Consider the following 60,948-nt stretch of genomic DNA (forward strand, 5'->3'; position numbering starts at 1 on the left):
CTCTCCTTTTCAAAATCATCAATCCTCGAACTCTTGTCTCCTCTCTACCCACAGACGTAATCACTGCTACAAACAAGAGAAACCAATGACTCTTTTTATAGCATCTTCATACACAATCTTCCAACCGTTTGTTCACATGACTGATCGCAGCAAAGTGGGTGAAGGGCACTAATAGACATTTGGAAATCCCTGGAAATCCATCATCCTGAAAGACAGCCCAGCGACCATGGTGACACCAAAGGGAGTGAAATAAAATATGCCATTGACTCTCCAGAGGTTAACCGATCATATTTCTGGTCCTACTTGCTTTGACATAACCAAATTTGCACTGAAAATCAAGTCATCTATCTTTGTTCTGGTCAACTAAGAAACTTTAATCCTATTTGACCTTTCCTGAGGTGCAGTCAAAGGAAAACACTCTCGTCTGAGCTGACAACCAACCCCCTTTTATCTGCATTGCAGACACCTGCGCAGTTCCAGCCCTGCTCCAGTTCCGGACCCGACCGGCCCGTGACAAATCTACTCCCTTGCTCTCAGGGCCCCCCAGGCAGGCACATTGGGGGATTTTATTTGTTTTATGTGGAGATAACAAAGGGAAATTTTAAAGGAAGATTAAAGAGAGGGAGAGCAAGAGAAAAAGAGTGATGCGATGCCCTGATTCACCATTTCAGAGGCAAAAATAAATCTAAAGAAATCGTTGAGTTCCCACCGTCAACCAATTTTTCTCACGGAAACAGTTGCCAAAGTCCGACTCTCACAGTGGCCTTCAGAAAGCAAACTTGGCCCTCTGCTTCGGTTTGTTTTTATAGTCACTTAATTTAGAACTTACTGGAGGGATGCAACTTTTTTTACACAGAGGCTTTCTTCCCAGAAACACCGCGTATTTGCAGTTGTATTTCAATGACTATTTACAAGAGGTTTTCCTTTCTCCTCTCTCTTTCTCTCCCTCCTTCCCTTTCATGAACACACTCTTGCTCTCAGTCTCTTTCTCTCTCAACAAATATACGGCTCTGAATATTTTTTGTGTTGGTTGTTTAAATGCTCCACTTTTCACCATTGTCCTGAAGTGTCTCTTGTTACGGGAGCCTTCTTTCCAGGGAAGAAAACCAGCCTGTTTCCCTGAGGTTATTGGGTGAATTTGATATGTTTAAAGCAGGACCACGTTCCTGCAGCAACCATTCAAGAAGAAGGCGAGTCAAAGTGACATGAAAGAACATGTGTGTCCATTCACTCTGGTGACAGAAATGCTAACCAAGCACAGAGAGGAGAACCTGCAACCAAAAAGGTTACCTATGAATGAAAGGCCATTTGAATGTGATACTACAATGTGCGTCTCATAGATGCCATTGGGGCCTCAGTCCCGACACACACATGATGGATAGTGGCCCCCCGCAGAAAACATTTTTATCATATTTGATTCTCCTACTTCATGCTTCCACTGTGGATGTGTGCAGAAGCTAAGTCAATTTCTGGGTTTTGTTAGAGAGATTTTTGAAAAGTGGGCACATCGGATAAGAATTGTTTGGGGGGGGGTTTCCACCTGCATTTTTCAAGATTTTTTCCTTAAATAATAAAAGACATTTATTCTCGTCACTACTAATAGGTACTTTCCTAAGTTTTTACTGAGAAATAATTCAAAATGTAAGAATAATACGTTAAAAAATAAGGCTTTGAGAAGACACACGATTCAATCAAACCCCTCCTCCCCAATGTGCAGGGACTTGGGTGGACAGCAGTGTCCCTCACGGAAGTCCCACTTCACATTGTAAGTTCCCTGATTATCTGTGGAGGGAAGCAGCATACATGCTGGTGACTTTAAATCCAAGCAAACTTATCCTTTAGAAAGGTGGGTCCATATGCATTCTATAATGCCTAGGAGACTGTTTATTTTCTAAATGAATGTTAGAAAATAATGGGCTAGACCTGTTAGAGCCTCTTTCTTGAACAACTCAAGAATGCAATAATATAATATGCAGGTTCTGGTAATAATAATGCCCCTTTTTATTACAAAACCCTTTATTAAAAATCACGAGCATGTAATTCAGTAACATAACAGGATCACACTCAAGCACACAGTAGGACATTTTAAGTTCATTGTTCAAATTGCTGTCCATCTCATGGGAGACACTCATGTTCCCTACCAACCACACTCAAGCAAGCCTTACTTCTGCTCGGCCCTGTATATTATAATCCTGATAATTTTTATATATGAGTTGTATTATATATAACATGTGTATAAAATACTATAGTATAAAAACTTGTATTCAGTATTTATATTAGATGAAAGTCTTCTATAACAGAAACACTGATCAAGCATTAAAACAATAATATTAATATTTGCTTACAGTCCCTGAGCACTTACCATGTTCTAGTGCTGTTTCAAGCACGCTGTATGTTTTAACTCATTAACCTTAACAACAAACCTGAGAGATAGCTACTATTATTATTATGAGGAAATGAAGCCAGGGAGTTTAAGGAACTCTTTCAAGGTACTGTAGTGAAGAAACACTATTATAATCAAAGCTAACATGCACCGAGTGTATACCATGTGGTAACCACTGTGCTAAGCAGTTCAACTCAGTATGTTTCCTCCTCCAGAGTAGGTATTTCTCTTGACCCTAATTTTCAGAAATACAGAGAGCTAGTAGAATAAATGACCCCACATATTAAGTACACGATAACTCTCAAATTCAAAAGAGCCTAGCATAAAAACAAAATTATTATGCAGGAATAATTAGCCTAAGCTTATAGATGAGGACACAGAATTCAGTGTAGTATTACTCAAGATCCCTCAGCTACTGAGGAGTGAAACCAGGATTCAAACCCAAGTCCTTCAACATTCAAGTTCAGATGTAGCCCCTCCATGGCTCCCTTTCCAGGCTTTTGACCTGGAAGGCTGCCGAGGAGCCTGCAGCACCTCCTGTGAGCCTGGTTCGCCTGTGGGTGCCTCGGGGGAGGACAGGAATTGAAGGGGATGAAATCGGTGGAGGGGCCTTACCCACTCTTCATTCCCATCTGTACTTCAGCAATAATTACACGAATGAAACCTGTTACAGTGCATGGTGATGAACTCCAGCAAACCAAAATAAGTGAAGTTTTTATGGGTTTAATGTGTGACAAATAGGACAAAACATCTGTGACAGTTAACCGTTAAATTGGCTCCCAACATCTCCCTCCTCCTGGTGGTCCTGCCCTTGCGTGGCACCTTCCCCTTGAGAAGGGGTTGGACTTAGGGTCTCACTTCTAATGAACATGAGTTTGGGATGTGGCGGAAGAGATGAAAGGCCGCTTCTAAGACGAGGTAATACAGCCCTGTTACTTGTGTCTTGCTTGTATTCTCTCTCTCTCCTGCCTTCTTCGGTTACTGTTTTCCATAATGCAAGTCATCGTGTTAAAGAGACCCTTGTGGCAAAAAACTGAGCGTTGTCTCCAGCCAACAGCCAGTAAAGAACTGAGGTCCTCAGTCAGACAGCCCGCTAAGTTCTGAACCCCAGTAACAACCACGTGTGTGAGCGTAGAAGCGGATGCTTCCCCAGTTGAGAACTCAGATGAGACCACAGTTCTGGCCAACACTTTGACTGTCAGATACAGAGGACCCCACGAAGAGGCTCCTAGATTCCCAACCCACAGAAACTGGGACATGTCAAAGGTGTTTTGCTTTAAGCTGTTAAGTTCTAGGGTAGGTTGTTATGTAATAATAGATAACATATAACCTTTTTTCATAAAAAGTTCTTCCAGAGAAGTATTTGCAGCCATTTCTAATTTGACATGACTTCTTTATATTTGCAGAGATAAAGAACACTGATTTCAGATATCTCGAAGGACAGAGGTAGCTTTTCTGTTCTGTTCACATCATTATTGACAGAAAAGGCTACCGTTGGTGGACTTCAGGTCAAAATACTTGGCTCTGCTACAAGCTCTATGTCAGTTAATCCCTCGTGGCCTTGCCGTCCTCTCTGATAACAGGGTGAAGGTGCTTGCTAGAGATTACGTCCTGAATTCCTTCCAGCATGAAGGTAAATTGGAGAGACTTCACAACATCACTGAGGACGGTTCAAGATGTGACTGTTCACTGATAAACAGTTCTATTAGTCAAAATGACATCTCACATAAGAACTGGTGTTGCCTGACCAGCATAAAATATTTCCCTTTCCCTGTTAAAGTGGATAAAAACACAAAATAGAGCCCAGTGAGCTCCATGTTATCACTTTGCTAAAACACTATCTCAGGCCTGCCCAATCCCAACCATGACCCAGAGGGATGGCGCACAGCAGGCTGGGTCTCCTGCTGCCCTCATCTCCGTGTCTGGAGGTGAGCAGGCCTTCAACAGGGAGCTCATTCAACCTCCTGAGACACGGGGCATGCACGAAGGAGGTCCCGAGTGCCCACGTCATATGCTGTGCTACAAATCACATTCCTACGCTAAATGAAGGCAGCAGGAAGGAGAGCTAACACACTAATAAGCCTGATATGGCTTGCAAGTAAAATATCTAAAAAGCCAGAAGTGTTTGGACAGTTTTACACCTCCAAATACAGTTGACAATTTTGTGGTGAGACTCTGACACTTTAATGATTGTGAGAAGTCTGACTCTGAAATTCTGAGTGACAGAAAAATACCACCTGAAATAGTAGCCTTAAATAAACACATTGTTGTCAAGGTGAAGAATTATTTGGGAAGCCTTTGGGGAGATCTGTAAATTATTTCCAATCTAGTCAAGGGGAAATCTAACAAAAAGCTGAACTTTGTTCATTTTAAGATATTCACAGGTTCACAATTGGACAGCCAACACTTCAGCATGAGCAAGTGGCGATTTGCCTTTGCTTCTATGTATGAAGCATGCCTTTTTCTAGTGTAAAATTTTTATTTATTTTTTTCTTTCTTTTCTTTTTTTTTTTCCAATGTATGGTTACCTGTTGTGCGCCCCCTAATGGGAACTAGCCCGCAACCCAGGCATGTGTCCTGCCTGGGAATCAAACCGAGATCCTCTGTACCAGCCAGGGCTTATTTTATTCTTTAATTGTATTTTTCCATTACCATTTAGTCCCCTTATACCCGACCTCCCGCAATCCCAACACTCTTGTCCATATCCACGAGTCCTTTTTCCTTTTTGCTTCACTCCTCCACCCCCATACCCATTCGATTAAGAAACAGCCTGGTATATGATTCTGAGGTGCAGTACTGTTAAACATTTTATTTGTGTTAGTTTGGCAGGAGCTGGTTTGATTGCCTTATTAAATCTGATTAACTTTACAGTAGAAATAAAAGCCACACACCCACAAATTATGTCTTCGTTGCTTCCTAAGTGAACAATATCCTTTCATCTTTCAACAGTTTAGCAATCATACAATGAATCCAATCAATAGAGAGAGCCAACACAAATAAGTCAAACATAACTGATTTTGTATGAATTAATTAGTACGCAATGAGCCTTTCCTGCTAGTTAGCATGAGTCCTGCAGATAACAGACTCCACTCTCCATTTCCCTGTGTCCGGAGGCAGCCTAAAACAGTAGCGGAAAGGAAAATCCACTGTAGGTAAGCTTGGGTCACTGAACTTTTATTTTGGAGACCCTCGGAGAAATCATTTGATCCGTGGTATTTCCCACACTGCTATTCGCCGGCTCTATTACACATGTCACCTCTCGCACATGTAACCCTGATATTTAAAACCATGGAATGAATTGTTCCTGGTCCTGGACTCTTTGAGAATTCATCTGCCAGTCTTCCCTTTCATCACATATGAATGTTTCTTACATGTAATCACTCTTTCGACACAAGCCAAGTGGCCTCAGTATGAGGAGAGATTCATGAGAGCGAAATTGCCTGGAAATATGCTAAGTCTGTTTTTGTTCTGGAAACAAATGCTGTGTTGATATTCAATACTATGCATTTTACTAGCATATATTTAATGTACATCAATGGAGAGGATTTGAAACAGAAGATTTTAATGCTAATTCACAAGGTGCTATTTCCAGACACTGCTTACAGAATTCTTTTTCAACAACTCTAAGTTCCTACTACAATAAACACTACTGACAATAATAGTAATACCCCTTACAACACTTTTTAATTTACAAAGCACTTTCGTACATGCAATAGATAGGACAGGACTTACTATTTCTAATTAGCAGATGAAGAAGTTAAAACCAGGCAGGGCCAAATAATTGGCATATAGTTAGCAAGAGGCAGAAATAGAATTAGACTCCAGGCCCTAAAGCAAGCCAACCCAGCATGCTTTACAGTGTAAGAAGACCAGGTTTAATCTAAAATATAAAGGCAAAATAGCAACAATAATAATGTTGACATTTTTATCATAACTGGGCAAGACTGAAATAGAACATGGGTAACATTTGGGAGCAGCAATTGGGAAGAGATGAGGTTCATTTGGAAACATGAGTAGAGATTTTCTGTCTAAAAAAAGCACTGAGGCTCATCCATGGACTTCTTGGTCTTCTCGGTTTTCATTAGCTGCCAAGGGGCCAGCTACCTGAAAAGTTACCAATACACATCTCTTAGAGAGACAGACAAGGTCAGTGTCTTCACTTAGGGCTGCCTCCAGCTTTTGTGCCCATTCCCTGAAATGCGTCCAGTTCTTCACAATTGACCGAATCCTGCCTTCTATACTACTGTATTCAGTTCCCACCTCAGACTGACAAACGGCCAGAGCAGTTGCCCCTGCCCCCACTCACCCTAGAAGACTCGAACTTACAAAAAGGTGTGTCACTCGTTCATGCACTCAGTAACCGAGAAGAGAGGGATTCAAATTGGGGGCTGCCAATGCCTGTCTAAATGCCTTGATGTTTCTATACCAAGCAGAGTCTTGTTAACCACTGTGTCCACCAGTGCTCATTAAGGAGACAGGAAGCACAAGGTTCTCTGAGCAGAAAGCCTAGTATCAAAAATAAAGTAGGTAAATAATGACATCAACCCCAAATGAAACAAAACAAAACTCTGACTTTGTCTGGCTAAAACATTCTCATTGGTAACGTTTCAGGGAATGACTTCTTTGTAGCTAACAGAAGCAGAGAGGGCCAAAAGATCCGCATTGGAGTCTCAGCTCTTTTCTTGTATAGAAAATCTCTACTCATTCTTCCCAATGAATCTTATCCTCTAGATACTCCTCATCTACCTGATCAATGAAAAGCCAACAAAAGAAAGCACTGAAGGATGACAGAGGTGGCCACTGAAGGAAGCAGCTGCCGCCCTTAGGGCTGGCAGAACAAAGGTTGGCATTCTTAAGTTAAATTACGAAACGTCTAGAATATCGCCAAGGAACCCTGCAGAAGGGACCCAGACCTCTAAGAAAAAGGCACCGCCCATCACGTGCTCTTGCCTCTGAGGGACATGCGATGGTTTGGCAATTGCTGGGAAAGCTGAAACTGGACTCACTGGCTGCTCCCAGAAAGCCCTGTTGCTTCCGAAGTCAAGAAGCATTGCCAGGGTCAGTCGCACAGAAGACACATTCTCTTCTTTCTCCCCCAGACTGGCAGCCTCCCTCCAGTGTTTCCCAGTAGCAAAGCATCACAGAGAGGCAGCTGGCAAAACAGAAACATGGTTTTTACAGCCCCGGCCTCAGCACCACCCAACAGAACATAAAAGGGTGGGTTGGGAGTTCAGAGATGAGAGCAAACAGCTGGCACCATCCGCAGCTTTGGACGTCCGGGATCAAACACGGCCCTTACTGTTATTTGGACTTCTGTACAACAATAGAAGCAACTTTATGTTTCAGCCTCACAGGATGCAACTGTCTTCCTCCAGACAAGGACATTCTCATTCTCTTCCCTACATGAGGACACATAGAGTCCCCCAAGAGTCTTTGCATCCAACTCTATGTTATGTCAATCATCCCTCAACTTGGGTCAAGGTCTTTCTGGATATACTTTTACCCAAAGACTAGTGTGCGAAGTCAGCCTCCAACAAATCATATCTAAAATAATAAGAGGTGGGTGGAGAGGGAAGAAAACAGACAACACATACGTAACAAGGAAAGGAAAAAACATCCATGTTTTCTATGACTCACTGACCGGGAAGCCGCAATGGACCTCCTACAATGGACCTTCCTTTTGCTGTGCGTGCTAATTCCACGTTTCCCTTGCTCTTAGACAGGGCCTCAGCGGGAGGAGAGTTGTTCTGCAACAGCACAAGGAATGCAAAACGGCCGGGTGGCAGTCTCACCTGCCCATTCAACGAAACCACTGTGATAGGTTCTGGTAGAAGCTTTCCACTGTTAGGAAGCTAGAGTTCCAAACCAATGGAAAGCAAAAGATTATGACTGGCTTGCCAGTGAGCGGATCCACTCCCAGTTCCAGACTCCCCACACATGCGTTCTGGAGGCCACAGCAGAGACTGCCCTAGTGGGTCTGATCATAAGCACGCAGGGACTCATCCACTCAGGACAGTGTCTTCCAATGGACACTTCAGGCCTTGCTTCAGGACATGGTAATAGAGTTCATTCTCTTGAAGTGACACCGTTGAATAAAATATTTATCTGAAGCACCTTGCTTCCTATATTTTGTTCAACTGATCCCAGAAGACCCTCCCCTCTTAAGTTGACTAGGCATTGCTCAAAGATACAGTTCTGTTTGAGGCAAAAGAATATAAAAGATAATTGTGTGCTTTAAGTAAGACATTAATCTGAAGAAAAAAAGCAAGAATGCTGCAGAAAGGAGACAACTTTCAATGAGCTGTTTACTTTAAGGAAATGATAGGAAAGCAAGGTCAGACAGTTAAGGAGAAACGAGAAAATTAACAAATTTGAAAGAAAAAAATGCAAACGGGTTGTACTCTAACAGCCCCAGAGTTCTTTGGGCAGCTGCTTCATCCTCTGCCGTTTTCCCCCCCGTCAAGCCCCACACCTTACCCACTACTCACTCCACACACCTCCAGTGACGTGGAACCCCTGCAAGTGGGGCACCCACTTGGATCCATGACACCCCGATTCTCTGAGCACATCCCTAAGTTGCACTGTTGGAGAGAGAACACCCCCAAAGGCTGCTAGAAGCTGCTATTTGCATCTGTAGTTCAGATGCTTTGAGTTTAATTTTTGCATTTACATATTTGTTCTCTGTAATTTACAGAGAAGCATTGGACCTAATTTCCTGTTCACTGTCTAAGTCTTTATAATTTAATTCTGCAGAGAAACGGAGTCCTGGAATAAGGCACTCAGGAAAAAAATCACAGGGTCCTATTAGGGAGGAGGCATAAGTGGGAGGAAAAGGTATCCAGAAGCTTCGGATCCCCCTAGGCTCCCAGGGAGGGGCTCTGGATTCCCAATCTCCACCTCCATCCCGTGCTGACTGCCAGCGACCAGAGGCTCCTCCCAGAACTTCGCCACTACCCGCACCGCTTCCTACAGGCGGTGAGCCAACGTGGACAGCTGTGGAAGGGAAGATACCAGAAGGGTGACCCCATCCCCTACTTTACCACCCTACTGGTCACTTACTCCATACCTCACACCCTTTTATCTGAGTCACTGTCATAACTCTTCATCGTGTCTGAAAAATAGTAGATGCCGATTGAGTTTCTGTTGAACACGTGGAATAATCAGGTGGCTAAACCACTGTCGCATGTCTCCTTATCTGCAGGCCCTTCCCTTCCTAGCCTGTCCTTCGAGATATCAAAGAGACCGTCTTAAATATGCACCAGATTATATTTCTCTGACCAACACACTCCAGCCCACAAACAAACAGGAGACCTTCCATGGCTTCCCTTAGTTCCAGAATATTAAACTCGACTCCTTAACCTGGAGTTAAAGTCTGACGCCCACCCTACCTCCCACCACATGCCTCCACTCACCTTAAGCTCCACCCCCACCCATCACTACCGAGGCTACCTTGGAAAGTTACTTAACTTCATGAGTTTCCATTCCCGATGCTTCACATATAAAGCTGGAAATATCAACTAGACACTTTCTCTCGTCCACCTTCTCTCCACTCCCCAACCGCTACTCCACTTCCGTGACTCGTGAAGGAATAAACGATTATTCCTTTTTACGGGGTCCCTGTATAGTACTCTCTGCATGTCTTTATAATTTATTCTAGCTTGCTTGCTTGTCATCCCTTATCCATTCTTATCTCTTTTACTAGACTGTGAGGGCAGGGACTGTTTTCAACCATTTTTCTTCACAGTACCTAGCCCTGTGCTCGCACAGAGCTGACCGCTTGTGAGAACTGCTTGAATGGGACCACTATGAAGGGTACGGCAATCTCTTAACAAGATGTGATTATAAGAAAGTTGAGAAGGCAGCAGGTTCTCTCCCTTTCTACAACTCCAAATTCCTTCCCTCAGAATCTCTTGTTCAAGGGAGGAAAAATCCACTATCACAGAGTCGGTCCTTCATCTTAAATTAAATTCTTGTCTTCAAAGTAAAATGGGCATCCCTCTTGGAAAGTGGTGGTACCCCTCCTTCTGGGGTCACGCTTCTAAGGAAGAACATGTGTCCCTGATCCTTTCTGGGAAGCAGATTTTTACAGAGAAGACGAGAACCTGACGCTACTGGGAGACCAGACTGAAGACGGGGCAATGGGAGGCTGGGCACACCAAGATAAACTCCGACCGCGTCATAACCTTGCCCAGACCAATCCTGACTGGTCCCCAGAGCCTCCTAGGTGGCCTGCAGACAGGTTTCCTGAGGAATTCATGGTTATAATATGCCTGTATCTTTGTTTTTGTTTCTGGGATGAATTAATCACTTAGCTAGGATAGTAAATGAGGATCAGACATCGCTTTTCAACAAAAGCAGTTCCTTTTGTCTCATTAATGCTTGAGAAAATGTTTGGCACTTTTGAACATAAGTGAAATGTGTTGGCTACAGAGTCTTTTGCACTGGTAAAATAAAATGCAAGAAAGAAAAGCGTAAAATGGTAAAGGAATCAAGAAGCACAGATCGGTAATTACAAAATAGTCACGAGGATGTAAAGTACAGCACAGGAAATATAGTCAAAAATATTATAATACCTATGGGTGGTGCCAGGTGGGGACTGGAAATACTGGGGTGAACACTTTGTAAAGTATATGTTTGTCTCGTAACTATGCTGGACACCTGAAACATGTACAAAATAATACTGAATGTAAACTTACATTGAAAAAAGTCTAAAAACTTAAAAGAAGAGACAAAGTGTGGAATCACTGTTATTTTTTGCTCCTCATTTTACAAGGGCTTGCTCTCTAGACAATCATATTAAACCTCATTAATATTAGATTATCAGCTCCCTTGAGGATGTCTCATTATTTCATGCCTCCAAGTCATCTTTTAGACGCCCATTCCGTCTAAGGACTCCTTCCTCCTCATCTGCCCAGAAACGAATTCATTCTTCAAAATTCAAGCCAAGCATCATTTCTCCTCAGAAGCCTTGGTATCCACTTACATTCGATCACTTATTTCTTTTACAGCCACTATTATTGTGAACTGACATTGTACATTTTTGTCCTTCTGTTTCCATTCATCATTACTGCATCACATACCATCCCCACACTTACCAGCCTAAAGAACAATTTCAAAAAAAGCATTTTCTCGTAATTTTATGAACCAGCTGGGCTGCACTGGTCAATGCTTCCACTCCGTGAGTGTGGAGGAGCTGCGGTCCAGCATTCGGCCAGGATCACACCTGCAGCTGCACAGGCGAAGGTGGCCCCTCGTCCTCACAGGCCTCTCTTCACGTGGTTAATCCTCCCGTCGCCTGTCTTGGACTTGGTTCACAGTGTGGCAGCTGCCCGCCAAAAGAGGAAAAGTAAACACTGCTGGACTCTTTAAGGGCTAAGCCTTGAACTTGCACAGCATCACTTCCCCTGCTTCTTATAGATCAAAGCAGGTCCCAAGGCCATCTCAAATTCAAGAGGGAGAGGAGAAACTCCACTACTTCACGGGAGGAGCCGCAAAGAACTTATGACCACGTTTAATCCACCACACTTCCCCACCGAAATGCGAACCCTTTCCAGGCTAGGAGACTGCAAAAAGTTAGAGATCAGCTTTGGAGACAGCAGAGGAATTAGGAAGAATGTGTGAAGATGTGCCCTAAGGAATTTAAAACAAAAGGCAAGAAAAGAGATCACATAAATCACGTTCTGAAACTGGTAAATGTTCTGGCTCTCACATGGGTCAAGAAGAACAACGAGGGAGGTGGGGAGTAGCTACCAATTTCATCTGCTTTCTCTTTAGGTGGAAAGAGACGGGTTAGAACCAGCACCACCATCAAAGCATGAACTCCTCAGAGCTCCCAAATTCCCCACGTTCCACGACTGCCGAAAAGCCCACTCGGCATGAGCTTAGCCTGACATGAAGACTCAGGCGGCTTGATGTATCTCATAAATGTTTGAAATACTTGCACTTTTAGCTCATACACCTTTGCACACATTCTAGTAGGACCTAGCCAGAATTTCAGCTGTTTCCTCTGAATGTGAAATATTTTACACCATTTGCTAGAGGCAGGGAACACGCAGTGAAAAGTAAGTTAAAGGTTTAACAACTGATTTAATTTCATCAACTTCTCGGGAGAACTGTATAGTCAGGTTCAAGGCATAGTAAGTAAGCAATCATCATTATAAATCACAACTTTGGGGTAAAATCTTTCTGGAGTAAAACTTGATAATACATATAGCAAAAACGTAGGAAATTTTACATGTCCTTTGCCATACAAATTCTGCCAAGAACTTGCCCCTGAAAAAATAACCGCGGATGGACACGAAGATAACATTATGAGATGTTTGCTCTAGCATTCCTTACAATAGTGAAAATATTGGAGACAACCTATATTCAAGCAATATGAGAGTAATTATGCAAATTACAGTACATCTATAGGACTGGATTGTAGATAGCCACAAAATTTATACTATAGAAAAATATTTAATCATACGAAAGGGTAAGATCATAATATCTAGAAATAAAAATATAAAATAATATAAGGTAGCTATATCCATGTATAACAAACCTGGTAAGCAATACACTGGGGAATTAGCACTGATTATCTCTGAGTAGTAGGATTATAAGTGATTTTATTACTTTGATCATTTGTATTTCCCTAAGAAACATACATCTCTAATAAGAAATGATGAAGTTATTTTTAAGGATTATTATGATTTTTATCTGAGCTCACTAATTCATGGGCCATTTGGAAGCTGTCACGTCACAGCAGTCTAGTTAAAGTCATGGACGCTGTTAAAAAACCTTCGCTAAACTTTCCCAGATGAAAAAGTTGTTTGTTTAATGAAGAACCACTGAAATATGCAACATGTCAGACCGTCCACACTATACAGCTAAATTGTGTTTTCCATAAATGTGAAATGACTTCAGAAAACACTGAATCTAAAATGTTTATGAGGTTCAAGACAAAGAAAGAAAATTGTAGTTCTAGATTTTAAGTTCCACAAAGATTTTATCATTTCCATTAAATAAATGTGCTTCTAGTAGATAGATGAATGAATAATTAGGTCACATAAATCATTCATATCCAAAACAGTATTCTCTCAAGGTAGAACCCTAAATCCCCTGGGGTTACGCACATTTGTCCTATGCTGTTGTGGCCAAAGACATCCCAGAGATGTGTGAGGAAAATTTTAATGTGCAATTTAGATAAGGCAATTGACTGACTGGTTGACTGACTGATTCAATGATTGAAGATAGATTAAATTGACAGATCAAGAGAGAAGGAGACCCCCTGGCTGGTGTGGCTCAGTGGATTGAGTGTGGGCCTGCGAACCAAAGGATTGTGGTTCAATTCCCAGTCAGGGCACATGCCTGGGTTGCAGGCCAGTTCCCAGCAGGGAACACAGAGAAAGCAACCATACATTGATATTTCTCTCCCTTTCTCCTTCTGTTTCCCTCTAAAGATAAATAAATAAAATTTTTTAAAAAGAGAGAAGGAGAAAGACAGAGAGTGCTGAAGAATGTCCCATTATATAGCTGTCCCATGGAAGCTGAAACCATGAATAAAAATGAAAGGAAAGAAAGAATGGCCGAGAGCAGAACTTTGAGGAATAAGGACCTACAATAGACTTTATGTCCTGTTTGCCCACAGGGCTTTCTGATCTGCAGATCTGAGATTTCAGTTGCCCACAGCACACTGAACTTCACCCTGGGAGCAAAACAGCCCAGGAACAAGGCTCAGCTATAGGAATACCTGCCCCTCCCAACACAGTCTCTGCCTTGTGTGTGAGATCCAGAGACAGCATTTTCCTGATTCTTCCACATTTGACTTTTGCGCTTAGGGTCTTACTCCCTACTCCAAGGCTTTTAAAACAGAGTCCTTCCCTCACCTTGTTTAGCCAAAGACCTGAGTTCCGGAGTACTGTATCCCACCTTCCCGGGACCACCCGCTTCTCTGCACCTCTGCTCTTTGCGTGTTGCCAGCTCGCAGTTACTCTGCCCACCCCTCCACGTGCCACCCGTGACTCAGCGCTGCACCCCGTCAGGCTGTCTGGCTTTGCACAGCTCGCCAGTCTCTCCACGGTGGCTGTCCCTCGTCTGCCAGCCTCTCACTGAGCAAGCCTGGGATCTGATGGGTGGATGGCACGTTTTCCACAGTGACCCCCAACTTACGCTTCCTTCCTTTGAAGCCATTGAAGTCCTATTACATATTTGGAGTGAGAGGAATTTGGGGTTTGTTGTTTACTGGCTCAGTGTTGCATCAGTCTTGATGTTTTTTCTTGCTTTGCTAGATTCATGTCTTTTTTCCCCTGTCGCTGACGTGTTTTGTCCAAATACAGGAAACAAAGCCCTGCCCTGCCCAGACCCAGGTCTCCACCGCCTGCCGAGGTATTTGGCCGGCTCTCTGGAACTTTGACTTTTCCTGTCTGGTGAAATAGCTTGGTCACACGTGAATCTCGTGTGAAGGAATTTTGGACATTTGCTGAAGATACTTGTGACATATTCTGTGGTGTTTGCTGAAATCCGCTCCAAGACTGATGCGCTCTGTTTAGGACACACTTTTAGATGTATGTCCCGAATGTTTGTCCCTATGATGTCTCTGTTTGTCTCCTTTCCATGAGTTTTTTAAGATTATCAAGGCCTGATAATAATTCCCTTGCTCCCATCTATGATCCAACCAAAAAGTCCTTACAAATAAATACCTGAAACTTCAGTATGTGCCCAGTGGACATTCAAGAGCAAGACTCAGGCTAATTCCTGACTTTAGTCCTAGCACATTAAGATTCTTCTACCAAACCTGCTCTTTTGTCTCTCTATAATTCTCTAGACCAGCTGTTCTACTTCTTTCTATTTTTTTTTTCACATGAAAATTTCAAATAGAAACAGCTCACTGAGGCACAGGTTGAGCTATAGTACCTACAAGATTCCTGTACTCCCACACCTACTATGTCCCCAGCAAAGCAGCTACCTCATATCTCTCATTACAATACAATAATCTATCAATGTTTCCTTAATGGAACATTCATGAAGTAATTCAGAGTTTTTAGCTTTTTAACAAAATTATATCCATTGGTTATGTCATAGTAACCTGAACACATAGGAAAATAGCACAAAACATTAAAATATCATGTGAACTCAAACTAATGTACCCTCATCAATAATTTGCATGAAGTTTGAGGATATTTAATATATGGAGTAGAAAGTTCTTATGCTACTGGTTTAGAGGTGCCAACTCGGGTAAAATAGAAATGTTATATAAAGTCACAAGTCAGACATTTTTCTTGCTATTTTAGCAAGCAGCAAATATACTATACTGCTCCTCCTGTTTTCTAAACGTATTAAGCCCTAAGACATGGGATGATTGAGTGGCTGATAGACACCCCCACCAACACATACATGCACATAATTTTTCAATTTCAGTTGTAGAAATTTTGTGCCCAGATAAATGAGATACATATTAATTTTATCGTTATGTTTCTCTGGCTTATCTGGATCATCAACTGAAATTCAATTCGAAGCTCATTTAAGAAAATGAGAATTTGAGAAAAAAATGTTTATTGGTCCACGTAAGTAACAACTCCATGGTTGTCCCAAGTTGGACAGGACAGGTTGTAGGGCCACATTATCTCACCAGAATCCTCTCTTCTCCATCTTCCACTCGTTCCAATAATCTCTGTGTAGAGGTGGAATGGGAACAGCAGCCCCGACCCCCACACCCTCAGGCTTGACAGTGGAAAGGCTCAAATGGAAGTCCCAGTATTAGATCACCTTTATCCTGTAAGTGTGACTTTGGTTGTCTAGCCAGATGGAATGTGCTGGTTGGTTTGGGCTGTGTCTACACATGCTCCAGGACTGTAGCACAGGGTAGCTCCTTCCTCCAGGAAAATACACAGAGGAAGGTTGGGGATTCTCCACGGGAAAGTTACAATAGACGCCAGAAGCACGAATAGCACCTCAACTGATAGCCAAGGTCCTGACCTCATGGAGCTCATATTCGAGAAAGGGAACAAGACAGTGACCAAAACACTGAACTAAGATAATGCCAAACAGTGGAAGCCCTCTAAAGAAAATGTGTAGGATACAGTGACACTTACTAGTGCAATAAATTGTACAAGATGGTCAGAAAAAGTCCATCCCCGGAGGAAACTTCTCCATACGGAATGATGTTCCAATAAGTATGGCTTTGATTTATGTAATTCTTCAGTAAACATGAATAATTTATTTTCAGGTTACTTAGCCCAAGTATTTCTTAAGCATGGTTCAGTGTATTGGAGACATTTCATATAGATCTTCAATAGATACTGGCAAATCTACATATTTGTTCAGTTCTTAAGATTGTTCACTGAGAGCAGTATTTTGTACTTTCGGACAATTGCATGTGTTGGCATGGGACCTTGGTTTGTTGCTACCAATTGTCTGATGACCTCAAATTTGTTTGAGATCAGCACAGTGAGAACAATTTTGTTGTCTTCTCCATTTTAATTCTTTCCTTCATTTGATAATTACCATTGTTTAAAGAATTACAAAAGGAGCCACAGTAAGAAAAGACACATGGAGGTATTTTCTAAAAACTAATTTGGGCAACTAAGTTAATTATCCCATCAAATAAGTGGTCCCCCTGGGCTGCAGACAGCATCTTCCCAAACCATAGCTGTGAGCACAGGGTGCAGCCACGTCTTGGGAGGAGATAGGCATTTCAGTGTCAGGAGGTGGTTGAGTTTTCACAGGTCATCTGAGGACCATATGGAAAACAGCTCACAAGGGCTTACACCTCAATTCCAGAGAAAAAGCCCTTTGTGGTCATGAGCATCTGACAGCTGTGAAGCCTGAAGCACACACCAGCAAGCAATTTGCTTTAGGAGCACTTGACAAACACAATTGAAAAAGAAATGGCCTCTGCTGATCTCTGGACTTCAGTGAGCCTGTTGACTGAACAGCTATCTGTGTAGATCACCGTGGTATTTTCCAATACCTAGCAGAGCTCCTGGGACAAAGCAGGTACTTGTATTAGTCTTCTCTTGCCAGAGTAACAAATCCCCACAAATGTAGCCATTTAAAACAATGTTGATTATTCAGAGTTCTATAGGTCCAAGGTCCAGGAACATCATGACTAAGCTCAAGTCCTTGGCTGAGAATGTCACAGGCTGAAATCAGGGTGTTAGCAGTGCTATGTTCCTTTCAGGAGGCGGGGGGATGAGGGCACTTCCAAGTTCACTCGGGTTGTCGGCCAAATTCAGTGCCTTATCATTGTAAGACTGAGTCCCTGCTTGCTGGCTGTAAGCCGAGGGCCAAACCCACTCTCCAGGAGCCATGTGCAATTCCTGGCTCATGACCTACCTCATCTTCAAAGTCAGTGACAGTGGGTGGGTCCCTCTCACACTTGGAGTCTCTCCTACCTCTTCTCCCACTGCATTTCTCCTCGACTCCGCCTTCCTCTTTCCCCTTTGAGGGCCCAAGTGCTTCTACTGGGCCAACCAGAATAAGCCCCACCCACTTCCCTGCTTTAAGTTTAGCTAATCAGCTAACTTTCTTCCCCCTGCAAAGTCTCTTTTGCCACGTAATACTAATAAAGCCACAGGTTCTGGGGGCTCCATCAGGGACAGCTTTTGGGGGTCATCCTTGTACAAACCACCTGATATTTTTAAATAAATGAAATACTTACCTAAGAGCAGACACTAATAATATTGCCTCTGCCACGCAGCAGTATTTCAGAAGAGGGAATCTGATGGGCGAGGACTTGTGTGAGTGAAGGAGTGAAGAAGAAAATACCACTGCACATCCTTTCTGTGCCAGGCCTAGAGCTGGGTGCCTTCCCATGAAAGTCTTCTTGGACCACAAGACTTTGTTTAGCGGGAACATTATCTCTAGGCTCTAACGAGGACACTGAGGCTCAAATTAGTGAAGTGATCTGTCCCACAGCAGAGCCATCTAAATCCAAAGCCACGTGGTTTTTGTATCCTGCAGCGGGTCCTCTTGCTTAGGCCTGTGAATGCCGTACCCACATGTACTCCTGGTTTAGTGCACGAACTCTGAAACAAGACTCTTGGGCTTAAACCCAGGTCTAAAAGTAAATGCTGAACATCTCTGGGCCTCAATTTCCTCATCTGTTAAAAATAGAGAGAATAATTTACCAAATTCAAGAGTTATTCTGAGGATTAAATAACTTAATGTAAGCAAAACCCGCAAAGGGTTCCAGGAAGTACTCCCTGGTGTTAGCCATTATTATCATTATATGCTTGAGCCATTGAATTTCAAACATATTTCTTGCCTTTCAATTAATATTGTTGAAAAATATCCTACTTCAGAACAGGTTTATTATCTCTGGACATATTTGCGATTTGACTCACGTGTTTATTCTTATTCTTCCCCCATAAGCACTATGGGTGACAGAGGAAAGTGATATTAGTGAGATAATACTTTTGAAATGATAACTGTGCCAAAACAATAAGTTAGGGAGACTATGTGTGTGTCTGCCAGGGAGATGGGGTGGGTTGAGGGGAGCAAAACTTTCACTGAACACCAGAAAGTCCCTCTGGGCGAGCCGGAGTGAGACCCAACAAGGAGGGAGGCTGGTGGAGCCCAGGCAAGGGGACTGGACGCAGGAGGATCACAGACCGGGAGTGGTGTCCCTCTCTAGACACCAGCTGTCCCCCGCTCCCCAGCAAGCCTATCCCCTACACGCAGACTGGCGGCTCTAGTAGGGCAGCAGGCAAAGTGCCTGGCCTGTACTCAGGAGCACTGGGGCTGTGTCTTGTGGGGACCTCTTTTCAAAAGCACCAGACAGTCCCCACAAATGATCACACAGGAGCAAACCCGTCATCACATAGTCCTGAGTCCTCCTTCCCCTGTCTCCTCCTTTTTACTCTTTCTACCCCTGTGACCCCCTTCTTCTTTTCAGCAGCAAGATGGCAAGAGCAGGGAAGACCACTGTCAGGCGTATGAGGCCCAGGATGAGCATCCTGGCACTCCCCTGGCTGACCACTGTTCTCAATCATTTCACAATTGGCACCAGACACAAATTCTTTCTCATCTTTGGACATCAGAGAGGAAGAAATCATTACCAATCCGATCTGAATGCCAAGTAATCACCTTTAACATGAAGCAGAAACATGAGTCCTGGGGGAAATGCATTCCTGATTGCTCTAACCTAATGAACACCAGAATTGAATCCATATGGAGGCCTTTATTCCTTCCCTCACAATGAGGGAGACGTGCTGTACTGAGGGAGCACTAAGAACAGCATTTAAAGTAAGAGATATGTGAGGAAAAGGAAATATTTCCATGCTGTCAGTAGTGTGTGAACATTTATTTGATCATTCCATTCTGTGATCTGTTCATAGCAACTGTTGGGTCATAGAGCCGTCCAGCCAGCACGTCTTGTCCATGAATTCTATTTCCCCCATGGGCCATTTGCCAAGAAAAACAGATTGAACTTGAACTCCAAGTCTGAAAAGTTTCCCTTTATTGACTGGAATTAGACCCTAGTCTATTATCCTAAACTCACTGATAGAACAATTCTTTGATGCTGTCCTCCGAACAAGCTGTGTAAGCTAAAACTTAGTGGGGAACGGGGCACTGGCATATGAAGGTGGTATCTGAGCTAGCAGCTATGCTCATCATTAAGTTCAGACACGGTGCCAACATTTCACACCTTAAGGTTGCAGTAATAAGACCTTCAAACTTCAAAAGAACAGGCAGATAGTCCTGAGTTCATTCCTTCATCTCACACAAGAGCCTAAATAGCCATATGTTACCTTATTTTCTGAGAGAGTTATGATTTACATTCACACATTCCATTTCACCCTGAATCTGGAAATAATTTCCCCTGTGTACGAATTGAAGGCAAAAGGCAGAGGGTGGGGTGGAGGCTGCTGTGTTCACACGGAAAACTGTGTTTACATTCCTGTCACTCTGGACACTGCTATCACAGGGTGTGTCTCTTTATATGGTGATCATGTGTTTCAATCCAGTTGCTTGTCTACTATTTCTGTTAACCACACAAAGGGCTGGGTTGCCAGGCAGGAAAGTGGGCTTGGGTCCTTTGCAAAAAGAGGCAACATCAACAACAACAACAACAAATATATATATATATTGACGATTGATGTTTATTTTAACAAAATCATTGCTGTTATCACCACAGGAGACAAATCAGTCATTCTTTGGGCTTTCTTCCATTTATTACATCATTTAATGTTTGGATTTGAGTTGTATTGTGGGTGAACAATGGCTCATAGGCCTTTATCACTCCCTATGAGCTCCTGGAAGACAGAAAACCTCCAAAATTCACCTTGGGCGAAGATGCTCAAGGCCGGGCCCTGAGCCAGAGCAGCGCCTGGCAGGTAGCATGGCTTCAATCACATTAGTTAAACAAGGGACTGAATGGAACTTGGTACCCCTACCTCCCAGCACGCGGTCAGCAGCTCAGTGGCTGTTGATTTATGACAGCATGGCACAGCGTAAGTTTCCACCTAGAAGATGGGGGAACAACTAACAAATGGGAGTGTTCATAGATGAATGTATCAGGACACACACACACACACACACACACACACACACTCAGCGACATCGACCCAGATCCCTCGGGAGCCATGGGGCCTATGCCTCCTCTGTTCTTTATACCGGCAGAGTGTTTTGTTTTCTCCTCCATGTGTTGTGTTTGGTTCTATCAGCAGTCTCTTATATTCGATTGAAGGATGATGGCTGCAGGCTGGGTTGAAGGTGCCTGTAAGTTGAACTTGTTACGTTCTCTAAGGTGGCACGTGAATTGGGACGGGGGTTAGGGCTGGTGGTGGCATATGGTTAACCAAGAGGAAGGGTCCTAACCACACCAAAGAGTGACAAGCAGCAGAGAGAAACGCTAGCAAGCAGCTGTCACCACATAGGTCTAGGAAGGGATGGACGTTCTGGATAGAGAGAGTTCCAAGAGAACTTGGAATCAGGGACCTGGGAGAAGGCAATATTTAGACACTCGGGAAAACGGCCAACGTGTCTGATAGTAAAGAATGAAGCTTCCCTGGCTGGTGTGGCTCAGTGGATTGAGTGCCAGCCTATAAACCAAAAGGTTGCCTGTTCAATTCCCACTCAGGGAACATGCCTGGGTTAAGGCCAGGTCCGGAGTAGGGGGCTCACGAGAAGCAACCACATATTATTTCTCTCCCTCTCTTTCTCCCTCCCTTCCCCTCTCTAAAAATAAATAAATAAAATCTTTAAGAAAATGGATGAAGCTTCAGCACAGGCAGGGCTCAAAGGAGCACAGAGATGATGGAATGTATAGCAGAACGGGCAGCTGGCAAGAGCCTGACGGGCACCCCTTGTGAAAGACCTGGAAGTGCAGCCAGGTTAACAAGGCAGTGGCTCAGGCACAAGAGAGTGAAAAGCCATTTACCGAAACCACAGTCTAAGATGGAAACTCCGCAATGAAGAGAAGGGAGACCCAAAGCAGAACCAAAGCGGCACTGATTTATGCCTTCAATTCAATCTTCCCCTCCCAAACACAGCCGGGGGCGAGGAAGACCGGAAGTGGGGGCTAGGGGATCGGCACACCTTCACTCATTTTCGCATTCATTTGAAAAAGCAGCTCATTCTGTGCCAGGTCCTGTGCTCGACCCCAAGAACTGGTGGAGATCAAGAGACACAGCCCAGTGGGGCAAGAGAAAAGAAAACAGCCTTCCTGGGCTTGCAGTAGGGAAGAGCAGTCAGCAAAGGCACCAGATGTGTGGAGCTGAGAATGTGGAAAGAGGAAAACATGTGCGTCAATACAACCTTTCTGAGTTACACTGTGTTTCCTCCATAACTTAGGCTTCTCCAGTTAGATCTTTAATGAGGGTGAACTTCTTGCAGCAAGTTGTCCTTTCACCAATTACACTGTTGATTATTCATCTAAAGACCATCACTAGGGTTAAACTATCAGCACCTACACAACTGTGGTCTTCATCCCTAAACCTTTTCTTCCCCTCTATGACCACCTCCCAATCTCAGCAATGGTACCCACCATCCATTGTTAGGACAAACCAAAAACCGAGGAGTTGATTCCCTGCTTGATTCCTTGATTCCCTGCTTTGTCTCATGACCTCTACTCTCCATGGTCGTCCCATCAACACTTTCTATGTGAAGACTACTCCCTAAACATATCCTGCATCCATTCACTTCTCTCCATCTCTGCTGACACTCCCTCCATCTCTGCTGACACTCCCTAGCACAGGACACTAATATCTCTTACCTGTACTACTGCAATGGCCTCCTAAATGGTCTCCCTTTTTTTTAAGATTTTATTTATTTATCTTTAGAGAGGAAGGGAAGGAGAGGAGAGAAATATCAATGTATGGTTGCCTCTCGTGAGTCCCCTGCTGGGAACTGGCCTGCAACCCAGGCATGTGCCCTGACTGGGAATCGAACCTCGATTGTGTGGTTCGCAGGCCCACGCTCAATCCACTGAGCTACACCAGCCAGGGCAATGGTCTCCCTTTTTTTCACACCTGCCTCTCTCTAAATCCACACTCTACAGGAGTGATTCTTTCACTACCTGCCTAAAGACGTCCAGTGGCATCCTGAACCACATTAAGAGCTTGCTTAAACCTGCTCATTCCTTCATTCTGGTTCCTAACCCCCACCCTGTGCCTCCACCCCCTTACTCACTACATCCCAGCCACATGCCTCTCCTTTCTATTCCTCAGCACCAATCCATTCCCACATCAGGGTGCCTGTACCCCATGATTATCTGCCTGGAATGTCCCTGTCCAATCTTTGCATGGCTGGTTTCCTCAATTGGCTTCACGAGTCAAACTCCCCTCCCACAATGAGTTTTTCTTCCTTCCCTATTAAATCTTAACATGCAATCATAAAAAATAATCCTGTTTCTTATTGAATTTTAAAATCTTCCTCTTGTTTTATATGTCATTATGAGAATGGTGTCTATGTTCTCCAGTAAAAAATAATTTTTTTTCATTTTCTTTTTTTTAAGATTTTATTTATTTATTTATCTTTAGAGGGGAAGGAGAGAGGGAGAGAAACATCAATGTATGGTTGCCTTTTTTGTGCGTCCCCTGCTGGTAGTTAGCCTGCAAGGAACCAGCCTGCAACCCAGGCATGTGCCCTGACTGGGAATCGAACCCCGATCCTCTGGTTCGCAGGCCCGTGCTCAATCCACTGAGCTACGCCAGCCAGAGCCCAGTAAAAAATAATTTTTAAAAAATTGTCCTGAATGAAAGCTTTATCTTAATAGCTATTAAGTGTAGTGGCCAAAACAGAGATATCTGAACCTCAGAGGTCTTCAGTAGGGAACTTCACACATCTCTATCTGCTCGAGTTACAGTGGGAGTAAGATCGACAGAAAGTCTGGGAAATTCCACCAGAATCTACCTGGTAGAACTGTTCATTTCTTGAAAAGCATCACATTGAAGCAAAATACAGCGACAGAGCTTGATTTTGCCTAAACCTGAGTGTAGGGCTACGGCTTGCAACCTTCTGACTAGTGCACAGTAGCAAATGAATGTCTCAACACACAGGAAAAACCACTGAGCTGGGCGTGCTGGTCCTACAGCCAGGGCCACAGAAGGATCAGAGAAGGCAGGTTAAGCTCTATGGGAACCACTCAGGTCGTGGGTAGAGAGCATCTCTCTGCTCCTGGCAGACACCCCTGCTTCTTTAAAAAGAAGGAGCTGTGAGCTCCCCAGTGGACAAATCTAACCTGGGTGTCCACGGTAATAACGGGCGCTCTTCATTGGACCAGAACGCATGCTAGGTTCTTCACCTTCATAATCTCTCATTCTCACAACCACGGGAAAGGCTGGCCTCATTTTTTTACACAGGGAAACTGAGGCTCAAAGACCACACAGTGCTGAGGAGGAAGAGCCCACGTTCAACTCCGGTCTGTCCGGCTCTGAGTGTTTTCTACCCCCCTCAGCCAGCACACAGCCGCCGGCCTTCTTCGACTAATTAAGCTCCAAGAACTGAGGCTCACCTTGCTACTACCTTTGGAACATAAAACGAGCCTTACAATATGAAAGAAGGGAGACAGGAAAGAGAACAAAAAGCAAAAGGGCAGAGATGGTAATAAAGGAGAAAACTGGCACCAACCCTAATTCTTGGAGGTGGAGAGAGTTTATTGGATTTCTAGCAAAATCCACTTTATCTTCTCAATTCAATCAGATTGATAAAGCCTCTGAAGATTTATGCCATGCTGTCTGACCCATCTGGTGACTGTGATCATGTTCAAACATTAAATGGGAGGAAAATAAATGTGCATTCTGTCTGGAATGGCACACACATATGTTCTCAGCCTGACAAGTCAAATTCGGCTGAAGAAGACACACACCACACACACACACACACGCACACACAAATGGATCGGCTTAAACAGGAAAGGGCTCAAACCATTCCCCAAGCAGCTGCTTTATTTTGAGCAAAGCTGCATGTAATACGAGATGGGATTAAATATCTGTTTCTGATGAGGAGCCAGGCAAATGTTTCCTAGTTTCTAACTTTGTCCCCTTGGTGGATCCCAAATAGGAGCAGAGAGGACCTTCCAAGCTATCTCCTGTTGAGTATGTCACTCAGGATTTCTCCTTACCAGACCTTTAGCAACTGGAGAAAAATGTCTCCAGGTGAACTGCCTAAGAATAAATCATTTCTCTCTGCAGAGAACCTGATTCTTTGCTAAAGCACTCTGGGCTTCTGGCAAATCCTGTTTATTTATTGTTTTCAGTAAGGTATTAATATTTATTGTCATTTTTAGTGGCATGCCAAAAAAGATGCTCTCTCTGTCGTTCTCTGACTTAAAGGTACTAACTAGCTGGAGGTAAAGTCTCTCATTGGCACAAGAGGGTCATGAGAAAATTTTACCCTGAAAAGCACAGAGTTGCCTAATAAGTCCATGTGGAATTCCTACACACCACTCAAGGAGCAAACCACCTTTGTGTCCCACTCACAGAGAAGGCACGGAGCCAGACAGGTAGAAAACAACTTTATTGGATGGTGAATTCTAGGTCTCTGAGACTAAGCCACACTTAAGCTGGCAAGGGCTTCAAAATCACATTTCCTTCCTTAGGTATGTTTTACAGCTGTATTTTTCTTTTAGATGACTGTTTTTAATCCTCTTTTTAGTATCAATACATCTGACTGGAAATGACTTAGTATTTCTTTTCTTTTTTATGCATTCGTCTTTATTTCACAAGGTAAAATTCACTTTCTACTTGCAATCCCAGATTTTGATCTGTGACGCTTTTTCTGGACCTCCCCAAGGACAAGAAGGTGCCCGGGAGGGAGCTGGTGGGAGCCATGGTCGCCTGTGGGGGCCAGTGACCACACACTTGCTGCTGTGGAAGAAGTCACCGTGGCAGGTGTGCCTTCTGGCCTCTGCTGTCACTCTCCTCTCTGCTGATTTTCATTTTCGCACAGCCTGGGCTGCCTTTGGAACTTGGAGGACTTGCTCCAAGCCAGGCTGCCAGAGTTTACAACCAGTCACATGGAAAGTTCTGGAACATGACCATTAATAGAGTAAGAGGAGAAATATGAAAAACAAGTTCATCATTCCATCACATGTCAAGTCACTGACAAGGGCGTCTGTGGAAGAGGCTCAGGGACCCCTCAAAAAAGAATTCTTTGACCTCCTGACAGTGTTCTCAAAATGTGGCCTTTGGGAACCAGCTGAATAAAAATCACTTGCCGTGTTTATGGGTGTGTGGGGGGAGGGGTGCCAAGGCACAGATTGCAAATTCTAAGTGAATATTTTCAAACTGCAGGTTTCTGCCCATTAGCGGGTCAGAAAATAAATTACTGAGTAGCAAAAGGCTTTTGTTATTTTCATGAGAAAACAGAATGTGATAGAATAGACACAACAAAACAGAATACAGAGCACATTGCACATAGAAAGAGAAACATTAATTTGAAAAACTGTGTAAGTGTTTGTATGCCATTCCATAAGGTAGTGTGTACCACTCAGTGTATGTCAAGGTCAAAACAATGTTTGGCAAACAGAATAATCTGTCAGATAAGTCCTGCCTACCCTCATTGTCATCACGGCAGGCCCCGAACAGGCGACTTTCAGACGGAGTTAGGCCTGTGTCCCGAGTCAGTCTTGGTTCAGTATTTGCTCAGCACTGGTACCTACCATACTGAGACTAGAGTTGACCTTGTGGCCTTAAGCCTGGTCAGGGTAAGCTCCTTAGGAATCCACACAGCTACCAGCATTGACCTCATCACAAGCACCAGTCTCTCCAACTGGATTTCTATCCTGATGGGCACTCGAATTCCCAGCTAATCAGGGACACCTGTTCTTAAAACCCAGCGGGCGTGGTGAGGGCCCAAAGAACCTGCCCAACTACAGCTGGGTACATCCTCCCACAGGTGCGACTCTGCACACCCACCGGAGTCCTCTGCTCACCCATTAGCTTTCGTCTTGGAACTGTGCCTTTGCCGTTCTCACTGGGGGAAGCTCTGGAGACCGCTGCCCTGAGGGGCACTGGCCTCAACCTACCTCTCCCCTGCAACTATGGGTCCTGGAGCCCAGCTCTGAGAGCTGCCTAGGCGAGCGGTTCTCCCAGTGTGGTCCCAGACTAGCAGCGTCAGCATCACACGGTCACTTACTCAAAACGCAAAGAATTCAGCTACCACAGAGCGACTGAATCAGAAACCCCGGGGGCCAGGCCAAGTCATCTGGGTTTTAACAAGCCTCCCAAGTGATCCCAGTGCTTGTGACAGGCCGAGGACCACTGTTTTAGGGCAAAGGGCTGTGTACTAGAAAATCTACTGACACCTGATAAGAAAGACAGAATGTCTTTCTCCTCCTCCCTCACACAGATTGTGATGGTGCCAGGCTTGAATGAAATGCATTCGTGTATTAACTCTCTCATATGTTATAAAAGAAAGATTCCCACTGCAGTCTTAGTTCTTACAGTTTGACTCCGCTGAAGTCTGAGAGCATGTAAATAGACCCAATCAAATAAAAACTAAGAAGATCATCACGGAACTGTTCTGAGGTTTGCAAGTTTTCAGAATACTAAAAAAGTTTTCCCTTGTTAGATTTCCCACGCTAAATTTCCTTATTCCAGCTTGGACCGTCAGCAAAAGAGATATGAATCGCAAGAGGCCTCTTTCTCCCTCGTGAAGGCATAAACCACTGCTTGTTTTGTCTCACAATTTTCTTCCTTTACACTCGAAAACTTCAGATAAAACTCCAGATGTTAGGTCCCTTAACCCAAATGTGCATTTTTTAGTTTTCCCATCAGCCATTGCCCTAAAGCCCAGATTCATGTTGAAGTTTACAGTAATTCACATGGAACCACTGTGGACACTAAAAAAGAAGATACCTATTAAGGAAGACTAACTGGGCTCAAATTATTAAAAAAACAAAAACAGAGACTAGCAGCCATTACCACAGCAAACCTCTCATGCAAACTGCACTCCAGGGAGAAAGAAGCCTGCACTGAACTCCCAGCCTCTGCACCTGAACCAGCTGCCCACACCGTGTTTCTGCCACGTGAGCTAGTCCCTCTAAAGGAGTCCCTAGAATCCTATTCCAACCAATAGGACTGAAGTTTTATCCATGCAATTGTAGCTATGCAGCTCTGACCAATCAGAGCAGCTCCATTCTGACCAATCTACAGTGCTTTTTGGACCAATCAAACCGAGAGGATTTGGAGCCGTCCTTTGCATAAGGACAGACCAATCGGCAGGGACTTGTGTCAATATAAGCTGCTCCCCTTTGGCTTGGGGAGCACACATTCCATTTCCACCAAGGGCTGAAGACGTGTCTCCTCACCCACACATGACCAGACCAGGGCAGGGCAGGAGCTGAAGGGGGGCCTGGCCCCAGGGCTGCCTCAGAGCCGGGCTATTCTCCCAGCCACGCTGCATCACCACTGAGCTGTCTCCCACTGAAAGAAGTTTCCGTCTTCACCATACCCCAAACTGGGGATTCCTGTTGGTGCTGAGTAAGCACCAATGGCCACAGGTTGACACTACACAGGCTGCCTTAGTGATGAATAAAGTTTCTCAGTATATTTTGGTCTATGTCCCATTTATGAACTTCTAGTAAAGAGACGACTCTATTTATCAGCCTACTCCTTGTTAATCCTAAAACTTCCACACCCAAGTGTAGATACATGCACTGATTTTTACAGATTTATACACATATCTACTATCCCTAAACTAGAAACAACAGCCAGGTAGACAATAGAAACTAAAAATCAACCAGTACAAATCAACACAGAGTTGGGACTCGGACCCCATGTTCATTAATGCCTGACGAGCTATAACGGACACATATTTTTCTGGTCTGTCCAGCATCACTTGCTCTGGGAAGTGATCCTCCACCATTCATCCTATGGAAACCTCCTTAGACCACGTAATGCAGATAGCATTGACACTACCTTCCTGCTGAAGGAGTGGCCATGACCCAGGCTAGGTCACCCACGGAACTGAGCCCATTTCTCTGGAGTGGGCCTCTGTCCCAAACTGAGCCAACTGCAATGTCCCAGGCCTCCTGTCACTGGAGCTAGCTGCTGCTCCATAACTGTGGACATGAAGCCCACATACATCTGGAACATCTGGGGTCACTGTGTCACCTCCTGAGGATAACAGGAAAGCCAGGCAGAGGGAACTATATGTGAGAGGCTAGAGCCCCCTGTGCCCAAAGTCAAGGGCACATTTTAGACTCTCCAATTACCTCTGTCAGCTGACTGTCCTTTTCATAGAATTTAGTGTGAGTTGGGTTTTCATCATTTGCAACCAAGAGCTTCATACAGTTTCCTGAATATTCCTGTAAATTGGTTTTCTAATTTGCTCCATAAATGAGGAGACCCTCCTCAATGGCCTTTTTCCACATCTATGATTCTAAAACATTCTATTTCCCAAACTTGGGCAGATTATTTTCTAATATAGCATGCCAATTTATCTATTCCTAAACTAGTTTTCTTTCATTTAAATGAAATCAAATTTGCCCTGCCTAGATTTCTGTGAAAATTAAGACAAAATTGATGGGTGCTAGGAAGAAAAAGTCTTCCCTTCGGGCCTGATGCAAAACAATTCACTGGTGCTTAGACCCTGGAGCCTGCAAGTATGTCTGCGTAAGGTTCACTGTCATCTTGCCACTGACCTTGTTTTGCAACTGGTGCATCAGCCCCTTATTTGGTGCTGATGACAACCAAAGAGCACAAGCAAAATGCCTCGATAATTCTGCTGGTGCATTGTGACGGGTTATACCATAACAACACAAGCATTAACAACCCTGATGAACCCTAATGAACACAAGAAAAGGTTTCCTGGCTCTATAAACAGTTTTCATATATAAATGTCACATGAAAGGCAATGGTATTAAAGATTTACGCCGTGGGGTTGCCTGGAAAACATCACCCAAGCACTGTTGTTCCTTTGGTAACAGATTCAGTGGTACTTTCTGTTTGTTTAATCAGGGCCTCGCTTTCCTAGAACGCTACACTGTCAGAACTGTCCTTTGTTCTTAGTGTATGTGTACAGTATGTTGTTACAGAGAACAGGAGCCATTTTATTTCTTTTATTTAAAAAAAAAGAAAAAAGACCAAAGGCAAATAAGAGAAAATGTTAACAAACTATGCCTTTAGGTATTAGGAATAGCAGAGTTTTCATCCATAAAAAAAGTACTTGGACCCACAGGTTACACCAAATTATCCCCAACAGAGCAATACTCTACAAGTATTTGTGAATTTATTTTTTTTGTCCTGCTAGCAGCACTTAACAATTAAAGCTTTTTTCATGAAGTGTGATTAATTCTTAGGGAGATGGAAGAGAAACTACTTTCAGACAAGAATACTACTTAAAAGCAGTTCAAAACATCAAAGTTGCCAAAGTTGGACTCTAACCCCAAACCTGTTTGACTAGCACACAGCAAAAACTCAGTTCACCATTTGTTATAGCAGTTTCTTCACTTTTCAGATGGGAATTCTACGGAGGGGACTTGAGCTACCACAGAGAAATGCTACGGAAAGCCAGCGAAGAAAGGTTACATGTGGAGGAAGGTACCATGTAAGTATAAACTATACATTACTATTTTGCAGATAATTTGGATTTTTATTGCATTAATATTATTTGCCATTTTCATTATTGTTTCGCCACTGAAAAATGCCAAGTAATGTGTGGGGTTCTGGTAGCATAAAATCGAAAGCTTTTTCATGTAGGCATATTTCTTTAGTCAATTCTAGTGTTAGTAACACAGGTCCTACTCTAGGAATGGAATAATCACACATCAAAGGAATGTTTCAGGTCATCTTTCTTTTCATGCCATTCAGTAGGTCAATTAGTGGGCAGTACTATTTATTTGTGGAATCTTGCTCTATAGAGACCCCAAATATATTGTTCTAAGCACAGCCTGCTTCAAAGATATGCTGGGATTCAAATATTACAAAACTCTTAGAGTGATTATTAGACACTCTTGAAGAAAATGTCCCGACCTTATATTAGAATGTGAACAAATACTCATGTTTAAACATGTAAATGTTTTAACATAAATTATAATATTTAAAGCAAGTACCGATTTTTTTCATGATTCTACAAAGTAAACAGACTTTTTAATCTAATGGACCAATTAATAATTATAATACTTAGTTCAACAGGGGCTTATAACATCATAATTTATACTTATTGTTTTTACATTTTTGTAATCAACCTATAGACATAGATAAAGTATGAGAAGCGTAATTACATTTGCAGAGCAGACTATAAATGCTAAAAATCTAAATACTATCAAAGGAAAGCTACAACTGGTATAGTCAGCAGTGAGTCAGAGGAGAGGAGAGAAAAGGCTAACCAACATATAGGCGGGCTAATTTTCTCAACTTACATGGTGGGGACCCCCAAAATACCACCTAAAATTGAGGAGTCAAAAAGCAGAGATAGAAATAGACTATGGTTTGAATGGGCGTTTGTTGAAGATTTACTTGTTGAAAACCTACTGACCGAGTCACACGATGGCATCAGGAAGTGGGGGTTTGGGGGAGGTGCTTAGGCCACGAGAATGGAACCTTCATGATCATAAATGGCGGCCTCAGGAACCGCCCCGAGATCACGCTTTCCACCAGGTGAGGATGCAAGGAGTCGGTCAGCCCCCGGGGGTGCCCTTCCCAGAACGCTGCGTGGAGGGAGACGGATCCCGAACTTCCCAGCCTTCAGAATGCCGAGAAAGAAATTTCTGTCGTTTATAGATCACCCAGTCTGTTGTTCCTTGTTATGGCAGCCTGACCAGGCGAGGACTAAGTACCAGCACAGCGCGCGGTTGCACGGGACACCATAGCACAACTTACAAAGAAGGGTTAAAAAGGGTGGGGTAAGACAAATCTTTCACCTCTAGCAACAGAGATCAATACCGATACACTTGGTGGGAACAGAAGGAGAAATGCAAATATGTTATTTTGTGTTACCAGGAAACCGTCATAAAAATAAAGCCAAAAATGATTCATTCCCAGCCCTCATTTTACCTGCTCTGTGAGTAGTAGCACTTGACCAGGTGAAAACTCCCTCCTTGATACCTCGCCCCACGTGGCTGCCAGGTCTCGGAGGGAGCTCCTCTCCTACTTCATTGGCTCCTTCCCAGCCCTTAAGGCTTCCTGCTCTCACAGAAAATGTCAGGGTGCCCCAGGACCGCATCCATCACCTAGGAAACAAGGACAGTCCCTTGGCACAGGATCATCTGCACATTCTCCTGACTTTGATTTTGAAAGTGGCAATTAATTGCGATCATTTTTTGCTAATAATATTTTTAATATTTATGAAAATATTTTTAATATTTATTAAAAACCTAGGATGTGCAAGGCCCTAGATTATATTCTTGGACAGCACTGTTCTTTCTAGAACATTCGGTGATGATGGAACTGTTACCTATCTGCACTGTTCCGTGTAGTAGCCACTAGCCCCCCGTGGCTACAGAGTGCCTGGAATGTGGCTAGACAGCAAACGATAAACCAAAATTTTAATTGTATTTCATTCTAATTTTAATAGCCACAGGTGGCTACTCTACTGGACAGTGTGTTTCTAGGGACTCAGCTTCGAAAAGGCATTTACTGAAGATCCCTGACTTCTGGATCTTCCTTCAACAAAGAAAGGATCCCATGAATAATAATTTTTTAAAAAAGAACATTTTAGAAAACAGGAGATAAAAAGGTCTTTATCACTATTAAAAGTGGGCCTAGTACTTTAAACTACATCATACCAAGATTATGAAAAGCTGCATAAAGAAAGGCAAATACACTTTTTTCATTGTTAAAATTATGTTTTTTAAAGACTATTAGCACATTAATCCCATGTTTAGCTTCACAGATTTTCGGTGATTTGGGAAGTTATGAAACTGACTAAAAAAACCCAAGGCACAACGGACTCATTTTAGCCAACTTTAATTTTGGTCTTCCTTGTTTTTCAACATCGTCTCTTCAAGTTTCAAAGATCTCGCTAGAAGTGCTGTTATTTCATCTGTCTCTAATTCTGAACTTCCTGCTCTGGGTTTGCCTTTTGATATTTATCGTATGCCTCATGAAAGTCTCCTCACATCACTGATACTTGCCCTGTATTATTGTTAACTTTTATACGTTCATAATCCACTAATGGCAATAATGATCACAACTCATTTCTGGCAGTAAAGGAACATTTCTGACATTTTATTCTAACTTGTGTCTCGGTACTTCTTAATTGCCATTGTCCCAGGGCATATTTTCACATGACACATAGCTAGGTTTTAGTTGCTTAGACATCTTGAAGTGTATAAAAAGAGTTCTCTGTTTAGCATTTTTAAGCTGTTTCTGAAGTGAATAAATGTCTGCTATCCTTGTACATTGTTAACTTGCTATTTCATATTCCGACAGCCACACCCACTGTTATTTTCAAGACAAGCCTTTCTAGACTTAATTGCTTGTAGTGGCTTCAGGCTGCGGTGGGACACACCCTTAAGCTTTCTAACATTCAGCTGAAAGGGTGTTTCGGTTGCCATTTGATTTCTTTCAAGGGTTTTTTAAAGGTGTTACAGCTGAACCTACGCTTTTGTTCTTTAAGCCTTGGAGCAAAGCCTGGAACGGAAGGCCAAGTCTCGCTGGAGAAGTTTACCTGCTGTAGCTATCTATACTCAGGCTGGGTCTTTATCTAAGAATCTCTTAGTGAGTGGAAAGGTGGCATGACAAACTTATTATTTTTCTAAACTGGCAAGTTCTGGTTGTGTGTCGCCCCTCAAAATTCTATTTCAAATCAGCTAGTTCTTTTCTGAGCTCATCACAGGGAGCTTAAAAAGCCAGCTAATACTTCAACATTCTAATAAAAAACATCTTGTCCAAGTCTACCAGTTCATTGGTTACATTTCTATCTTCTAGTTTACCACAAAAGATCGTTATACCAAATGCCTCATGGTTATATAACATGAGTCACCATTTCTTCAGGCTTTTATGATAGTTTCTTCAACATTTTTCCAACCTACACCACCACCCGGCCCCACATGTTTTCGGTTTTCCTTGCAGCCAGGACAGCAGTTATTAATACAAATTCCTGTATAGGTTTGCTATTGCTACAAAAAATGTTGCATTACAAACAGCTACAAAATCTCAGTGGTATGCAACCATAAACATTTATTTAGCTCACATATCTGTGGATTGGCTGAGGACCTGCTGATCTAGGCTGGGGCAGCTTGGCTACGCACCAGGCGGCCCTCATCCTCTTCCTGGAACCTGCGGACTAATCTGAGAACGTCCCTTTCACAGCAACGGCTGAGAGCAGGAGCCCGAGCCCCACCACGCGAGAGCATTTCCAGTCTCTGTTGAGTCACGCCTGCTAATACCCGATTAGCCAAAGCAAATCACATTCTAAACCCCAAATCAAGGGGTGGGAAAGCACTCTCTGCCCACCATGAAGCCAAAGACAGTCCCATGGCCAAGTCCAACATCACTGGAGTAGGACAGTACACTTCTTCCACAGAAGTGAGAAAAGGGAGGGAATATATCCGACAACAGTTAAATCTAGAAAAATCTTGCTTCTCCTTTTGATTTCTTTCATAATTCCTACGTAAGTTCTCTGGGTACAAGCAACTAAAATCAATTTGGCTAAACGAGCCACAGAAGGTATTCATTAGAAGGGTACTGAGAAATCACCAAGTCAAAGAAAAACCTGACCTTATAGGCCCTCAGGAAGGATTAGGGCCAGGAAGTCTCCAAAGATCTTGGTAACAGAAATTTATCATTTCTAGGGATTCTGTTATGAAGTGGGGAAATGGTTCCCATCCTCAAGTCACTCAGCTAAAGATTCAACTTCTCAAGATAAGGTCCACCTGAATGATTCTGCTCTTCCCCAGGCCAGTGAGGAGCCAGGGTACTGTCCCACCAAACCTACATGTAATGGGGGGTATTTGGTCTGTTTATCAAAGAAAAATCAGTATTTTGTCATCAGATGTAAGAGAGCTGCACACTGAGAAAGCAAAATCAAGAGGGGTGCACACCGATTACCATATACCAATCTATTAGAATTTTAAGGGTGCGAAACCTGCCGAGAGCAATCCATTGTGCTAACCTACTTGCAAATGTATCCAATAAGAATCTGAATGAAGAACTAAATCTATGTCACTCTAGTAAACACTGTGCATCAAAGATCTTAGAAGATTGAGACTCAGGTTCCAGGTCTAGTACTCACCACTTACATGACGTTAGGCAAGTCATTTAACTGCAATCTCTTTGTTCAGGAAATAGGAAAAAACAGTCTTATCTATTCCTGTAGGTTGTTGTGAAGCTCAAATGAATTAACAGACACATATACACAAGTGTTTTACAAACTGTAGAGTGACAGCAACTCTGTGTTCAATGACTGTGGTGCCAGTTTAAAATTTTTGACAATGGCCACGCCTCCTGGCCACAACCTCCAAATCCAGTGCCTACATGCTATTTTACCTACGAGGATGGCAGGTCAAAAAACTTTCCTGGTTAAGCTTATCATTTCTTTGTACAGGAAGAAGATGCTCTGAACGTGGTATACCTCAAGAAGGGAAGAGAAATGGTTATTCATTTGCAAACCAGGGCGAGCTGAGGTCTGGGGTTCATGAGGCCCCACCCGGCACCTGTTACTGTATAGAGCAGTATTCCCCCATCAGAGAAGAAACCAGAGTGGGAAAATATTCAACAGCCCCACAAGGTGAAATGAGAGAAACAAAGAGACACAGACAGACAAAAAGAGAAGGAAATCCTTCTCCGCACGGAAAACTCACGCTCAGAGTTGCCAAGTGAACAACAGCAACTGCGCCTTCACCGGACAGCACAGTATTTAACTCTACACTCAGAACCTCTCGCCCTCTGGCGTGTGTGCTTTGGAAGAGGACTGTGGAGGGAACAGAGAACAGCGCAACCTCCAAACCAGCCTCCGGTGCTCCGTGGAGTGGCATAAACCACACCCATGGCCCGGCCATGCGGACGCACAGGCTTCCTTTCAACAGTGGCGTACAGTTCACATCGGTGAGGACGACTCCCAAGGAGCAAAGGCGAGCATCCTCCAGGGTCCCCACGGAGGCAGCCAGTGTCTCTGGGTTCATTAGGGAAGGTCGCGCAGCGCTGGGCCAGGCCTACCCACATCAGGACAGAGAAGCGCTCAATATTCCTTGGTTACAGATGGTCACATGTGTGCCTCCGCGGGGGATGCCTAGCGAGGGATTCCTGCGCCGCCACCACCCAGCCAGGCCCCAGGTCAGGTCTGCCTTTGTAGCTAGTCTCCCTTTGTCCTTCCACTCCTGTAGCCAAACCGTATTTTTGAGACATTGTTCTATCTGGTTTTGCCGCAGGGAAATCCCCCCTCCTCCTCCACACAAGCAAAGAGTCCGCTCCCTGCCCCTCACCCCCAGGGGCTTGTTGGGTCAGAAGCTCCTGGGGTTCAGAAATGTAACCCCATGAAGAGATCATGCTAGAGCCTGTGAGGCAGACAGATCATCTCTAAAGACAACAGGGTAAATCGAGGGTGGAGGGTTTCCCCACTCAAGGGAAGGAAAGGTCTCCCCGAGCCGCAGGAAGAGAGAGAGAGTAATGAGAGCAGAGTCCTGAGTGGGTCTCAGAAGAACCACAGGCACACACACATGCACACATGCACAGCTGCACACATGCCAGAACCACAGACACAGACAGATGCAGACACTCATGGACACATACTCGGACATGCACGGGGCATGCAGGCATACCTGTTCCACAATATTTCTTGGGCATAGGCTTGTGGGCGGTATCCAAGCCCATGTGAGGCCTGGGAAGCCTCACCGAAATCTTATGTCCCATAAAACCAACTTCTAACAAAAGGAAGACAAATTTAAAAAATTAATAACCCTCGTGGTGTATGCATCTTCTACTAGTTTACAAAGCAGTCTCTTTCTGGACTCTGTAAAGTAAACTGTAAGAAGTTCTCCTAGGGTAAAACTGGTTATGATGCCTTTCAGAGACAATGCTTAGAACTGGCATTACGCCCTCCAGGGACTGGGGGAGAAACACAGGTGAGGCTGGCCAGCAGAACTGCACCTGTAGCCCTGTTCCAACTGTGAATCTCATGATCAAAAGAGGCCATGTAATAGCTCTCCTGCTGTACCTGGGGTCTTCTCTTACTTAGGTGGTTCTCTCCAATGTAAGATGCTCACTTTAGCCAACCCAGTGCACAGTCAGATCTGACAGTCTGAGGTGAAGAAACGCACATGGCCACACTTGGTTAGCATTGCCTTTGCTTCCACGTAGCAGCCGGGAGGTCAGTGGGAGGTGCCTGTCACAAGGTGCACTTAACCTTGGTGCCCATCTGCTGTAACCAGAGTGACCCAGGTCCGCCCTGCAGCCCTGGTTTTCTACTGTTGAGCCAACACAAGGCGTGAGTAGTGCCCCTTGCTCCTTTCACATGTGTTGCCATTTGGACAACAATTAGAGCTTCTTTTTGTCTAACTGACTCTCATGTCTGCACGAACTTCACTGCTTGCCATTTTCAGACTGTGCTGGGATCCTGTCACAGAGAGAGCGGAGCACAGAGTGCAGATCTGAGGGTCCTCTGATTAGGGAACTTGTGGGGAAATCAACAGTAAAAATAATGCCACCTTACGTCTCCACCATGAATACTGGAGGAGACTTAGGGATTTTTTTTGAAATTTTTCTACTTAATTTCTTACATGGGCAAATACTGTTGCTATTGCCACATAACAAGTGATGAAGCTTAGATAAAGGAAAGTTAGTCAAAAAATGTCTGATGATTCTCCTACTTAATGGTGAGCATACTAGACGTAATTGGCCTTAAAAACACCTGAAAAACAAAGTGTTCATTTTGTCTTCAAGGTATCGTGAGAAAACACAGAAGAATGGGGGGAAAGTAAGAAATGGTAAATGCCAGATACAGGCTGATAATAGGCCAACACATTGAAAAACCTCTCTCAGAGTTACATAATAAACATGTGTCAGAGTTACCAACAGAGGAAGTAGACAGAAAATAAACCTTTATCAAGCACATAGCATTGGCTAGTATGAGCCAGCTGTAGGTCTCATTTCACTTCATTCCCATCGCAAGCCTATAGTGACAATCGGACGTCTTGCAGGCTGAGCCACAGAGCCTGAGATGCTAAACGACTTGCCTGAGGCCCCCGGGGTCCACACCAGGTCTACTGCAGCCCAAGCTGTGTTCTCACCCCTGTGAGACTCAAAATTCCCTCGGTGTCTTTAGTCCAGAGCAGAAATTGGCCAATATCAGGAATTCTATGAGTTTCAAAACTCAGAGGAAATTAATTCAAAATTGTATAAAACATACAGCAAAACCCCCAAAATGTTAAAATGAGACTTAAAAAAAGAAAAACTCTAATGAAATGAAAAGACTGCTGTTCCAGGTTTCCAAAAGCAAATTCCCATGCGGCTGTGTGGGACGGGGGGCGGGGGAGGGGCGGTTGCGTAAAATGTCCCATTGCTCCGCAAGTCCGGCTGGGCCGGTCCTGCGGGATTCCCCGAGAAGGCCTCCTGCAGAATGCATTCATCTCCCCTCTCTGTCCCCCTAACGATGATGGCCGCAAATCCCGGAGAGGACGCCGCCATCCCTTTGTCATCGGAAAGGAAATTGCTGAGAGATGGATGAAAGCTTCCAAGCCTTCAAAACACAAATGATTTTGCCCTGCTACCAATCTGATCCGCCCCCCATTTATCAAATGCTTTAAAGTGACAAAGGAAGGTGCCGGAAGGAGGATGGGGAGCCTAGGGGGACAGTTCAGGCACGCATCCTGACCTTGAACACCTTCCAGTCCCGTAGGAGAGAGGGGGCACAAGATTACAAGTCAGAATGTGATGAGCCAAAGCGAAGTGGAAACGAAGAGCTAGGAAGACTCTAGTGACTAGTGACATTCCCCTCTAATCATTCTCTCTCTCCTGCAGGTTTCAATGACCCTACTGTTAAAAAGGACTCATACAAACCCCCCACACTATGACGTACGTGCGGAATCACCACGCACGTACACACAAAGACCAGAAGAGTGCTTATTGGGGGCGGGGCATGGGGAGGAACAGGGAGAGTTCGGTACCAACTCTGTTATAGGATGTGTAGGGTCTGAGGATCCGATGTATAACCTGGTGACTACAATTGGTAACACTGCGTTGTGTAATTGAAACTTACTGACAGAGTAGAACTTACATGTTCTCACACACACACAAGGTAAATAGGTGAGGCAGTCGATGCATTAATTAATTCGGTGGGGGAAATCACCACAATTATTTAAACATCTTTTCATTTGTCAATTATAGTTCAATGAATCTGTAAAAAAGGTGTGTGGGCTCTTAACATCTTCCACAATTTTCTCACTGGTTCATTATAACAACATAATTTTTTAAAAAATGAAATGTTAGAAAAGGGCTTTGAAAACACTATTTTAGTATAACTAATGAAAGGTGACATTTGCAAAGAAAAACAAGGCCCGGGTTAACCATTTAATGCAAATCCACACTGCTCAGCTAGCATACTTCCTGGGTCGGGCCGACATGTGTGCATCTGATGAGAACTAACTGAAGAGGCAACTGGTCTCCCGTCTGGTTTCCACTTCGAGCTCAGCCCAGGCTCTCTCTGCTGCTCAGGCTCAACTGTCTCCGATGATGTCATGTACACTCATGGCTGTAATTCTCTGTTGACCCAGAGTTAAGCCTCCGGCTCAGACATCTCTGAGCTCCAGACACATCTATCTGCCTGCCTAGAGGATATTTCCACTTGGATAGCTGGAAAGTCTGTCTAAAGGAACTCACTAGTTTCCTTCTCTTTCAAAGAACAGCTTTGCTCTCCTCGCCCCTGTTCTCCGTGGCTCCCTATTGTCATCCACTAAGTTACTCAGCCAGAACGTGGTTATCCACTTGGCACGTCCTTCCCTGTCCTCCCCCTAGCCAGCACTCTACCTTCCCTTTTCACTTAGACTATAACATAAGAGGGAAGGAAACTGGAGGATAAACTTACACACTTACTTGTCATGTTCCCACTTGGTTGGCTGGCTGTTGTTCATTTCTGATCTAAGTAGCCTGCTGATCTCTTTTCTCTTTGTAAAGAGAACAAAGGAAGTTGGAATCTATATAGATAAGCATTTTCCTAATTGGGCTTGCTATTTCCAAGAGGTTTTCATAGAAGGTATTTCTTTAAAAAAAAAAAAGTGGAGTTCATTCCTACATGGGCAAGATGTATACTGACCTGTTTCCCAGACCTACCCCCTTCACCCCTGACCCCCTGGGTTTGGGCTTCTAGGTAAATGATACCCCATAATGACATTTCACTCTGACCCCAAGAAATGAAGGAAGTGATTCCACCTGGTTATAACACACTGACAGTACGATGTGTGTACAGACGGGGTGTTTGAATTTGAGAGTGTGGTTTGGTTTTCGTTTTGGCATTTGCCTTGCTTGGTGTTGGATACGGCTGTGTGCGCACACCCACCCTAGCTTGTCCAAGCCTGGCTGTTTGCACGGGGAGTCCTGCCTCTACCAGCCAGCCCTGCCAAAAGGAGAAAGTGTGTGGCCCTTTCCCAGGGGCAGCCTCATGCCCCATTACCAGGCTTAGGGAGACTGGAGGAGCCCCGGAGCTTGCTGTGCTTTTACTCGGGCATGGTGAGGCTGTAGTCTCTGGGAGACGCCCACCAGGTGGAAGGGAAAGCACCTGCCCATGGCTCCCCCTGTGGAACTAGGCAGCAGTGCTTGGCCAGACTAAAGCACAAGGTAACCCCGCATCCTGAGCCTCTTTACAAAACCATAGTACACAGCTGCACAGTTCCATGTCTGAGAAGTCCTCCAGCCGAGAGCCTGCTTGCTCTGCTCTAATGGAGTTACCCAAACTGTTTTGAACATGGGACGTTTTGTGGCCACCCACCTTTTTGGAGTATGCACAAAATCCCCTGGAGGATATGGAGTAAGCTTGAGGCCGGATTTCCTAGGTGAACTCTCACAAATTTCAGCTTTCTGTTGTCAGAACAGGGGAGCCAAAAACTCACCGACGTTGCTTTGCGTAATGGGATCTGTGTGTGAGCTGGTCAGGAGCTGACACAAGAGAACCTGAAACAAGGAACAGAGCAGATCTAGACTCTGCCTCCGGCTGCACCCCCGACCTGTCATGCCCTGAGCGGTGTAGAAAAGGAGATGACTCTGGCCTTTCAAAGGTATGTGATCTTAGGTGCAAGACAACAGACAGGCTCGCTTGAGGTGAAGACTGACCTTTGTCAAGGAAGATGCGGGCCTAGGACGTGACTCCCCACCCACTCTCTACGGCCTCCAGCTCAAGTCTCTGGAGAGAAACAGGAAGTTCAGGAAACCGGGACACAGACACTGTTAAACTAGAGGTGTCCAACCTTTTGGCATCTCTGGGCCACACTAGAAGAAGCATTGTCTTGGTCCACACATTAAATACATCGTGATATGTAGTCACAAAAAAAATCCCATAATATTTTAAGTGTACAATTTTGTGTTGGGCCACATTCACAGCCATCCTGGTCCACATGCAGCCCATGGGCCATGGGTTGAACACAGAGAGGACTGCTCAAGGCCCAGAGCAACTCCAAGTTCAGGAGAGAAGCCTTCTTGCCACTCTATCCTCAGAGCCTGTTTTCTGCCCCTCCCTGCATCATCACGTTGGCCCCTGAGCCCAGTGGAAAGGGCAGCTGCAGCTGAGAAGCCAGCGAAGGGCCCGGTCAGGGCGTCCACAGGGGAAGGATGGTCCAGACTCTTCACTGAGCACAGGACAGACACCACGAGGTGGGAGACCCTTCACAATTATCGACATAGGAAATGTCCAAACCTGTAGAGAATTTTTTTGAGTTTATTTGAGTCAGATGGATGACAATTACCAGGAAGCCAAATCTCAATGGACTAAGAAAATGCTCCAGAGAATAGCAGTTTTACAGCTTATTTTATACATTTGAACCAAAGGAGGAGACTTAAGGAGGGTTACATGGCATTCTTTGGTGGTAGGTTAGGGAGGCAGGAGAAAGCAAAGCAGGAAAATCTCTCCTGTTGGATAAAAAGCAAACTGGAGACACAAATCCTTCTTTTCCTTTGGTGAGTACAGGATGGTTAATAATTAACGTTTACAGCACAGGGAGATGGTATTCAGGGAACAAGATAACAGTGAGCGTTTCCGAGGTCTCGTGCCCTGAGGGGTCTGGAAAAGGAGATGACTCTGGCCTTTCAAAGGTGTGTTATCTTAGATGCCAGACAACAGACAGGCTCACTTGAGGTAAAGATTGACCTTTGACAAGGAAGACGCGGACCTGACTGCCCACCATGAATTGCTTTCGGTTGGGAAGTTTTAATTTTAGGCCATCCTGTGAGGTTACTTTAGGTCTCTGAGTTTGTCAAGCCCAGCATGCGGGCCTCCCCTGAGCTTGTCAGGTTTAGCAGGTGGACCCCTTTCCATCCACAAAGGGAAGACTTTTCGGGGTACAGTTGGGGATTAAGTTTCTCTAGGCGCAGCCAATGACAGCACTGTCCTTTGGACCCTACTGTGCCTAATTCCACCCGGAGCCGGGAACCCACCCAGATTCAATGCCCTTCATATATTAAGGAACCTTCTGGTTTCCTCCTTTCTCTTTTTCTTCAGGCCACAGTTTCCCCACCTGCCCACTCTCTCTGGAGCAAGGAGATCAAAGAAGGAGGTGGCTGGCAGGCAGAGATTTTCATTTTACTCAGTGGGGGGTCATGTCAAGGCCCCCCCCCATGGGGTTACTGGACAGGAAATGGCCCATAAAACAAATGGTCAGACTGGGGTTGGGGGTCGTTGCTAGTAAAGGGAGTTCCCTTTGTCTTAAATCACTTAGCATTGTTTACAGCAGAAGGCAGATGACAGTTAACCAGAGACCCAGACAGAAATCACTGTGTCCCTGCGTATCTTGGCTGAGCCCAACTTTTACATTCTAAGCACTATAAGTACCAAGTGGCCTGCCTGGCTTGAAGCCAGACAGTAATGTTTCCTCTCGCTGTTGTTGAGAAAGGCATTCAGGAAAACAATTGAGCTCAATCGGGGCCTTCCTGTTCCGCAGGCGGGCCTGTGACCCAGCCAGCAAACCTCCAGTGAGTCACCCTGCTGAGCAGAGAGCTCCCTTCTTGTCCAAGGCTCTGGGAGGCAGCTGCAGACAGGCTGCTGCGCTGNGCTAGTAAAGGGAGTTCCCTTTGTCTTAAATCACTTAGCATTGTTTACAGCAGAAGGCAGATGACAGTTAACCAGAGACCCAGACAGAAATCACTGTGTCCCTGCGTATCTTGGCTGAGCCCAACTTTTACATTCTAAGCACTATAAGTACCAAGTGGCCTGCCTGGCTTGAAGCCAGACAGTAATGTTTCCTCTCACTGTTGTTGAGAAAGGCATTCAGGAAAACAATTGAGCGCAATCGGGGCCTTCCTGTTCTGCAGGCGGGCCTGTGACCCAGCCAGCAAACCTCCAGTGAGTCACCCTGCTGAGCGGAGACAGGCTGCTGCGCTGCGAAAGCTCCCCGGGAGCCGCGTTTTCAGGATCCATTTCTCCGGTCCGTCCAGGCACCAGGAGAACAGCCCCCTGACCAGATGCAGGAAAATGTCATGGAATATATTTTGGTTGGCCCTGGCTCTGGGTCTCCCTCCAGCCAGGAAGTCAGTTTTGCAAGGAAAGGCCCACAGGGGCTTGATCTGGGAAAGTGCAGCTTGCCTGCATATTTCGGTCTTTTTCCTGCATGGGGACACAGGCTGTGTGTTGACGACACCTGCATGGCTGATTGAGGTGCCGCAGCCAGTTGGGGTTGCCTATGGAGGGCGCGTGGCTGACTTGAGCTCCAATGAAATAATTTATGTATAAAATTAATTAGAATGAGACAGGGAATAGACCACACATTACAATGAGTTCCAAACTTTTCGTTTTTTCAGATAATGCAGCTGAACTACTAAGAGTTGCACTGATGTGCCCTACGTGAATGAACCAAAACCTGGAGAGATAGAGGACGGTCAGCAGTGGGCTGGAAGTAGTTAGGGCATCTCTCTCTCTCTCCCCTCTCTCTCTCATTTTCTCTATCATCTCCTCTCCATCTCTCCCTCTCTCTTCCCAGCCTCTAGGATTTTGATAAAATATTCTGCTATGAATGAGTCTAAAGTCTAAAACATCCTCCAGAGTATGAGCCAATAGACAGGGCAAACCTGAATCATTTCCCACACTCTCTCTCCCAGGAGTCAATGTGCAGTGTCACTTAGCCAAAAGCTAGAAAAATTGACGTTAACTCTTGAAGGGTCACAGGATGCGCCACCCCAGGATATGCCAGAATATCTGGTGTGTGGCTGACTCTGAGTTGTAGGAACGTGAAAAGCAGCAAATGCAAGAGAGGCTTTCTCTGAACTCCCCTCATCTGCTTCAAGACAGAGCCTCCAGAAGGAGCTCCATTGTTCTGGCCCCACCCCCACCCCCCCAACCCCCGCCGGGCCCCCGGAGTTTCGTCCACCGGGGAAGACTGACTCACGTCACAGAAGAGACAAGAATCAGACACTGCACACATACAGACTTCATCCCAAACTGTCATATTTTCCATCTATTTATTCTTCTAAGGGTCCATTCGTCTTGCCTAAAAATCGTTTTCTTTCCCGCAGAGGCCTACACCCCCTCCCCTTTTCCTATTAAAGTGGTATGTAAGCCTGAACTCCAAGATAGTTCTTTGAGTTGCATATCATTTGTTTTTATAGCTCCCATGTATACATAAGATCTACATGTTAATAAACCTGTTTGCTTTTCTCCTGTTAAACTGCCTTTTCTTACAAGGGTCTCAGCTAAAACTTCCACAAGGGTTACCACTAGCTATTCATGTTTTAACCAAATAAGATTAAAAAAAAAAAGATGGAGTGCTTTGTCCAGTACTCTATAGTACTTTGAAATGGTAATGAGTTTTGACTCTAACAAAACTGTATCTGGTCCCCAGCTCTTCTGTTTTTGTTACGTCATTTAAACAAATCATGTGACTTCCTAGTGCCTCGATTTCCTCACCTGAAAGTGGGGATAATGCTGGAGTCCACCCCAGAGGGTTGCTGTGAGGATTAAAAGAGATGACCAATATAGGTAAGTTTACTTAGTGCCTTGCCCAGTGCTCAATAAACATAATTACTAATACTACTAATAATAACAATCTAATGTAAGTCATTAGATCAGTGTTTCTCATTAGATGTTTAATGAACTAGTTTTGTCTGAGCTGGAAGCATAATGTCAAACCTCAGGAAGGTACAGCCTCTATCTTCTTCCAAAATAAAACTAGACCTCTAAGGTGAAGATGTTTGTGATAAAGGATGGAGTGATTTGTCAGTTAGAAAGTGGTATCTTTTTCCATTATAACAGAAAACATTTTGAAAATGTGCAGCTTGCAGGTGGATAAAGACTAGATTTTTTTCCAACGAATCTGTTAATGGAGTCGAATAATACCTAGTTCCTAGAAACCGCCATGTTTAGTCCACGAGACCCTTCAGCTAAAAAAAATCAAACAAATGAAAATACTCATTTGTGTGATGCTAAGCCATCTGCAAGATTTGTATAGTCACAGGATTAGGCTTCCAAGTTGCGGAATCTCTGGGATATACTTTCTCTTCACTCAGTGTGATACAATTCTTTAAAAAGTTGTCCAACCAAACCCATCCAAAAATCTACTTCTTATAGGTCACGTGTCCATCACTTGTACATGTTGAAAGGTCAGTAAGAAAATTTATATTAAACGGAGCTATTCTGGAGAATCTCAGGGGTACGTTATGTTAGGGCACATCTCATTCCTGCATAACAATCTCTGTCCCTCAGAGAGAATCAGCTTCGATTGCAACAGCTTCATGAAAGAAAACATTTCCACAAGGCCAACAAAACCCAAACTTTAGCAAGATTTGGGCTGTGGGACCAGGAAATTTACGACAATTCTGGTTAATATACCCAGCATTTTTACCAACAGTCTTCTTGGTAGGCAGAGTTCATTTTCAGCTCCGTCAGGTCTTTTGGAAACTGAACCACAGGAAGAGCACAGATGCTGAATCAATCAGATACATCCTGTGGTTTGCACTTCAAAGGCAGCCACAAATTCTTAAGGTATGATTCATAGTCTTCAAAATCTCTGACTCCCTCTGAAATTGTTCTTTCACTTCTACTAAATAGCTCTGCTATTCTTCAGATCTGTGACCCCATTGAGGTCAAGGAAGTCCAGCAGCAGGTAATGGATGCAGGAGGAAATGAGAATGTTTATCACCTGCTCGGGCCCCTTGGCCAGCGAGAACCTGCACTTATTTCAACAAGAATGTGAGGGAAGCCAGGGACCGGTCCTTCACAAACCAGTTAGGGGCCCACAGGAGAGCCACTTCAACAAACATTCAAAGCCTCGTGTCTCTTTTTTGCATAGTTGATGGATTATGCTATTATAGTTGTCCCATTTATTTTCTCCTCTTCAGACCCCTCTGCCCTGTACCTGAATTCACCACCAACATCCACCCCCCCCAACCCCACCCCCGCTTAGTTCATGTCTATGGGCCCTACACATAAGTTCTCTGGCTTCACCATTCCCCACACTATTCCTAACATCCCCGTGTCTATTTCATACCTACCATTTATGCTTCTTATTCCCCGTACCTTTTCCCCCATTCTCCCCCTCCCCCACCCCACTAATAACCTTCCATGTGATCTCCATTTCTGTGATCCTGTTCCTGTTCTAGTCGTTGGCTTAGTTTGTTTTTGTTTTTTAAGTTCAGTTGTTGATAGTTGTCATTTGTTGTCATTCTACTGTTCATCTTCTTTTTCTTAGATAAGTCCCTTAACATTTCATATAATAAGGGCTTGGTGCTGATGAACTCCTTGAATTTGAAGTTATCTGGGAAGCACTTTATCTGCCCTTCAATTCTAAATGAAAGCTTTGCTGAATAGAGTAATCTTGGATGTAGGTCCTTGCCTTTCATGACTTTGAATACTTCTTTCCAACCTTTTCTTGCCTGTATGATTTCTTTTGAGAAATCAGCTGATAGTCTTATGGTCACTCCTTTGTAAGTAACTGTCTCCTTTTCTTTTGCTGCTTTTAAGGTTCTCTCCTTATCTTTAATGTTGGCTAATGTAATCATGATGTACCTTGGTGAGTGCTTCCTTGGGTCCAGTTTCAGGCTCTCCAAGCTTCCTGAATTTCCTGGAAGTCTATTTCCTTTGCCAGATTGCGGAAGTTCTCCTTCACTATTTTTTCAAATAAGTTTTCAATTTCTTGCTCTTCCCTTTCTTCTTCTGGCACCTCTATGTTGCAGATGTTGAAATGTTTAAAGTTGTCCTGGAGGTTTCTAAGCCTTTATTCATTTTTTTTTAATTCTTGTTTCTTCATCCTGTTCCAGTTGAGTGTTTCTTTCTTCCTTTTGTTCCATATTGTTGATTTAAGTCCTGGTTTCCTTCCCTTCACTGTTGGTTCCCTGTACATTTTCCTTTATATCACTTTTCATAGCCTTTGCTTCTTCCTCTGTTTTGCAACCGTACTCCACCATTTCTGTGAGCATTCTGATGACCAGTGTTTTAAACTCTGCATCAGACAGGTTGGCTATTGCCTTGTCACTTAGTTCTTTTTCTGGAGTTTTGATCTGTTCTTTCATTTGGACCATATTTCGTTGTCTCAGTGTAACGGTTACACTGTAAAGGGTGGAGCCTTAGGTATTCAACAGGGCAGGGCAAACCATATTGCTGTATTGTGGTTCTATATGTGGAGGAGGGGTCAAAGAGGGAACAATGCTCCTTCTTCAGCTCTCACCCTGCTTTCAGTCCCTTCCCCAGTACCACAAGCAAATTGAACCTTCTGGTTCTGAGTCCTAGGTGGGTGGTTTTGTATACATTCTAGGATGCTGTGGGTCTCCATCAAACTCTCCTGTGAGGCTGGGAGTTTCTCCTGCCACTGTAACCCCCACAGGTTTTTATACCCAGAGGTTTCAGGGCTTTAGTGTCCCTGCTCTGGAATCCTAGGTTGTGCAGTCTGTCTCACTCCCCAGTCTTTCCTCCTGGCTTATCTACACGTGAATTCAGGACTAACCGGTCCACCAGCCACCATTTTGCCTGCCCAGTCCCTCGCCTTGCTGCATGTTCCCTCTGCCCCTCCTACCAGTCTGGATAAATGTTTCTTAACTCTTTAGTTGTCAGATTTCCATACAATTTAATTTTCTGGCAGTTCTAGTTGTTTTCTTGTTTTTAAATTTGTTATTGTACTTCTTTTGGTTATACAAGGAAGCAAAGCATATCTACCTAGGCCTCCGTCTTGGCCAGAAGTCCCAAAGCCTAGTGTCTTATGTCATACAGCCTTCTACGCTGAAATGTAAAGATCCTACCAACTACCAAACTACCAAACTTTATACTTACAGGCCAGTTGTGAGAGTTTAGGAGCTCTACTAGAAGAATGCTATGGAGAAGAAATCTGTTCATTCTGCCAGCAGGAATACCCTATTAAGTCTTCACTCCAAAAAAGGAGCCAGAGAAATGCTCAGGGAGCTTATATTAGAAATTCACAAAATCATAAAATTCATAAAATCATAACTTCATCAGTCAGCTTGCACTACCTAACAAACCAACACAGAATTTGTTTTAGTGCTTAAAACAATGGTAATTTATTTAGCTGACAATTCTGTAGGTGTCAGCTGGGTGCAACCATGCATTTGTGGCTGTCTGCTAGGCCATCGATGCAGGTTGGACTAGACAGATCTCAGCTACAATGGCTCCTCTCTTTTCCATGTTCGCTCATCCTCCAGTGGGCTAGACTCGGCTTATTTATAGACTATCTGGATGAGGTTCTAAGACAGAATGTGGAAATGTCCAGGCCCTCCTGGGCCTGGGCTCAGAACAAGCTCAGTCACTTAAATTCATCATGTGACCAAAGCAAGTTACAAGGCCAACCTCGATTCAAGAAGTTGGGAAATAAACCCCATGTATTGATGAGTGGAGTTCCAAAGTCAAATTGCAGACATGAAAAATTGCGGCCATCTTTGCAATCTTTCATAAACCGCTCACACACGAGCCCTTTAATACCATGCTTATTAAACCCAGGAGGACAGGGCATCAGCATGGAGGGAATACAACACTCTAATGTGGGACCAATCATGCAAGTGCGTAGAAACTTCATTTCTCTTGAACTCACAGAACACCAGATGCAATGACTAACGATCCCCTACCTAGCACAGACCAATCAGTAGAGACCACAATGCTGACCATGACCCCTAACTCCCTTCCTCAACATGATTAGTGATTTTTCCCCCTATATAACCCATCCCCTGGTGGCTATCAGGGAGCCAGGTCCCATTAGCCCACCTGTGACTCTGGGCATGGCCTACTTCCTGAAAGTAAACCCTCGCTTTCTTTGCTGCAAGCTCCTGTTTGCACCTCATTGGGCTTTGTTACACACAATGGGACCCCTTTCTGATTGTCCAGTAACAATCAGAGTTCAGCAACAAAGATGCCTGGTGTTCCTTGTGGCAACCCATCTTACCATGTGCTCCTCCCGAGATAGCAGACGATTCCTTTTGGTCTGTGAGCAGCAGACAGTGAAGCAGCTGTCCGAGGGAACTGTGTCAGCCATAAGGCTCAGTTTTATGTCTTTGGGCAAAAAAAAAAAAAAATGGAAGTAAAGATTTGAAGGAAAGCACATTTGGAACATCCCGTGCTGAGAAAGTCAGAGGAAAATCCCAGGGGTCTTGGGACAATTTCTTAAATGTACCTTTCGCTCAAAATTCTTACAGCGGTCCAGACAATTAGAGGTATAGGCATTTTCTGAGCCCTAATGACCACCTATCTGAAAAGTTCTTGTGAAGGTTAGTTTGTAACATGTCAAGGAAGGGCCTTCTACTGGGCGCCCGAGAACTGGAGACACTGGTTGCACACATGCAATCTGCCAGGAGCCAAACAAATATTTATAGCAGACCAGGCTTTTTTTCCAGGTCACTACATGACATATAGTTGATTCCCCTCAAGTCAATTTTTAAAATAAAGGAAGGAAAAACCCCACCACATTTATTAAATACCCACCAAATGTTATGCTTGGCATTTTAAATCCCTTTTCTCTTAATTCTCACCAGATTCTTCATTGGTGGTCATTAACCTGACTGTGATGACAAAGAAACCAATGGTCTGAGTGGTCACGTCCACAGGTGGCGAGCGCCGAGCTGGACTCAAACTCAGTTCAAGCCAAGGGACCTGTAATTTCTACTTCTGATCCTGCAGTCTTTTGTTTAAATGAATATAGATTATTTCTATTATTTAAAAAAGAGCTCTACTCTTGAACGGAATAAGTAACAGTGTCCATCTTCCCACTTTTACTCAAAAACAAAATTGAATGCAGTGTGCAAAATTTTAATCGATGCTATTTAAATTTTTGTGAAGCTAATTAATCACCGAGTTTAATTTTTTTCTTTTGCTGATTTGAGAGGGAGGAGGAGGAAGGGAAACATTGATATGAAAGAGAAACATCAATTGGTTATTTCTTATATGCACCCCAACCAGGGACTGAACCTACAATCTAGGCATGTGGACTGACCAGGAATTGAACCTGTGACCTTCCAGTTTGCAGGACAACGCCTGACCAACTGAGCCACGGATGATCACAGAGTTTAAATTCTCATTACTTCTCAGATAGCAGCCAGAAAATGACTCCTTCCCATTTCACAGGCTGCTTCTTCTGCTTCTCCATAGTGCAATCCCAGAGGGCAGGGACCAAGTCATACCCACTGCTCATATACTGCATATTTGGTTTGGAGCTCAGCACACAAAGGACACCAGCAGATTCACAAGTGTGCAATAATTATCTGTGGCTGAATGCACCCCTATGAAGCCTGGTGCTTTAAAACTTACAAACCACTTTCTTACTGCTTGCGCTTATGACAGCCCTGTGTGTGACTTAGAGCTGGTTATTATTAGCCCCACTTTAGAGATAAGCAAGCGGAAACTCAGAGTACGTTGAGTCATCTGCTCAGTCACAGAGGTAGTACTGTCACCTCTGAGATTTGACCACAGCCAGATTTCCGGAGCACAAAAAAGGGTCACCGCCCCCCCCCCGCCCCGCAAACACTCTGTCCTTAACGGAATATCAGTTTTTGTTCATGTTTGGTCAATTACGTCTGCTATGTAAATAAAATGCTGAAATGAACAGATGTGGATAACAACCCACCTGTCAGAGTCTGAGGTCACAGGTTTGTTCATACACTGACCATCTTACGAACCAGGCCAGCGGTGGTCAACCACGAAGCTGGGTCCCCACCGTGTGGAGGTGCCTGAGAGCAGACTGTGAAACAGGAGGGCTGTTGGGATCCGCGAAGCATCCAGATAGAGCAGCCATGACCAAAAACTAGCGGGGAACCAGTGACCTGGAGTGAGTATCCAAACGCCCAAACAAACAAAGTCCAGGAGAGTAAAAGTTGGACCTGTTTGGTTAGCTATGTGTTGACAGAAACTTTTTCTTCTAGATTTTGATATTGAGAAGATAAATTAGATGATTTTTAAGAAAAACTTTTACATGCTCGTATAACACTGGGTTTAGAGACCTACATCCATAGTGCAGGTAATGCAAGACAAAAAAATATACTAAAAGTGTGACTCTGTGTGTGTTTTTTTTAAGTTTCTTTTTTTTCTTAAGATTTTTATTTATTTATCTTTATAGGGGAAGGGAAGGAGAGAGGGAGAGAAACATCAATGTATGGTTGCCTCTCATGGGCCCTGTACTGGAAACTGGCCTGCAACCCAGCCATGTGCCCTGACTGGGAATCGAACTGCGACCCTTTGGTTCACAGGCCCGCTCTCAATCCACTGAGCTACACTAGCCAGGGCTCTGTGTGTGTCTTATAATATGATGTTAATTGGAATTAAAAGCTTAAAGGGATTTGTTTTCAGTTGTGCTCCCCCACTGTATGCAAAGCAACATATTTTATTCTTAACAACCCATGGTCTTATTTGTTCTCCACAAATATTTGAAGGGCATGACTAAGCCAAGTTTTGCATGACTCAACACTTTTTAGCAATATCTCTAAAACTTTTTTTTTTTTTTTTTTTTTTTACTGTAGCCTATAGCCTCTGGGCAACAGACCACTATGCAGAAAGGGCCTTTTGCTTTACAGTCTGCTATAACAGAACTGTCACCTGAAAGTCGTGGGACAGGTTGCTGACTTGACCTAAAGGATTTCAGGCTGGGTCAGCAACGCAGCCCCTGAGTGGAGGCCGCCCCAGCTTCCCCTCAAGGCCAGCAGCACGGCCACTGAGAACATGGGATGCATAACTGTGACGACTGCAGGAGCTCACTCCGAAAGCAACATCCATAAAAAGAAACTCCTCCTCCTTTACCTCCCCTCCAATCAGCAAACCTATGTGTCTTCCTCTTCTCTCTGGCCTCTCCTAAGAAAGAATCCAACTTCCAAATAATGAGGGAGACAGTGTGTCTTTTGTTGTTGTCCGTTAAAAGTCAGGTGTGTTAACCTGGCTGGTGTGACTCAGTGGATTGAGCGCCAGCCTGCAAACCAAAGGGCAGCCAGTTCAATTCCCAGTCAGGGCACATGCCTGGGTTGCAGGCCAGGTCCCCAGTAGGGGGTGTGAGAGAGGTAACCCCACACTGATGTCTCTCTCCTTCTTTCTCTCCCTCCCATCCCCTCTGTCTAAGTGTGTTCATATGGCAATATAAGCACCTTGTGAAGTGCTTGGAGCGTGGGAACAGAAGAGGACGGCCATCGGTGGGTGCAATGCATCCTTTGCAGGCGCTGGCGCAGCTACCTTTGCATCAGGTCACAGGCAGACTGTCCTTACTTGTGCCCCGTTTGACAGTGCCAGGTTATACACCGAAATTGAAGCATCTCTCAAACATCTGTGTCCCCAATGCCCCCACATCAGCCTCAGAATTAAATAGCATCACAAAACAGAAGAGCGCGAGCTATATTTCCTTGACCTTCACTTCCCCTGCTGGTATTTCCAGACCCGCCTGCCTTCAAGTCCTGTCTGCATATCAGTAGGAGTGTCCCCAAAGGTGGCCCCAGGTGCCTGTGTCAGGGACAAGCTCCTCCGTCCTACCCAGGTACGGCCACCTTCTGCCAGCTCTTGGTGAGGCCTCCCTGAACCCTGTGGCTCTCTGAGGGTGCCCTGTGGCTGACCCCCACCAAACCCTGCCCTCTCTGATGGGCCTTTGCTGAAATGTTCTCAAAGTGGTCGGGGGGGGGCTCCAGCCATCTCCCTGTATCCCCGCCTCCGCCCAAAACTCTGACTCCTCCCCAGACCCTTACCGGCAGACAGAGGTGTTTGTCAGGTGCTGGAGGTCCTGGATGGCACTGTTTTATTTTGTACTTACTTTATTTACTTCTTTATGTACTCTTTTATTATTTGTGACATGTATTTATGAGAGAGATAATTTTTTTTAAGAAATTGACTGGCAAAATTATCTAAACTGACAAGTCCAAAGTGTCAACAGGGCAGGCTCATCAGCTTGGAGACCCGGGAAAGAATCACTTTGCAGCTCAAGTCCAAAGGCAGTCAGTCGGGCTGGCAGACTTCCCTGCCTGCGGGGGGAGAAGGTGGGTCTGTGGGTTTTGATTGGATGAGGCCCTTTACTTCATGTCTACTGATTTAAATATGAATGCCTTTCACGTCAATAACTCTTAAAATTAAATACTATTTTACTGGTTAAAAAATGTTAATCTCATCTAAACAATGCTTTCACAAAAACCTCCAGGCACCGTGGGCCCACCAGTAGACACTTGCCGTGAGCCCTCACCACGCCCTTCACAGCCGGTTTTCGCTCCGCCAGCCCTCCTTGGTGTCCCCCACTCCTGCCGGTGGCCTCGCAGCCCTAAGCCAGTGGTCTCAATACCCTGGACACATGAGAAAATATCTGGAAACATGTTTGGCTGTGACAGTTAGGGGGACTGCTGGCATCCACTGAGTAGGGGCCAGGGACACTGCAAAACATCCCACAGTTCAGGAGATAGCCTCCAACCACAGAGAAGGTTCTGTGGTTCCCAACGACAATAATAGCACTGAGATGAAGAAACCCTGCTCCAAGTGACCAGTTCACTTCCTGCCTCTGTCCCCCCCTTCATTCTGCTGCAGTGGCTCTGGCCTGCTTTCCAGGTGTGGAACCTGCAGGCCCATCCCTGTGTGGGTCCCTCGTAGCTGTCATTCCCATTGGCCGAAACACTCCACCCTTTGCATGGCTAGTCCGTCTCCTCTTTCAGGTTTCGGGAAATCCTGCCCCCATTGGGTTCCTAATCCCTCTCAGTTTCATTAATCTGATTATTTCTTTATCACCAGATGATATTTGTTTGGTTCACTTCATGGGCAGGGAGCTCTTCCTGCCCCCTCCATTGAAAGTAAACTAGGGCCAGAAGCTATCACCAAACCTCAGTGACAAATGTCAGGACTGTCACAAAGTAAGTGCTCACCAGTGCCTGTCAAATCAAGGGAAAAAAAGGAATGTCTTGGACCTTTTTGGTGAAAGTAGTTCTCCCAAGTTCTTTTGGCTTTGCACCCCTCGCCAACTCAGATGTGCGTTGATAAGATCTGTCACCACGACAGGTATCTCCACAGCCCGCCCCTGCCCCCAAACGCTGAGTCACTCTCTGCTGAATCCAGACCGTGAGCCCAGGCCTTGCTCAAGTGCAGGTCTCTCCTGGGCCGGCACTCGGTCCCTCACAAGATGCCTGCGTTCAGCCCCCTCAGCCTTCCTAACACGCAAACAACATCAGCTTAGACCCAAAGCAGGACCCCCGCTGTGGACCACACCCAGTGGGGTCCTTTAGAGCCACACACACACACAAAAGCAGATACGCATGAGAAAAACTGAGACATCGCTACAACAGTCCACTTTAAAAACCGACTGTCCTAAGGAGAACCCTCCTCCCAGAAACAGGGTGAAGGTCATCTAGCCACAGCCGCCTGGGTCTGTACCTCGACCAGTCCATCCTCCACGCCCCCTCCACCCCAGCCTTTCCTTTTTCGTCGCATTCTGCCGTGTTCCTACGGTGGCAGCCAAGGACCTACAGCTGCCTCCAAAGTGACTCAACGTGTGATTATTACTGTTTATTTTTGTCCTTTGCTCTTTTTCCTGTAAATCTTTTAAAATGCCATTTCTCACCGCTACCCCGCACCATTCGCCGCTCTCCATGCCCCTGGGAATGTTCTGTGTGCTTCCACACTTCCTCCCTGGGTCTGCCTCTTCTCAGTTCTGCCCACGTTCAGCCCCTGCACAGGGCTGCCGGCCCCCGACAGTGAGCCTGCCTCTGCCATTTTTAAATCTGCACTCAATCCCCTGCTTGATGTGATGTCTATCCAGTGGGCAGGACCACCGCTTCCCTCCTCATACCCACTGCTTAGGATGCAGGGTCCAGATCTGCGAGAAGGGCCCACCAGGAAGACCACCCTACAGGGAGGCAGCTCTGAGCCTGGTACCTCCTCTGCAGATGCAAAACCATCAGACGGGCACCTGTGTTCTCCTTCTTCACGGCCTGGGGGGACCCTGACCTCCTGGGTTCACTGGCACAGTACCAAGGGTGGGTGCTGGCAGCCCAGGCTTCCCACGACGCTCGTAACATGAGGGGCAGGGAAACAGAAGAACCCTCTGCAGGGCCCCTCAGCCCACATAGGAAAGACTAGAATCCATCCAATCCATCCAGGTTAATCCTCCATCATTTTATTACCAAATAATGTCGAAGTTGAAAAAGACATTGGAAGCCACCTACCCATTTCTCGCCCTGCACCAAGGAAACAACCGAGGCCCATCATGGGTCAGTGGCCCCCAGGGCCACACGTGAGCTACAGGAAAGCCACGTTGGGAAAGAGATGCTACTGTAGGTCCTGCAACAGCTTCCAAGGTATCTTGTTTTCCTGCCGCACTTCCTTTCACTTTGCAACCTAACCTGCCCCCATTACGTGTGTTCCTGGTGGGGCTCGAGTGCCTCTATCTCCTTTCCCCTCCCCTGGAACCTGTTTCATCCCGGGGACGGTCTAATGACACAAGTTGAGAGATGAGAATTTGTTTCGAGAATCAGTACGGACAGATGGATCCCGAGAGGTGTATCAGGCTAACTGCTGTAACAAACAACACTGAAGCTGCAGTGGCTGAACACTGCGGGCATTTTTTTTCTTGCTCACCTAATAGTAGTTCACTGTGATCATTTGGCAGGTGACCTTAGATGTGGCCCATCAGGAACTCAGGCTCCCTCCACCCCTGGGCTGGGCTGCGGAGTCCTCGCAGGATCCCCCGCAGTCTGCTAGTAGCTGGGACAGAGAGTCCGAGAGAGCGTGAGGGTTCAGGAGGGAGGGGGGCACTCCTAGGTTCTGCCCGCCTTCCATAAGCTAGAACCCACCATTCGCTCACATCTAATTGCAAGTGAGGGTGGGGAAATAGTCTAGGAGTGTGGCTAGGGGCAAGCACAAGAGGGTGTGGGACAAGGGGCCTGGTGGCAGTTGCCATGGTCCATCTTCCATACTACGAGGAAAAGAAGCCTGATGGAAAACAAAGCCAAAACATAGCAAAGCAGGGCGAAAGTCAAGAGAGATTTGAGAAGCATTGTTTGAACCCCAGAGAGAGCCATGTCTAAAATTAAACCAACTCCAGAACCTGTCAAAGAAAGCTCTCCCCTGCTTACCAAACTGTATCCAGGAGAATAATAGTTCCATGAGATTGGAGAGATTGAGTGTTTTTGAAGCTTCAGGAGGTGTCTGGATTAGCCAGCCCTGGAGCGCCGGTCCAAGTCCTCCCGGACCTCCCACGTCCACGGATCACTGCTTGTAGAGCACAGTCCTCCCATGGGGCCCACTCGGCAATCATTTGTGTGCAGGCGATCAATCCGCACGGGGGTTGCCCTCGACCCAGGCGGTTCATGAGTCGATGGACAAACGCTCCCCTCTTGTCTTCTGCGTGGACAATTCTGAGACACATTTGCTAGGGCTGCAGTCATAAACTAAAATAATGGTCCCCAAGATTCTGCCCTCTGCTTCTCAGCCTCTTGCCCCGCTTCACCATGATTGGGCTTCGTTTCCCGGCAGAAAGCCCCACAGGGTTGGGCACCAGGTGCCCTTCGTGGTGACCGATGCACACTCAGTAACAGGTGCCTCCTCTCCTTCCTGCCCTTCCTCACTGCCCCTTCCCATCGCCCTCCGCCCCTTGCTGCTGCTGCTGCTGCTGCTGCTGCTGCTGTCTGTCTGTCTTCACATTCCCTAACAGACTCCCTGCACACAGCTTTGGCAGCCTCTGCTCTTGAGGGAACTCCAGGCAAAGACAGTTCCTTTAATGAAAGAAGGAAAGTTGGCTATGCTCATACACATGGTGACTCTCCTAGCAGAAGAAGCAGGTCGCAGCACTGTCCAGAGGTATTTGGACCACTCTTTTTTTTTCTTTCGAGAAGCCTGTGGAACTAAATCAAATGGCTTTTCTATCAATTTTGCTTCTTAATTATAGGGTATTTAGCCTTCTAACTGTTTTATTTTCCCAACTAGATTGCAAGCACTGAGGGAGAGACACTGGTCCGTGCTTAAGCCCAACCTGTCACCCCAACACCTGGCCAAGTTAGACACAATAAATACTCAGGGAACACTTGCTTTAGGTCAATAGGATGCTTACAGATGATACTGTCAATACTCTTAAAAGTCAGAATATTTCCAGTTTACCGTACTTAATTGGAACCAAGTGAAATGTGACGTTTTTACTCTGTGAACGGCACACTGAATTATAGGCCCTCCCCTGTACCTCTGCTCCCCGCCTCCCTCCCCTCCCTTTCCTCGTCTTGCTCTTTGGTTTCCCTTTTTTTTTCTCATTGTTTTTCCTCTTCGCCTTGCACGTCTCCTATCATTTCTTATCTTCTTTTTTCCCCTTTGGTGTAAACAAAATTACTCTGGGACAGTGAGTCAGTAAATCAAAGCTGCGTTGAGTCCCGTGGTAGAGAAAGTTGCAAACTGCTGAGAATCCCGAAATAGATGTAGCTCTTAAGGGAAAAATCATCCCCAAGCCTTCTGCTCCCATAGATTGTGATGTTAATTTGCTCGGATCCTTCTCCAGCGTTTAGAGTTGTCTTGGGCAAAGTCTTTTTAAAAGAGGGTCTTTCCTGCTTCCCAACCGCCACCGCCCATGAACTCTGAGTTTTCTTTATGGTGACCGCAGAGCTCAAGACTGAAACCTTGGTGAGAAGTATTAAAGTGTTTCGAGGCAAGAACAGACTGTCTGCCCGTCTTCGACTTGGGGAAGCGTGTAAGGGCAGAGTCCTGGAAGCTCCTCTAACCTTGCTATTGATTAATGGTCAGTGAGCAAATTGTGATGATCAATCAGAATCCCAGTGTGTGTTGTTTCCTTGAGCCCTGAGGGATGGAAGTTTTCCCTGTTCCTCCAATCCCCCTTTGATTATTCGCAGAGATGAGGACCTCTGCTTTGTGCGGCAAGGGACAAATTTATTATCATTGTAATAGCCACTGCTGGTTAAGGACGATTATTTGACTCCATACCTAGTCTTTTACACATGTCACTGCATTTTAGCTCCACAAATGTCCTGTGAGACAGGGATTCCTATCCCCGCTTTTCCGAGAGGTTGAGTAACTGGCCCAGTGTCACATGGCCAGTTCAGTGGCAGAGGGGGGATTCAGGCCTCAAGTCATCTGACTTGAAAACCTGCACTACCGAAGTAAACCTACACCAGACTGATGTGAGAAGAATCAGACATATGCGAAAGCCTAAATAACACATGCGCCTAGCACTGTCGGCAGCACACAATAAATCCTCGAAAATGATTGCTTCTAGGGTTATTCGGCTGGTTATTATTTTCACCATCATTTCTATTGTTATCATCATTCAAATACTCAGACCCTTCACACCTGACTTCCAAATACCTATGGTGTTAAAACTGTAAGTAAAACTTCACATGCCTTAAACTATTATAATAACAGTGAGATGGCAACGAGTCAATAAACACATTATCAAAATGCAAAATAAGAGAAGTCATTTAAATAAAAAAAACATCTCCAAAGGGCTGGCAGTTATTCATGTAATTTCACCTCCTTCATCAATTCTCATGAGCTACGTAGAGGAGTATATTTATTCGCACCAAACAGAGAATGTTGAAGATGGATAGTGGAGGGACTCTGGTAACAAGGTTCCTTCCTGTGCAAATCAAAGACCCTGTTTCCACTTCATGATGGAAAAGTCCCAAATTAGCACCTGCCTCCAAAAGGCCCAGAGACTGTGCAAGAAAAAAGTCCATCTCAGCAAGAGATTAAATGCTGAGTCACTTTACCTAGAAAGACTGTGCAATTTTCTTTTGCTAGAAGTACAAACTCCAACTTACAAACAATGTGCTTTCCAAAAACAGTCCAGCTCCTTGGTGTCTGTCGCTCAGAACGCTCTTTCCCACATTTACATGGTGTGGTCAGGCTCCGGGGGCCAACCCACAGAAGCCCGTTCTGGGCTCAACACAGCTGAAGTGCACTGTGGTCACAATGACCTCACCATTGACACCAGTGGGAAAACGCTGCTGGGATTAGACCCAGCATGGCAAGGACATGCTCCCCACGCCACAGCCCCGGCAGCAGCAGGTGGAAGCGTGTTTCACCTCTGACCTGCTGACCTGGAAATGGGAGGGATGGTGGAGATCTCCGTCACGGACTCCTGGAAATCCCCGAGGACCTTCCTCATCTGCATTTGTTCCCTGTCCTCGTTCCTGGGTGGGTCTTCCTTCCTCCAAGGGCTTCGGGTGGGGTTTCCTCTTCCCCTGGCACAAGAAGAGACTCAAGTTTCCCTGTCTTTCTTTGAGATTCTCGAGACTTTTCTAAGGTGTTTTATGGTACCTGGTGTCTCTCAAAATGTGAGCTGCAGACCCTTGAAGATAGAAGCTTTAGCTCATGGTAAAAGGATGGACACAGGTGACTCAGGCCCTGTGTCAGGGGCCACTCTCTGCTTCTCATATTTCTGTCATTGCCCCCCCCCCCCTTGTTTAGGCCACAGCACATCACTTCCTTTGTGAGAACTTCACAACCCCATTGGAAGCACCATGAATAAGGTGTCCTGGTCTGCCCTGGCCAAGCCATGGGGCTGAGATCCAAGCCAGGCCTAGCCCCTCCTGAGACATTGGTTCTTGGGCAGAATGATATCAAATAGAAAAGGAAGAGAAGAAGAGAGAGAGAACTTGGCTCCCCATAAAAACTATCGTAAATGAATCATTTTTTGCCTATTTATATTCAATAACTACTACTGAGCACCATCCCAAGAACTGGGGAATCAGGAGTAAACAAATTAGAAAAAAAGTCCATATCCTCATGGAGCTTACACATCAGGGCAAGAGGGTAACAATAAAATAGTAAGTAAAATATGTAACGGTGTAACAAGTAACATAGAGAAAAATAAACCAAGGCCAGGAGGTAGGGATGGAAAAGGGATGAGGTTGCAACTGCACACAGCTCTCACTGAGAAGACAGCCCTGAAGTGAGTGAGCGAACCAGAATCTCTGAGAAAGACAATCCAGACAGCGGAGACAGATGCACAGGCCTGAGTGGAAGTGGGCCTAGAAAGGTCAAAGGTAAGCAAAGGGGCCAATGCGAAGGCTGGAGTGACGCAGGTGAGACAGAGAGGGGAAGAGGTCAGGCCGTTGTGGCAACAGGACATGCAGAAATGGAGAGGAAGCACGTTGGCTTCTCTTCGGAGCCTGTCTCCAGCAAAGAGTGCTTGGAAAGAAACCACCACAGACTCCCTGTGGCATACTATCCGCCTTGATTTTGCTCACACGTGTACAGGTCAGCTTGGAACCAGCCAAATCTATGCTGAGCCCAGCTGGACAGCATTAAGAGGCAGGGGGGGTTCATGTCTGTGCCAAGTGTCTCTCGCCCTCCTTGAGCAACTGGGCTCGCAAGGACACATTCTCACAGCAACGGTGTGCAAAGGGCAAGTGGAAAAACAATAAATTTCAAGGCTTAAACTCAGAACAGAGATACTGTCACTTCTGCACGTCTCTCCCCACTTGTGGCTAAATGCGCAAAGCAAGTACACAGTCAAAACAAAGCCAGAAAAAAGAAGGCAGTCTGCTTCACCTTCCATGAGAGGGACTGGAAAGTCGAATGGCTAAGAGAGGGATGGAACACGGGGACTAATAACTCCATCTACCAGGAAGCCATTGATGAGTGCACTGATCTTTCTTTTAACAACATCACTCTGGTTGGGGTGTTGA

The 60,948-nt window shown here is 45.0% G+C and overlaps 1 long non-coding RNA gene across 1 annotated transcript; it reads left to right on the forward strand.

Annotated features, from left to right (window-relative positions):
• Window positions 1-30,178: 30,178 nt before the first annotated feature.
• LOC118975398 (uncharacterized) lies at window positions 30,179-36,384 on the forward strand. The gene is made up of 4 exons (XR_005064043.1): window positions 30,179-30,358; window positions 33,371-33,471; window positions 34,066-34,262; window positions 35,300-36,384. It is a non-coding gene; the product is annotated as an uncharacterized LOC118975398 (long non-coding RNA).
• The last annotated feature ends 24,564 nt before the right edge of the window (window positions 36,385-60,948 follow it).

This window comes from Sturnira hondurensis, unplaced genomic scaffold (genome assembly GCF_014824575.4).
Source record: "Sturnira hondurensis isolate 20B ecotype Veracruz unplaced genomic scaffold, ASM1482457v3 Scaffold0020237, whole genome shotgun sequence".
Classification (NCBI taxonomy): Eukaryota; Metazoa; Chordata; class Mammalia; order Chiroptera; family Phyllostomidae; genus Sturnira; species Sturnira hondurensis.